The following is a 71,760-nucleotide window of genomic DNA, read 5'->3' as shown; positions in this document are numbered from 1 at the left end:
GGGACATAGAGGTTGCCTCTGTCCAAGGTTGGATACACCATGCTAGGAGATACTTCCCTCAATGTTTGGCAAGAGAAAACGTATCTTGTGATGTGGACGAAGTATTGTGGCCAGACCCAGGCCGGAGAAGAGATGAAGCGTAGCTTAGCACTGGTGACTGGCCCCCCCTACCAATTCCTGGACTGCCCCCCGGGACCCCACACATTGTGTTCTTTACTGTATTCTAAAGAATATACTTTTGGTTTACAATGTTTATGGTTTTGTTATTGCTACTGTATACAACAGTAATGTTTGGCCTAATAAATATTTCTGTTTCTACATTGCATTGTGTGTTTACAGTGGACTTGTTACCCCTCTCAGCAGATTACTTTCACTGTAGAACATTGTATTGAAATGTAGATATAAGCCTATGAAAGACCAAAGAGCTTTAGATTTAGAACAACAGTGTTTACATGGTATACCAAAAATGTACTATTATGAAAGCAGTGTTTGCCATTTGATGCAAATGCTTCATTCTGACATGTGTTTATGGCATTTTGAATGCAGTGTTACATTTTGAAGGAGATGTGAGGCATTTTGCATTTTGTGTGTGCAGGTTTGGGAATTGTGTGTAGAGGTTTGAAAAAAGGAGACAGTTTTGAAAACGTGTGTAAGCAGTTGGGAAAAACTGTAAAACTCTGCATTGTTTGTTAAGGGCTTGTAATAAAGCATTTCACGGTAAGGTTGTATTTGACGCATGTGAGTAAAAGGATTTGAAGTTTGTCTACACTTAGTGAACAACTGAGAACACCTACTCTTTCCATGACATAGACTGACCAGGTGAATCCAGGTGAAAGCTATGATCCCTTATTGATGTTACTTGTTAAATCCACTTCAATCCGTGCAGATGAGGGGGTAGACAGGTAATAAAGAAGGATTTTTAAGCCTTGAGACATTGATTGTGTATGTGTGCATTCAGAGGGTGAATGGAACAAGACAAAAGATTTAAGTGCCTTTGAAAGGGGTGTATGGTAGTAGGTGCCAGAGCACAGCTACTGTCAAGAACAGCAACGCTGCTGGGTTTTCACGCGTCAACAGTTTCCACGTATATCAAGAATGGTCCACCACCCAAAAGATATCTTGCCAACTTGACACAACTGTAGGAAGCATTGGAGTCAACATGTGGACATTGCTTTCGACACCTTGTAGAGTCCATGCCTGATGAAATGGATGCCTGTTCAGAGGGCAAAATACCAAACATTAGGTATTCCTAAGTTTGGTATACTCAGATGTATAAGGCCAAGTCAGGGCAGACTGCCAATATATTTAAGTACTTTACTCACCCTATGAGTCAGGACATTACTGTCTGAGATCAAATAACTATATTTTTCTATAATGTTCCCAACACAAGAACTGAGTTGGAAGCTAGTGCCGTTTGTCGCTTAAATACACACTCACACACACGTACACACACACACACACACACACACACACACACACACACACACACACACACTTGGTGTATACTTGGTGTGACCTTGTAGTTCCGCCCCTTGCAGCTCCTGGAGCCTCCCCTGATCCCTCCTAGTGCCTGGCTCTGACAGAGGAGAGGGAATTTCCCACACAGGATCACATTTTGTTCTCGAAAGCAGAGCCCAGCCCCCTTTATCCCATTTTACCGTCAATGAGCAGTAGCTGTCCGTAAACTCCACATTGCATCATACCTCCTGCAGACCAATAGCCCTCCTAAAAACTCCTCTGGTAGAGCAATACAAATAATGCACTCCCATGTTTTGCTTGAGTTTAAACAGGACATATGTACACTGTGTTCGAAATGGTAAGATATCTCCTCAGATCTATGAATCACTTGTGCTGTTCATTTTGAGGGAGATCTTATCACTCTTTTGTAACTTAGAATTTTACTGTGCCGTAGGAAATGCAGATGAGCTTGCTGATTTACATAAATTCACTAAAACCCTGCACTAACACACGGTTATATTAACATTACGGTACATTTCATGTAGCCAACTTTTGTCCAGCTAATAATCTAACCACYGATTAAGCAACATTATGAATTAAACATTAAAATCCTGTTATTTTGCTCCTGGTCAAATGAAGATCTACACCTGTAATTTGAGAAATTATAGTCATYATTGTACTTTCTATTTGGGGTCAACATGAGACATCCCTCAAAAGACTCTTCCCTGAAGACACTTGAAACAGTGATATTTCAACATATATGTGATTTCTTGTACACCGTAGCATTTCAACATAATATCAATATAGAACAAAGTAGTTTGGGGAGGAAATTGAACATTGACCAGGAAATTTACCAAGCTCACGTCGCTTGAATAATTTCAAAATTGTGTGTACCGGTGTGTACTTTTTGGGTCAGGGAAATTAAATTGCTCTGTCAACACAGTTGCACTATACAAATGTAACAACACATTTATATACATTTGGTGTTACTGTTCTTTATATACATGCTTCCAGTATGTACAATAGAGTGTGTGTTAAAAGGGTCGGGTCTTATTTAGCAGTTTCATCACTCCTAATCTAGTAGTTAGTGGTACTTGCAATGATGTATATAAACCCTGGATTGCTGATGCTATGTATTGCCCAATTAGAGACTTTGAGGTTAACGGTCAGTTATATTGGCACTCCCCAGAAGTAGCAGTCCTCCATAGCAATGAATGTAATTCTACAGTATTTCAATTAAATATTTCAAGGACAAAATTAAATGTATTTAAGTATTTTTATTGTTGTAGTGGGGACAGTAACATAGAACTTTTTAAAAAAATGTATACTTTAAGGAAAATGTTTTAATACATTTTTAAAATGTTATGTTTAGCTCACATAATGCAAATTAAAGGTATGCATTAGTGTCTATAATATAATAAACGTGGCAAAAACAAATGTAGACATTAGACATTTCTATAGCTTCCAAAATATTTTTTACAATGGTGGGGGTGCCAAGATGGAGGCACAGTGTCTGCAAAACAGCACCCCCTGTGTATATATAAATAATTCTGTACTTCCCAGCACCCCTTATTTACTCATTAGTGGTACCTACAAGTCACCCCACTTGCATCAGCCAATCATTGTTCACCATTCCCCTTGTACCTCACTGAACTCCACTCCTGCCTTCAGAGAGTGATCGCGGTCAGAAGAGAATGGTCTCGTTGGACTGTTTATCTGTATCTGACCTGTGTTTAGTGCATGCATCTAAGTGTAAGTACTGTACATGTCATTGCTTCTTTAGGCCATTGCTTCGTTGGGTGTTGCTAAGGCAGTCGAGTCATTACCATGTTTATAAGCTTTATAGATCATTTTCTATGTGCGTCACGTTACTTCTAGCCTGCTATCCATGATGTTAGGCCTTAATGTTGCCTCATTCTACCGTGTACTGTATGTAGTCCTAGCTGTAGCATGTAGCCTAATTTAGCCTGTGCTCCTCCTTGTGGCGCAGTTACTTTTCCACGGTGCTCATGGTCTCATGCACATATGCAGACCCTAGTTACATGGGAGAGGCTATACGGACACGCCTGGTGCGCAAATTGATGACGTATGTCGCACAGCTGAGGGTCGAGTGGAAACGAATGGATTCGGTTGAGTTAGTCGTCCTGATGAGCCTTTCCCAGCTAGCTAGTTTATGCTGGCTCTCTGGTAACAACAGTGGCATGGCTGAAAAAAGGTTGACAACATCCGTTCTTATTCACTCAGCCTACTGGTCCCACTCGCACAGAACTACCTCTGACCTCTTTCTCCCCTCTCTCCCCAGATGAAATCCTGCGACTAGTGATGTCCAGCTGCCTGACAACCTGCCCACTGGACCAGATCCCCTCTTCCCTTCTCCATATCTTCTCCGGGGACCTTCTCCCATTCCTCACTTACATGTAAACAATTTAGTCATCTAGCAAATGATTTTATCAAGAGTAACTTACAGGAGCAATTAGGGTTAAGTGCCTTGCTCAAGGGCACATCGACAGATTTTTCACCTAGTCGGCTCAAGAATTTGAACCAGCAACCTTTCAGTTACGCTCTTAACTGCTAACTTCAAGGCTACCTTCCTCCCACTTCCCTCATCAACTCATCCCTGACCTCTGGTTGCGTCCTCTCTGACTTAAGGATCCCCTCCTCAAGAAACCAACATTCGACCCCCACTGATGTCAAAACCTACAGACCGGTATCCCTTCTTTCTTTTCTTTCCAAACACTTGAGCGTGCTGTATCTGACCAACTCTCTCGTTATCTCGCTTAGTACGATCTTCTTGACCCTAACCAGTCAGGCTTCAAGACGGGTCATTCAACTGAGACTGATCTCCTCTGTGTCACGGAGGCTTTCCGCTCTGCCAAAGCTGACTCTTTTTCCTCTGTTCTCATCCTCCTAGATCTATCTGTTGGCTTCGAAACCGTGAACCATCAGATCCTCCACCCTCTCAGGGCTAGGCATCTCAGGCTCTGCACACTCATGGATTGCATCCTACTTGGCAGGTCGCTCCTACCAGGTGGCGTGGAGAGAATCTGTGTCTGCACCACGTGCACTTACTACTGGTGTTCCCCAGGGCTCGGTTCTAGGCCCTTTCCTCTTTTCTCTATACACCAAGTCACTTTTCTCCATCACATCCAAACATGGTCTCTCCTATAATTGCTATGCGGATGACACTCAACTACCTTTCTCATTCCCCTCTTCTGACACCCAGGTGGACACATCTCTGCGTGCCTGTCAGATATTTCAGGTTGGATGTCGGCCCACCACCTCAAGCTCTACCTTGACAAGAGGGAGCTGCTTTTCCTCCCAGGGAAGGCCTGCTGGCTCCAAGACCTCGCCATCACGGTCGACAACTCCCCCTCCCAAAGTGCAAACATACCTTGGCATGACCCTGTCGTTCTCTCCAAACATCAAAGCAGTGACTCACTCCTGCAGAGTTATGCTCTACAACGTCTGTAGAGTACGACCTTTCCTCTCACAGGAAGCAGTGCAGGTCCTAATCCAGGCAATAGTCATATCCCGTCTAGATTACTGCAATTCTCTGTTGGCTAGGCTCCCTGCTTGTGGTATCAAACCGTTACAACTTATCCAGAATGCTGCAGCCCGTCTAGTGTTCAACCTTCCCAAGTTCTCTCACGTCACCCCGCTCCTCCGCTCTCTCCACTGGCTTCCAGTTGAAGCTCGCATCCGCTACAAGACCATGGTGCTTGCCTACGAAGCAGCAAGGGGAACTGCCCCTCCCTACCTTCAGACTATGCTCAAACCCTATATCCCAACCCGATGTTCTGCCACCTCTGGTCTCTGAGCGGAAGCTGACCCCTACGGGAGGTCAGCTCCCGCTCAGCCCAGTCAAAGCTGTTCTCTGTCCTGGCACCTCAATGGTGGAACCAGCTTCCACCTGATGCTAGGACAACAGAGTCCCTGTGCATTTTCCCGAAAATGTCTGAAACCCTACCTCTTCAAAGAGTACCGTAAATAAGATATCTTCCTCCGACCCCCCAAAAACTTGCACCTGACTTTTCCTACTAGCACTGACTTTGCTAACAATTTCTTTATTGAGGAAAAATGTACTTACTATGACTGTGATATGTGCTTGTCTCTCCTAGCTATCTTAAGATTAATGTACCTTCTGTAAGTCGTCCTGGATAAGAGCGTCTGCTAAATGACTCAAATGTAAATGTAATTGTAGTTAACATGGCCAATTTGTAGGATAGCAGCCTACACAAGAAATAACTTGTAATGTTGGTAGCAGTAACCATCTGGATGTTACCGTAACAGTGTTGTAAAGAACTTAAGTCGTTTTTTTTGGAATTGTACTTTATTTTACTACTGATATTTTTTATTACTTTTACATTTACTCCACATTCCTAAAGAAAATACGTACTTTTTACTCACATACATTTTCCCTGACACCAAAAAGTATATACAGTATACAGTATACTTATAATGGTGTGTAAAGACAGTATGGGCAGTATATGAATAGAAAAGGTGTGTACAATCTTTCCATATCCCAGTCTGTTGTTTCCACTTGCTTCAAGATGTCCACCATTGTTCCTGTACCCAAGAAAGCGTTCTCTAGAATGTAGAGAAAAACGGGGAAATTCAAGAGGGTGCTATGAAATTTATGTAAAAACGTAGTTTTCTTTGCCCTATGTCATTATAAATCACATATATATTTTTTTAAATTGTCCATTGTGTATTTCCGTTTGCGGAATATTGAGGTCAAGCCTGGAATAAAAGATAAAGGGCTACCTATAATTAACTTGTACAAATATTTAGCGTCTATGTGGTAAATGGCACKTGTATATATACAGTTGAAGTCGGAAGTTTACATACACCTTAGCCAAATACATTTAAACTCAGTTTTTCATTTAACCCTTTATTTTAAGAATGTGAAATGTCAGAATAATAGTAGTTTGCGCTGTTCTGTGAAGAGCGTAGTACACAGCGTTGTACGAGATCTTCAGTTTCTTGGCAATTTCTCGCATGGAATAGCCTTAATTTCTCAGAACAAGTATAGACTGATGAGTTTCTGTTACATCCGTTGTTGGAATGAGACCAAGGCGCAGCGTGGTAAGAGTACATCTTTCTTTATTTTGATGAACACCAAAAAAACAACAAAAGATAAACAAACGTAACGTTCTGCAGGCTACACAGTAACTGTACAAAAACAAGATCCCACAAACTAAGGTGGGGCAAAAGGCTGCCTAAGTATGATCCCCAATCAGACAATCAGACAACGATAGACAGCCGCCTCTGATTGGGAACCGTACCCGGCCAACAAAGAAATAGACAAACTAGAATGCCCACCCAAATCACACCCTGACCTAACCAAATAGAGAAATATAAAGGCTCTCTAAGGTCAGGGCGTGACAGTTTCAGAAGAAAGTCTTCTGTTTCTGGACATTTTGAGCCTGTAATCGAACCAACAAATGCTGATGCTCCAAATACTCAACTAGTCTAAAGAAGGCCAGTTTTATTGCTTCTTTAATCAGAACCAYAGTTTTCAGCTTTGCTAACATAATTACAAAAGGGTTTTCTAATGACCAATTAGCCTTTTAAAATTATAAACTTGAATTAGCTAACACAACGTGCCATTGGAACACAGGAGTGATGGTTGCTGATAATGGGCCTCTGTACGCCTATGTAGATATTCCATAACAAATCTGCCGTTTCCAGCTACAATAGTCATTTACAACATTAACAATGTCTACTCTGTATTTCTGATCAATTTGATGTTATTTTAATGGACAAAAAATTTGCTTTTCTTTCAAACACAAAGACATTTCTAAGTGACCCCAAACTTTTGAACGGTAGTGTACAAACATACATACATACGTAACATATACAGATAMAAAAAATACATTAAAAAAGAAACAGAAGGCATTTGAACCCAGTCTGACACGAAGAGAAGATTCATATGGGAGACAAGCCTATACACAATCTACAGTTGAAATCGGAAGTTTACATACACTTAGGTTGGAGTCATTAAAACTGCCCGGCACCCTCCACAGCAACCCGCCAAAACCCCCACCATTTCTCCTTCACCCAAATCCAGATAGCTGATGTTCTGAAAGAGCTGCAAAATCTGGACCCCTACAAATCAGCCGAGCTAGACAATCTGGACCAGCTCTTTCTAAAATGATCTGCTGAAATTGTTGCAACCCCTATTACTAGCCTGTTCAACCTCTCTTTCGTAGCGTCTGAGATTCCCAAAGATTGGAAAGCTGCCGCATCCCCCTCAAAGGGGGTGACACTCTAGACCCAAACTGCTACAGACCTATATCTATCCTACCCTGTCTTTCTAAGGTTTTCGAAAGCCAAGTTAACAAACAGATTACCGACCATTTCGAATCCCACCGTACCTTCTCCGCTATGCAATCTGGTTTCAGAGCTGGTCATGGGTGCACCTCAGCCACGCTCAAGGTCCTAAACGACATCATAACCGCCATCGATAAGAGACATTACTGTGCAGCCGTATTCATCGACCTGGCCAAGTCTTTCGACTCTGTCAATCACCACATTCTTATTGGCAGACTCGACAGCCTTGGTTTCTGAAATGATTGCCTCGCCTGGTTTACCAACTACTTCTCTGATAAAGTTCAGTGTGTCAAATCGCAGGGCCTGTTGTCCGGACCTCTGGCAGTCTCTATGGGGGTGCCACAGGGTTCAACCCTCGGGCCGACTGTCTTCTCTGTATACATCAATGATGTTGCTCTTGCTGCTGGTGATTCTCTGATACACCTCTTTGCAGACGGCACCATTCTGTATACTTCTGGCCCCTCTTTGSACACTGTGTTAACTAACTTCCAGATGAGCTTCAATGCCATACATCTCTCCTTCCATGGCCTCCAACTGCTCTTAAATGCATGGAAAACTAAATGCATGCTATTCAACCGATCACTGCCCGCACCTGCTCGCCCGTCCAGCATCACTACTCTGGACGGCTCTGACTTAGAATACGTGGACAACTACAAATACCTAGGTGTCTGGTTAGACTGTAAACTCTCCTTCCAGACTCACATTAAGCATCTCCAATCCAAAATTAAATCTAGAATTGGCTTCCTATATCGCAACAAAGCATCCTTCACTCATGCTGCCAAACATACCCTCGTAAAACTGACCATCCTACCGATCCTCGACTTCGGTGATGTCATCTATAAAATAGCCTCCAACACTCTACTCAACAAACTGGATGCAGTCTATCACAGTGCCATCCGTTTTGTCACCAAAGCCCCATACACTATACACCATTGCGACCTGTACTCTCTCGTTGGTTGGCTCTCGCTTCATACTCGTCGCCAAACCCACTGGCTATAGGTTATCTACAAGTCTCTGCTAGGTAAAGCCACGCCTTATCTCAGCTCACTGGTCACCATAGCAGCACCCACTCGTAGCACGCGCTCCAGCAGGTATATCTCACTGGTCACCCCCAAAGCCCAATTCCTCCTTTGGCGTCTTCCTTCCAGTCTCTGGCTGCCCAATGACTGGAACGAACTGCAAAAAATCTCTGAAGCTGGAAACACTTACTCCCTCACTAGCTTTAAGCACCAGCTGTCAGAGCATCCACAGATTAGCTCGCAAGAGAACACTGGAAAGAAAATGATACCTGTACCATAGCTCATATTAATTTAAATTTAGATAATTTAGATCTATAATATTAGGCCCAAACAAACTACTCTTCCCCTACGTATTTATTTATTTATATTTTGGACTCCTTTGCACATTATTTATTTCTTATTTGCACATTCTCTCCACTGCAATCTACCATTCCAGTGTTTACTTGCCTTATCCTTCCTTTATTGCTATTTACTCGCACCATGGTTTTTTGCTTTACTCCCTTATCTCACCTCATTTGCTCACATTGTATATAGACTTATTTTCTACTGTAATTATTGACTGTATGTTGTTTATCCATGTGTAACTCTGTGTTGTTGTAGTGTCGAATTGCTATGCTTTATCTTGGCCAGGTCGCAGTTGCAAAATGAGAACTTGTTCTCAAACTAGCCTACCTGGTTAAATAAAGGATAAAACACTACACTAAGTTGACTGTGCCTTTAAACAGCTTGGAAAATTCCAGAAAATTATGTCATGGCTTTAGAAGCTTCTGATAGGCTAATTGATATCATTTGAGTCAATCGTTGGTGTACCTGTGGATGTATTTCAAGGCCTACCTTCAAACTCAGTGCCTCTTTGCTTGACATCATGGGAAAATCAAAAGAAATCAGCCAAGACCTCAGAAAGAAAATTGCAGACCTCCACAAGTCTGGTTCATCCTTGGGAACAATTCCCAAACGCCTGAAGGTACCACGTTCATTGATACAGACAATAGTACGCAAGTATAAACACCATGGGACCACACAGCCGCTATACCACTCAGGAAGGAGAAGCGTTCTGTCTCCTAGAGATGAACGTACTTTGGTGCGAAAAATGCAAATCAATCCCAGAACAACAGCAAATGACCTTGTGAAGATGGTGGAGGAAACAGGTACAATAGTATCTATATCCACAGTAAAATGAGTCCTATATCGACATAACCTGAAAGGCCGCTCAGCAAGGAAGAAGCCACTGCTCCAAAACCGCCATAAAAAAGCCAGACTATGGTTTGCAACTGCACATGGGGACAAAGATTGTACTTTTTGGAGAAATGTCCTCTGGTCTGATGAAACAAAAATAGAACTGTTTGGCCATAATGACCATAGTTATGTTTGGAGAAAAAAGGGGGGTGGCAGCATCATGATGTGGGGGTGTTTCGCTGCAGGAGGGACTGGTGCACTTCATAAAATAGATGGCATCATGAGGATGGAAAATTATGCGGATATATTGAAGCAACATCTCAAGACATCAGTCAGGAAGTTAAAGCATGGTCGCAAAGGGGTCTTCCAAATGGACAATGACCCCAAGCATACTTCCAAAGTTGTGGCAAAATGGCTTAAGGACAACAAAGTCAAGGTATTTGAGTGGCCATCACAAAGCCCTGACCTCAATCCTATAGAGAATTTGTGGGCAGAACTGAAAAAGTGTGTGCGAGCAAGGAGGCTACAAACCTGACTCAGTTACACCAGCTCTGTTGGGACGAATGGGCCAAAATTCACCCAACTTATTGTGGGAAGCTTGTGGAAGGCTACCCAAAACTTTTGACTAAAGTTAAACAATTTAAAGGCAATGCTACCAAATAACAAATTGAGTGTATGTAAACTTCTGACCCACTGGGAATGTGATGAAAGAAATAAAAGCTGAAATAAATAATTCTTTCTACTATTATTCTGACATTTCACATTCTTAAATAAAGTGGTGATTCTAACTGACCTAAGACAGGGAATTTTTACTAGGATTAAATGTCAGGAATTGTGAAAATCTGAGTTTAAATATATTTGGCTAAGGTGTATGTAAACTTCCGACTTCAACTGTATGTATGTATGTATATTATTTTACTGCTCTAGGAATATAATTATTGTTTGGATAACCTTATTTACTATTATGTGTAGATTTTTACCTTACATTTTTTTCACTCTTTATGCGATGCGCAATGCAGAGAACACTGGAAGAATAATGATCATTTAATTACCACAGTGAATTATTGTAATGTTTGTTTATGTGCCAAGGGATGGGTCGCTAATTGCCGATTTGACACGAAAATTTTATTTCATTCATTAATTTTCATTCATTCATTCATATAATGAATCATTAGATTGTTCTCTACAATATTATAATCTTAATATACTTGTATTTGACAGTGTTGATAAAATAAGAACGTTAATTTGCTGTGACCATTGTACCTTTTCCATATTTGGCGTTGGGAGTTGGTATCATTTTGGGGTGTTTCCGTGGATTGGAACAATCACAATCAATGTGATACCCTAGTCATTTTCATCTCCAGATCCTTGGCTTTCATTGGCTATACTGCTGATCAATCTACATGAGAGGGGCTGTTTCTATGGTGATTTAAAGGGAAAGACACAATAAAAACATTGCAGAGGGAGGATATTGAACTTAGCTTTGTCAATAAATATATACTTAGTCCCTACTTTATTTAGTATTCCTTTAGAAAAAGAGTATGTTTTCACTCACGAACCTGCAGCCACTAGCTTGTCAGTTGACGTTTGAAGTTATCACCGTTCTGCCCCACAGAGTTCTATTGAGCAGTGACCACTTTTTGATCATGCCCATAATGACATTCCATTGACTTTAAACATGCTAAATTCTCAGAGTAAATGATTTGAAGCATATATGGTAGAGACATGGGGCTGAACTATTGTTTTTCTGACTCAATTCTCTACTAAATTGACATATTTGCAGAAACCTTGAATATATTAATAATTTAATGGGTGAACAATTACTCTGATGAAAACTGAATGATTCTGACCACTCCAAATCCCAACTCCCAACTTCAGTAGACAAGTTTTGATCCACGAGCATAAACTAGCTAGCTGTGAAGGGTTCATCAGAACAACTGACTGAACCAAATCCGTTCATCTCCTCTCGACTCTCAGCTGCGCGACATGCCTCGCCCTAGTACATCACACAGTTTCTTAACCCAGAGGCGCAACATCGCAAAACTTCCGGGAACACTTGAGAAACAGACCAAACAGATCAGGCCGGAGTTTGGAGTTTGAGAAGTCCGTATCCATTGGCACCTATAGCTCTCTACTAGTGCCCATTATTTATGATCCTCCTGGATCAGCCTTTAGTATTTTTCTGTGTGTGTGTGTGTGTGTGTGTGTGTGTGTGTGTGTGTGTGTGTGTGTGTGTGTGTGTGTGTGTGTGTGTGTGTGTGTGTGTGTGTGTGTGTGTGTGTGTGTGTGTGTGTGTGTGTGTGTGTGTGTGTGTACACATGAGGGTGTATGTAGAGTATGTCAATGTTTAACTACTAATTCAGAGGTGAAAGGTTCAAACATCTCTACACAGTGCAAGGTCATGCAGGATATTCACTTAGATTGAGAGGCAGATTGTCACGGTATCTGATAAGATCATTTTTGATAACAAACTGTTGACAACTACAGACCAAATAACTAATTTGTATTTTACACATGCCAATCAGTTACAAACCTAGGTAGGCCTTAACCTAAATAAAAATGACAGTAATGTGAGAGACGTGATCCCTGGATATCCGGAGCATGGGGCTTAGTAGGGGAATTCAGACCTGCTGAGATACCGTAAGAGGCCGGAGGATGATCTGGCTTGGAGTGAACCCAGATTTCAACATCTTTACTTCTCCTATTTTACTGTGGACGACTACAGAGGCACCACTGACGTGCAGTAGCAAGGATTTGTGGTCACTGCAGAGCAAATGTTAAGGGTGAAGTGTGAAAGTCTTGTGAAACAGTAGGCCATCCTGCTCTTGCACAAGGAAACACTGGTCGGTGACAAAGCAACCATATATAAGTGTCAATTAGTTTACAGTAGTGTTCTACTGTAATTTGTATGTAGAGGTCAGAGATGCTTGGCAAGCCCCTATACCACCCAGAATACAATTACAAGTACAATTAAATGAAATGTATCACTTTCTCAAACAGTGATGTTACACATACAGTATTACAGTTCATAGGTCTGTGTGCAAACAAATAGAAACAACTGAACAATGAGATTGGTGTTGCAAGTGAACCTGACATTGGCAATATGCAGGCAGGCAGGGGCAGAAAAAACTGCCACCACCTCACGTGATGGAAATCAACCACTATTGTGGCGTCAGACTCACAATGAGCCCACATGCAACGAGATATGGCATCTTTTCCTTCCTGAACAGATAGAGAACACGTTAAAAAGACTGCCTCTTATCAGTACTTATATTGTTATAGGTGAATGAATGTGTGCCTTAAATATACAGAAAATTATATTTGATCTGTGAATTGAGTTTGTATAACACAAATCACATTTTATCAGACAAAGAAAAGCTTAGGGTCCTGAACACCTGTCTGTAACTCATTACTGAAAATATTGACCATATTTTTTATGTTAAATCCTTAATTATGTTGTTGAATTAGAAAGTTTAAGCATTTATCAAGTCATTGCTCTGTTCCTCAATGTACTCCTTGAAAACTTCCTAGATTACCAAGTACTGAAAGGGAAGGTCCAGTTTCATTTTTGACAGGATCTTCAAGTTCTTTAAATACAGTCTGAAATTGTTGATACCCTTGATCAAGATGAGCAATAATGACTGTATACAATAAATCATTCAAATACTGAGCTATATTGTATGTTCAAAATAATTGGGAAATTATATTTTTTATACTAGTACAATGAATACGATTTTGTTTAATAAATAATATTTTGGAGTCACTTTTATTGTAAATAAGAAAATATTTTGTTTCAATACACTTCTGCATTAATGTGGATGCTACCATGATTACAGATAATCCTGAATGAATCGTGAATATTGATGAGTGAGAAATTTACAGAGGTTCAAAGATCATACCCCCAAGACATGCTAACCTYYCWYSWTWWYWRWWAWSRWGRRAGGTTAGCATGTCTTGGGGGTATGATCTTTGAACCTCTGTAAATTTCTCACTCATCAATATTCACGATTCATTCAGGATTATCTGTAATCATGGTAGCATCCACATTAATGTAGAAGTGTTTAAAAACACATTATATTAATATTTGTAATAAAAGTGACTCCAAGATATCACAATATATCATTTATCATTAATTTCTATTGGGCACAAAATAATCTGAAACACAACCAAAACGACCTACAAATGCATCCAACAAGTTTGTAGAGTCACAAGCTTGATGTAGTCATTGCGTGCTAGGAATACGGCACCAAATACTAAATTTGAACTACTTTATTTGTAAGAATCTTTAGGGGTGTCAATAATTTTGACCCCTATCTTTTTGAGAAAAAATGCATTACTCGTTATACAAAATATCTTTCTCTGAGCAATTGTATTAGTATACAATAATAGAATTTTGCCATTGTTTGAGCATACTATATAGCTTAGTATTTTAATTATTTATTTTATACACTCATTTTTGATTATCTTTATCAAGGGTGTCAATAATTTCAGGAACCCACTGTATAACAGAAGCAAAATATCTAATAAATGTCTTATTGTCACAGTCTTATCGTCACAGTCTTCTTGTCAGAGTCTTTTTGTCACTTTGCTTTGCAGTCAGGAAAAAAACAAGTGTTGAAGATTAGGAGGTTTCTATTTTTAGCAATTGGCAATGATCAACAGGTTTATAACTATTTTCCATCATTGTTGCCTACTGTTCCAGATGAGTTGTGGATAGTTACGCAATAAGAGCCTTTCATTGTCACCTACACAATGTCTGACGCTCATCCACGTACAGGTGAGCTGGCACAGACAGGCTACCCAACAGGAAATGGGGTGTGTTGACACATTGTTTGAATGGATGAACACTCCACCCACATCAACCAAAATGTGACAAACCTCACGTTTGTTTTAACCTTTCAAATTATTTATATGATTAGGTGTAGCCACAACCATGTATTTACTTAAGTGATAATGCTAGAGGAGCCGGTGTTTAGGGCAAACCGTGCCAATATATCCTCCAAACACCTGCTTCGAGGGCATTATCATTTTATACAAAATAATATTTTTTTCTTAACTGACTTGCCTACTTAAATAAAGGTGAAATGAATATGAAAATAAAATGTAAAATATTCAAATAATGATTGACATATTTTTATTAAAAACACTATTTTGATGAATTTTTGATGAATTTATTCCACAAGATATAGTCCCGACACAAATCTAGGGTTGCTACACAAGTCGACTGGTCTTTCGTTCTATCGGTTCGGTTGGTAGAGATGTGACCCAGTTGTTCAGTCTTTTTGTTCTGTATCTATGGACGCGACCCAGTCATTCGTTCTAAATGTTCCATTGTCATACTGACTGGCAACATTCTTATCCCTTGCTTGCTAGCTAGCCAACTACGGCTAACTTACAGTCACGTCAAAAAATGCAGCCAGAATAACAGCAAAGTAGCTGCATTTGCGTTTATTTAACATGTTTTCTAGTGACATTTATTTGGATACATCCGTAAAAATTAGCTAATAGGCATAGAAAATGTGCTTACTCATCAGGACAATGTTGTTCAGAGGAGCTAGCCAACAACACAGCTAACACTATCACTTCAAACTGAAGCTGGAAAGACTGCAAACTAGCTGCATCTTTTTTCAATTGACATTTCTTTGTATATATCCATAAAAATGATGCCAGCTGATTCATGATATCTACTGGCTGAGAAACGATGCCTGCCTGTCTCACCCGGTCTTCCAACATGTTCATTACTTTGGGACAGCTGGAGATAGAATTTGAATATTGTAACAATGTTGCAAATGTCGGAGAGACATAACAAGGTTAATACAAATCTCCACTGTTGAAAACAAAATGTTAGTCTAAAAGAAATGTGAGATAATGTCTAGATGCTTTTTATAGTGGAGATCAAGTTTATAAAGTGTCTGGCTGGGCTGATGAGACAGTGGATTGCGCAGCCACCAGAGCCSTGGTATATTGGCCATATATCACAAACCCCCGAGGTGCCTTATTGCTATTATAAACTGTTTACCAATGTAATTAGAGCAGTAAAAATAACTGTTTTGTCATACCCGTGGTATATGATCTGATATACCACAGCTGTCAGCCAATCAGCATTCAGGGCTAGAACAACCCAGTTTATACATTTCAACATTATATGGCAGCCATGTTAGCTCCCCATATAGTATTTTTTTTTTAATACTTTCAAACTGAATGTCTAGAATTAGCATTATGATGCATTTACATGACACTACAACATTCTATGGCAGCCATATTAGCTCCCCATTAACATTATATGGGCAATATTTAAACTCCCTAGTGGCGCAGCGGTGTAAGGCACTGCATCAATCAATCAATCAATCAATCAAATGTATTTATAAAGCCTTTTTTACATCAGCCGATGTCACAAAGTGCTATACAGAAACCAAGCCTAAAAACCCAAACAACAAGCAATGCAGATGTAGAAGCGCGGTGGTTAGGACGCTCATCCAGATCAGTGCTAGAGGCGTCACTACAGRCCCTGGTTCGATTCCAGGCTGTATCACAACCGGACGTGATTGGGAGTCCCATAGGGCGGCGAAGAATTGGCCCAGCGTCATCCGGGTTAGGGTTTGGCCGGGGTAGGCCGTCATTGTAAATAAGAATTAGTTCTTAACTGACATTTWAAAWWWWWTTKATCCGAAACATACAATATACTTGCAGTGAAGCCGCTCCACAACTACACCACACCAGTCATCCAACAGACCCCCATTCAGAGCGACACACAGAAGCATCCAGAGTTAACTGACTTGCCTAGTTAAATAAAGTTTAAATTAAATTAAATTAAACAATGCTATGTCACTGAATGTATAGAATTAGAACAATATTAAACATTCTCATAGTTGGCTTAACTCTCTAAATAGACTGAGTTTAAAAACCATTAAGAACACCTTCCTAATATTGAGTCCTCCTTTTGCCCTCAGAACAGCCTCAATTCGTCAGGGCATGCACTCTACAAGGTGTTAAAAGCGTTCCACAGGGATGCTGGCCCATGTTGACATTTGTGTCAAGTTGGCTGGATGTCCTTTGGATGGTGGATCATTCTTAATACACACAGGAAAATGTTGAACGTGAAAAATCCAGCGGTGTTGCAGTTCTTGACACCAACCGGTGCGCCTATCACCTACTGTCTCAAGGCTCATGGAAAGAGCAGGTGTTCTTAATGTTTTTTACACTCAGTGTATATGTCTCTGGGTGTAGCTAATGATGATATATGTAAAAATGTATCATAGCTAAAAAAAACAGTACATTTGTATCAGTAAATACAGTATGTCATGTATTGGGCAAATAACTGGGGATATCTTCAAAAAAACATTGCACAACCACTGACAAATTGACAATTTCTTCTGCCCCTACCAAAGTATGTACAACTTTGCATATAATGATTACATGTACCAATATGAAAAACAATGCAGTAGTGTCTAATGTTCTAGTGGAGGATGCCCAGGGAAGTCAGCTYAGTGAGGTTTGTTTACATTATCACCCTGTTGTCAACGTCATCAGTTGTTGCCATGTTCGATGAGCGCTGGGCCACAGGAAGGAAGCGGAAGAGGCAGAGCGTGTTGGGGGAAACACAAGCTCCAACGACTCAGGAGGACGTGTGTTTATACGCAGAGCAAACTGCTGTGACCTACATGACTGAACTGAACCTCTTTACACCAAGCCAGACCGCATGTGACATCTCAGCCTTAGCAGGCCTGAGAGTGACGGTGTGTCCACGCCATCAACACCCAGGGACAGGAACTAGTACTAAAGCTCATGGGTTAGTGTCATAACAACCGTCATCAAGGAGATCAAACTCGGAAATTATGTTGTGGTGGTCGGGATAGCAATAAGCCAATAACACTATTATAGTGAAACATACACTTTCTGAAGATCAGTCACACTTCTATGTTTATTAATGAAAAATGACAAGGACATAATGTTCTCAGATGGATAGATAATGAAAGTGAATTGATCATTTATTCAGTGAAGAACATTTGATGGAGGTATTATGAGACATGCAGCTGCCTGGCCTGCATGCATGACTACCAGATACTACTGTGTACGTACCTTGACTAGACAAATGTSTCTGTTCTGATGACTCAAGCTCTCACAAGTCATTAAACATTTCTCAGATGTGTTTGGTTTCTGGAATTTTCAGAACCCCACTTGGCTTCGAGAAAGTAAGCCACAGTATAAGAAAGATCCTCCTTTTTTATTCTCTCAGGGCCACTCAGGGCTGGCTGGCTATTGGGAAGTTCCAGGTTAATGACTAAACCYAGGACACACATTGGAAAAGCCTGTAGGGCAGGGTTGACTCCCTTTCCGATAAGTACTGATAATGGAGTCACAGGTTCAACAGAAGAGGCTAAGCAAAGAACCAATAGCTAGGTTATCCCTTTCATCCCATTTTGTCACAGTAAGTATGTATTATGAAGATTATGCCTACATTGACCAATGAAGTGATCTAGTAAAAGGCAAATAAATACTAATCAACATTCAGCAACATTTGTTCACAGCAAACACAGACCATGAATATATGCAAAAACTATAAAACTTTATTCTGCGGCTTTATTTATTGACTATTAGGTGGTCAATCATAGGATCAGAACGATACACTATCGCATAAACTGTGCTTATTTTATCATAATCATCATCATTCTCAACAGCATCATCAGTACCACTATAAACCCCACTCTCTGAGGGTGTCTCAGGGGGAGTTTTGATATGCAAAAAAACATGTCCAGTTCACATGCACGTAAACTTTTTTCAGAGTACAGTTTCTTCTGAATAGAGCAGCTCTGCCTTTAAGACCACTTCCTGTCTCTGGCCACACCTTGGTAGTACTTTTCCCAATGCCGATCGGTGCAGCCTGTTCCATCCTGTTCCTTGACGTCAGCAGAGCCGTGTGGTTTGGGAGTGCTGCTATTACTCACTGCTTAGTTGTATTCCTGTGATATGGCATATGGTGAATGGTAGTGGTACAGTGTGGCAATGTTACTGCTGTCATGATAATGCGTATAATGTTACTTTACATGCGTACGTAGTACCATTTGTTTTCTAAGTAAGGGTACTCTGGACCTAATACAATATTGAAGCAGGGATGACCATTACATTTATTTCTGTGAATACTTTAAAATTATTCCCCTCAGGAGGCTGAAAAGATTTGTCATGGGCCCTTAGATCCTCAAAAAGTTTTACAGCTGCACCATTGAGAGCATCTTGACTGGCTGCATCACCACTTGGTTTGGCAACTGCTTAGCATCCGACCGCAAGGCGCTACAGAGGGTAGTGTGTATGGCTCAGTACATCACTGGGGCCGAGCTCCCTGCCATTGAGGACCTCTATGCCAGGAGGTGTCAGAGGAAGGACCTAAAAAAWTTCTAAAACTCCAGCCACCCAAGTCATAGGCAGTTTTCTCTGCTACCGCATGGCAAGCGGTACTGATGCACCAAGTCTGGAACCAACAGAACGCTAAACAGCTTCTACCCCCGAGCCATAAGACTGCTAAATAGTCAGTTAAATAGTTAACCAAATAGCTACCCAGAATATCTGCAGTGATTATTTTTTGCACAAACCTTTTTGTGACATCACATACACAGCTGCTACTGTTTATCTATCCTGTAGCCTAGTCACTTTATTCCTAGTTATATGTACAGAACATATCTACCTCAACTACCTAATACCCCGGTACTGGTACCCCGTGTATATAGCCAAGTTATCATTACTCACTGTGTAGTTATTATTACATGCTATTCCTTCTCTATTTTCTTTCTCTCTGCATTGTTGGGAAGGGCCCGCAAGTAAGCATTTCACGGTTAGTCTACCTACGCCTGTTGTTTACGAAGCACGTGACAAATAACATTTGATTTGAAAAGCCAATTTAATGCAATCTAATAATTGTAGATGTATCCTTGTACAAATAAAATTGCTTTGCCAATATGTATCCTAATGGAGAAAGGGAAAAATACACAAAAATTCATTGTTGACACAATGTTATCTGTTCAGAGGTCAGCCTGAGAATAAGATTCTGAACATGAGTCAGATCCATAACAGTGGTTTAAAAAAAAGGATACATATATGGATACAGACAGATAATTATTGATGAGTAGTTACAGAAAACAGGAAAGTATGGGTTATACTGTGCACTAAGTGCCCAGGTATGTGAGTCATAAAGTTGTATGATGACACAAAGAAACTTCTCGACTTGTATGCTTATGTTGAAACCTGAGCTGTTTGTGTGTTCTGAAGAGCCCCCTTGTGGCAACTTCAAAACACTGGTCTTGCACAGTATGCAATATAGACACAGCCTACCAAGTTCATCACGGTGAAATAATACAGATAAAATGAGAACATTTCTTTGTCAATGAAAATGGAATCTATTTTGTCAGGTCAGCTTTACATGTCAATGGTCAAGTTCTTTAATTCTGCATTGCTAGAAAAGGACACAAGTAAGGGTTTCACTGTTAAAGCCAACTTACGCTTGATCTGAAATGTAATCAGAGGCTTCGTATCGCGGRTGTGACGCAATCGCGGAGTCTGCAGAGGCCAACTCAAACTCCATACCGCATTGCCGTGTGCCTCTCAAATTTCGTAACAATGCCGAGATCTCCATATAGCTCCGCATTGACATGATTGGTTGACAGTAGGTGAGGGCGGGAGGTCATGTATAAAACACTCAATTCCTTGACAACAGCTCTGCTCCACGAAGCGCAAAAAGTATTTTTGCTCTGACTTCTGTGGAGGCCGCACCGGCACCGCAGTAAATGATGTACGGCCACTGCAGACAGATTGGCTATGTACTGTCTTATATCTACATCTGTTCTTTACGAAGCATGAGACAAATACATGAGCAGTTTAAGTCAGAATTAGTTCACAAATGTCATGCAACAGGTCATACCGCTGTACGCTGGACACTTCATATGCTACGGATTCAGCTGCTTAATTAACGTCTGGGGTACAAAGGGTTCTCACCCTATCAAGTCTATTGGTACATCGTGGTTTTCATGGGAGAAGCAGCAGCTCAGAGATGTCTGATATGCACAGAAGATGTTACACTCAATCTGCTCCCTTTGTTTGACTGGCATGGCTGAGCCTAGCTTCAATTACCATTTTGAGGTGGGACATTTGCCACGTTCAAWACAACWGGGAACTCGGAAAAAAMAGCTCTGAATGGGAAAAATAATTTGTAACGGTCATCCAAACCTGAATTAGCGACCTGAAGATCACTGACGTCATAATTTGACCTGTTATTTTTCCGAGTTCACAGTTGTCTTGAAACAAACTATTGCAATGCTCTTTCCATTAGTGACAGTTATGATCATTCAATCTCATACAAAATATTGATGGTGCGTTCAAGAAAAATACGAGGTCAAATCATGACGTCATGGATTTTCAGGTCCCCCMAAAAATCCTACATTACCACAGGCTTTGTTTATAATTCTGTATGAAAATAAAATCTTACATGACTCAGATCCAAAAAGTAGAACAAAAATCAGTAGATTTGTTTTTATTTAAAAAAAAGGAATACAATGGATGTAAATAAAAATTTAAAAAATGGTTGGTGAGCATAAGTACAGAAGAACAGGAACATCTGGGCAAACACAAAGCTGCCCAGGTAGGTACTGTGAGTTCATCATTACTTGCAAATGCATAAAAAAGTCAGCAGAATGAAATCTGATCTAAATTAATTTTTTTAAGTATCAAGAGGGCATGTCCATGGGTAGGACATCATACATTCTAGAGAAAAGGTACAGCCATTTGATTCAGGATATACGTAGTTATTTTTGAGTCACTAAGGTAAACTGAATGCTAGTAGCTGAACTAATCTCATGAAAAACGTGTTTATTCACAAGTGCAGGACGTCTATGTGGAAAAAAGTGAACTAAAACTGACTGCCCTGGCCATAACTGATCATCATTACAGTGTTTTAATCCCTGTGCTGGTGTTTGTAAGTTGGTTTGAGATCGCAGGCTCACTGTCCAGACAGGCAGAATGGGTTTTATCTTTCAGAGGCTGGGAAAATAAAAGGCTGATGGTATTTGTATTGCTAGCAAAGGGAGAGGAGGGTTAGCTGCTGCCTGTATCTCCATACAGTATGCTGAGCTGGCATTTTAATGCAACCTCCTGTGTTCAGATGCAATGCTCACCTGATGCATTTCACCCAGTTTGTTTCTTTAGTATGAAAAAGCCTCTGCATTGTTCATCCAAAGTGGGGACTTCTTTAGAAGTCACCATCCCTGAATGATACTGTATATCTAATGGGTTAAACAAATGTTGTGAAATCATTGGAGACTCCTTTATAGCAGACTTTAGCCAAAAGACAGATAAAAAATATGACATTTGTACATTTTTTAAAAACGGGCTAAAAAGTGAACGCAACACCTCAAACTATGCAAAAAAAAGAACAGCTCAATACATGCGTGCAGCACTTCCATTCAAAGCACATCATCAACTAGACACTCCTGTTTAAATGTAAAGTTTGAAATTAATACGTGGTGGGGGTCAGGGTCAAGAACCAGGAAACAATCTCGAATACATTTAAAATATAACTTATTATTAGCTTGTGATGTTTCCCACTAAGACAGCAGATAGGAATCATGCATCAGTAGAAAGCTCAGATAACACTTAACACTTGCGCACACACACATACAGTGTGCCTCCTGTAGCTTTAGCCAAAAGACCCTAAACAGGGAAGTGGTAGGGAGCTCTCCTATGGCCTGTAAATAACCCACTGAATCCACCCCTCATCCAGTGGAAGGAGAGGAGTGCAGTGTCTCCCTCGGATGGTGGCCACCACTTAGCCTCAGCTTACTCCTGGGTATATTACTGCCCCATCATCTCAAGTTCGCCTGTTTTCTTTTCACTAACATCTCTGCAGCAATTCATTACGTTGGCACTGCAGGGTTGCCACAAACCAAGCACTGTAACTCCTCCAGAACAATTGTAAAGAACTGCAAAGGAAAGGACTACTTGGGAGAGAAAGGTGAATAGTCAATGGACATTTTTTTGCAAAGGCTGAAACGGAAGAACACATTTGCGTGTTATTTGGTAACTGTATAGAAGGTGCATGTGTCCCGGTAGGGTAGACTACTAGTAGACCATTCAGCTCACAGAACACAGGAACAAACACCTTCATTTACTGACGGTTAGAAAGAAACATTTGTTTACTCATTTGTTTTGAAAATCAACACCTGTATTTGGGATGTGATACCTGAAAATTGAGACCCTGAGCGTCCAAACTGACAGTTCATATGAGAGCTACGGTGGGTGACGAGGAAAAAGGGGCAGTCCCTTCCTCCCACACCCCTGCTCCGCATTTGTAAAGAAAACGAGTGAGTCTGAATCAATCGATTCTCTGAAGTCCAAACAATCCACTTGCCCAGCCAGCAGAGTAAAACCATAGGCAGAGGGCCGGCTGGCCAGCCTAATTCACCCTGCAAAAAAAACAGACAAGAGAAACGGAGGAGCAAGAGAGGGAGGAGGGTAGAGGAGATCAGTGGAAACAGGCCCGGTAACAGACATAAGCACCCAGGGCCAGGGCAGTGCAGAGGCAAACATTGGCCAGCAGGGGGTTCCAGGCCCCTAGAGCCTCAGGGCTATCGTCTCCTGCTGCCTGGTCCTGGTTCAGCCCCTGTTGTTTTTCTGGCTCGTGCAGTCGGTGGGGTTTCGTAGGAGCTTTGGGAGCTGGTTCTTTGCTTCCCGCCTGGCCATCAGGTTGATCACTGGATACAGTGGAAGACTGCGACTGGGCGATAGCACCTTCACCACTGCCCCTCCATCGCAGTTCAGTCTCTGGTGGGGCACTGCAATGGGAGAGATATTCCAGGGGGAGAAGGATGAAGAGTGACACTGAATATTGCGTGTATGAAGTCTAGACTGCTAAAAATCTAATTGAGCGGGCCTTATTTACCTACGAGTGTGGGAATCATTCTGCGCAACAACAACCTCAGGAAAAAATGAGATTGGTTCAACCGTGCCGTTGACAGATAGACCTGGAGGACGGGGGCGGGGCAGGGGAGGTGTGAACTCTGGAGGAACGTCCTCTTCGTTGGAGAGCTCTTTCCACGACTCCTTAAACATTTATGGATTGATGTGGGTATTATTTAAACATTAATAGGCTTTACAGAGAAGATATGAGCTTTCTCCATACATTATGAGGAGAGACATCTGTATCTAGATAGAGCTTCCCAAATAAAACACCCAATTGGCCTACTTTAAATTATTCATTAGAGGACAAGTATAAGAACATTGTGGCTAACCAGTTCCTGAAAATATATACAAAAGGCAAACACATTTTACAGACACCAGAGACCCAATTTGTATGTGCGTGTATGACCTACTATAGCACTTTGGTTCATGGCAGCAACTAAAAGATGGATTCAACTTACCTGCAATGATGCGTCTCCCATGATGCACCTGGCACCTTCAATAACAGCGAGGTAGGAAAATCTGAGTTGGTCGGGTGTTTGAATCAGGCCCATCCGATAGCGTCGCATCTCCAGCAGTACGTCACGAATGTGCACAGATGACGGATCCTTGCGCATGGACATCTGCAAACAGATATTTCACAGCAAGTTTCATTGGGTAAGCTGACAATTACTTGACATGAAGTCATGATTCTTCATAAAGCCATTGGAAATGAGTGTCTGCACAACTCAATACCACATTTGCACAATTTCGGCTTGTGGGAGGAATAAAGTTTTACATTTCAAATTAGATTTCCAGTGCAGTACTGACCAGTAACAGGCAAGTGTCGACAAGACAGAAGGTTCCCGAGCGTCCGATGCCTGCGCTGCAGTGCACCACCACAGGCCCCTGGTCAGAGTTGAGGCACCCAGACTCCCGCACTTTGAACAGGAAGTTAAGGAAGGAGGCTGGAGATTCGGGCACCCCAAAGTCAGGCCAGGTGGTGTAGTGAAAATGTAGGATCTCTCTAGTTTCCCGAGTCTGTAGAAGGGGGACGAATTAACCAACTAAGCATAAAATAGAGCAGAGATTTCAATTACTGTATTGCCACCACCACCACTAGTATGAACATAAGTCAAGAAAAACTTTATAGGAATCTCAGACAAGCGTCAAAGAATCATGTTATAAATTACTTTGGAACATGATAGTCCTGAGTTCAGTTGCTTGTAGAAGGATATCAAAACACCCACCGAAGCTGCTTCAAAGCAGTGTGGAGGATTTCTAGGAATAGCCTGGATCTCTGCTGATAGTAATGATAATCAACAAGTACAGTCCTCTTATAATGAATGTGGGTATTTATACAACAGGTGGGTCTAATCCTGGATGCTTACTGGTTAAAACTGCGTTCCAGTCGGTGTCTATTCCACAAGTTACCACCAGCAAAGGTTATGACATTGAAATGCCTATTCACTGTTCAATCCACTGTCTCGTCAGCCCTGACAGGCAATTTATAAACTCGATCTAAACATTAACTCCCATTTCTTTGTACATGCATAAAAATGCAGATTCACGCAATCTCAAACTGAAGCTGGAAAGATTGCAAACTAGCTGCATTTTGTTTTGTTTGACTGGTTTTTCTATTGACATTTCTTTGTATATCCATAAAAATGCAGATTCATGATTTTGACTGGCTGAGAAAAGCTGCCTGTCTGTCATCTCAACTCCCGACACGTTCATTACTGAGGGACAGCTGGAGATCGAATTTCAATGTTTCAAATGTCAGACAGCCAGGTTTATACAAATCTTTGCTGTTGAAAACAAAATGCAAAGATTTGTATAAACCTGGCTGTGTCTGACATTTGAAACATTGAAATTATATCTCCAGCTGTCCCTCAGTAATGAACGTGTCGGGAGTTGAGATGACAGACAGGCAGCTTTTCTCAGCCAGTAAAAATCATGAATCTGCATTTTTATGGATATACAAAGAAATGAAAATAGAAAAACCAGTCAAACAAAACAAAACGCAGCTAGTTTGCAGTCTTTCCAGCTTCAGTTTGAAATTGCGTTAGCTGTGTAGTTGGCTAGCTCCTCTGAACAGTGTCCTAGTGAGAGCAAATTCTCTATGCCAGGTGAAATCACACATCATTAGCTCATTATGACATATCCAAATAAATGTCACTAGAAAACAGCTTAAGCAAATGTAGCTACTTTGCTGTTATTCTGACTGCACCGTTTGACATGACTGTGTTAGCCGAAGTTGGCTAACTAGCAAGCAAGGAAAAAGAACGCTGCCGGCCAGCATGGCCGACATTTAGAACGAACGACTGGTTCACGTCCATAGATATAGAACAAAAAGACTAAACGGCTGCGTCACATCTCTGGCAACCTAAACGATTTGTTTCAGGACTATATCTTGTGGAAGGATGAAATAGGATGAATAAATTCATCAAAATAAAATKTAATGAAAATGTCAATAATTATGTGAATATGGTGGTAACCCGTAGCCGGTGTTTGGAGGATATATTGGCACGGTTTGCCGGCCCGAGACAAACACCCGTGCCAATATATCCTCCAAACACCGGCTTCTCGGGAATGATCACTTAAATATAAACTACATGACCAAAAGTATGTGGACATCTCATTTCAAAATCATGGGCAGTCATATAGAGTTGGTCCCTCCTTTGTGGCGACAGCAGCCTCCACTCTTCTGGGAAGGCTTTCCACTAGATGTTGGAACATTGCTGCAGGGACTTGCTTCCATTCAGCCACAAGAGCATTAGTGAGGTCGGGCACTGATGTTGGGCGATTAGGCCTGGCTCACAGTTGGCGTTCCAATTCATCCCAAAGGTGTTCGATGGGGTTGAGGTCCGATCAACAAAACATTTCTGTATGGACCTCGCTTTGTGCATGGTCATGCTGAAACAGAAAAGGGCCTTCCCCCAAACTGTTGCCACAAAGTTGGAAGCACAGAACCATCTAGAATGTCATTGTATGCTGTAGCTTTAAGATTTCCCTTCACTGGAACTAAGGGGCCTAGTCCAAACCATGAAAAACAGCCCCAGACCATTATTCCTCCTCTACCAAACTTCAGTTAGCACTGGACAGGTAGCATTCTCCTGGCATCCGCCAAACCCAGATTTGTCCGTCGGACTGCCAGATGGTGAGTGATTCATCACTACAGAGAACGTGTTTCCACTTCTCCAGAGTCCAATGGCAGCAAGATTTACACCACTCCAGCTGACATTGGCATTGCGCATGGTTATCTTATGCTTGTGTGCGACTGCTCGGCCATGGAAATCCATTTCATGAAGCTCCAGACGAACAGTTCTTGCGCTGACGTTGCTTCCAGAGGCAGTTTGGAACTCGGTAGTGAGTGTTTTAACTGAGAACAGACGATTTTACGCGCTTCAGCACTCAGCGGTCCCATTCTGTGAGCTTGTGTCCGAACACTTTGCGGCTGAGCAGTTGTTGCTCCTAAACGTTTACACCTCAAAATAACAGCACTTACAGTTGACAGGGCAGCTCTAGCAGGGCAGAAATTTGACAAACTGACTTGTTGGAAAGCTGGCATACTATGACGGTGCCATACTGCCAATGTTTGTCTACGGAGATTGCATGGCTGTGTGCTCGATTTTATACACCTGTCAGCAACAGGTGAGGATGAAATAGCTGAATCCACTACTGTTCACATACTTCTGTATATATAGTGTAGATCAGTAAATAGGGCACTGTACCAAGAAGTGTACATTTTATGCCTTAGTACCTAATTTAAGATTATAATAGGATGGTAAGAGAACAGAAAATTACACAACGAAGGAAGAGGAATCTTACCGACAGATTTTCTAGCTCCAGCTGACGGACAGTGTAGTAGGATTTGATGTCTTCTGAAACAAGCGTTAGCTTGAAATTTGTGTCTTCAAAAACTGCCTCCCTCACCTCTCTAGGCGGCCAGTACTGGGCACACTTCACCTGAAAAATAGCCAGAAATTTCATAAGTGCATACATTTTACTGGGATGTTTACATTGAATAAGTACAATATTGATATTTTGGGTGAACAAGCCCGTTATACCGAAAACAGAGCAGTACTCTGCAACTGGAGGTCCATAGTGGTTAAAGGGAGCTCGTATAATTATTCTAATATATATACATATATATATATATATATTTTTTTAAATACTACTAATAATGGTAATACTCACAGATCCTTTCTCTATGACACGGTTCAGCATCACCACTCCCATGGTCCTCTGCTCCCATACCATCTCCCAGAAGTGACCACATGTGTTTGGAAGGGGCCCCTTTGGAGGAAGAGGTATTGTTAAGCATCTCGTCCATTTTTTTTTAAACGTCTATCAGGCAGTTAAAAACACACCCACTGTAATGCATGTGACAGGCAGGCTACACTAGTCGTAGGCGCATGTCAGTTTAGAATCAAATTAAGTGTTACCAACTTTTGATATACAGTGCATTCGGAAAGTATTCAGACCCCTTGACTTGTTCCACATTGTTGAGTTACAGCCTCATTCTAAAATGTATATATTATTTATTCCCCTCAATCTACACACAATAACCCATAATGACAAAGCAAAAATGGGTTTTTATAAATGTTTGCAAATTTATTAAAAACATTTTTACAAAAATAAATAAAATCACCTGAAATATCACATAAATATTCAGACTCTTTACTCAGTACTTTGTTGAAGCCCCTTTGGCAGCGACTACAGCCTCGAGTCTTCTTGGGTATGACGCTACAAGCGTGGCACACCTGTATTTGGGGAGTTTCTCCCATTGTTTTTTTTTGTTTTTTAACCTTTATTTAACCAGGAAGGGCTCATTGAGATTTAAAATCTATTTTTCAAGAGCGTCCTGGCCAAGATAGGCAGCACCAAGTCATTACAAAAATTACAGACAAACATGAAAAACTACAAGTAATCTAGTAAAACCATAGAATTCACATGAGTATAACAAAAATCAAAAACAGCAAATAAAAAACAATGACAGGTCAGGGAATCAGTCTCAAGATCATTCATCAGTGATTTAAAAATACCAATCGGGACAAGTTCTTCCAGTTTAAAAGTATTTTGTAAGGCGTTCCAAGACGACGGCGCAGAGTACATAAAAGCCCTTTTACCAAATTCAGTTCGGACATTTGGAACAGTTAGCAGGATAAAGTCCAGCGAACAAAGAGAGTACCCACCACATTTCTGAACAATAAAAATGGCCAAATAAAAAAAGGTAGTAAACCCAAAATGTCTTTATAAATAAAAGTATACCAGTGCCTGAGCCTACGAGTGACTAGAAAAGGCCAGCCAACCCTGGTATACAAAGTGCAATGGTGCGTAAGGGTTTTGCAGTTTAAAATAAATCAATGCGCCATGGTAAAGGGTGTCAATTGATCTCAAACACTGAGCGGAAGCATTCATATATAAAATATCCCCATAGCCTAGTAAAGGCATAAATGTAGCTGATACTAGCCTCCTCCTGGCTTCAAAAGAAAAACAGGCCTTATTCCTAAAATAAAATCCCAATTTCAGCTTCAATTTTTTTGTAAGTYGTTGAATATGCAATTTAAAATGCCTCCTTGCAGAGCCACTCAAGCTCTGTCAGGTCAGCTGGGAACTCTGGAGCTCTTTCAAAGTGAACATCGGGTTCTTGGTCACCTCCCTGACCAAGGCCCTTCTTCCCCAATTGCTCAATTTGCCCAGGCTGCCAGCTCTAGGAAGAGTCTTGGTGGTTTCAAACTTCTTACATTTAAGAATGATGGAGGCCACTGTGTTCTTGGGGACCTTCAATGCTGCAGACATTTTTTGGTACCCTTCCCCAGATCTGTGCCTCGACACAATCTTATCTCTGAGCCCCACGGACAATTCCTTCGACCTCATGGCTTGGTTTTTGCTCTGACATGCACTGTCAACTGTGGGACCTTATATAGACAGGTGTGTGCCTTTCCAAATAATGTCCAATCAATTGAATTTACCACAGGTGGACTCCAATCAAGTTGTAGAAACATTTCAAGGATGATCAATGGAAACCGGATGCACCTGAGCTCAATTTCAAGTCTCATCGCAAAGGGTCTGAATACTTATGTAAATAAGGCATCTGTTTATTTTTTTTATACATTTGCAAAAATGTCTAAAAACCTGTTTTCACTTTGTCATTATGAGGTATTGGGTGTAGACTGATGAGGGAAACAAATATTTTATCCATTTTAGAATAGAGCTGTATCAAAATGTGGAAAAAGTCAGGGTTCTGAAAACTTAAAATGAAACCTCAGTGGGTGTGCATCTGTAAACCTTTGGGCTAGGTGGGACGCTAGCGTACCACCTGGCCAACATCCGGCGAAATTGCGGAGCGCGAAATTCAAAATTCGCATTATTAAACATTGATGAAAATACAAGTGTCTTAGATCGTTTAAAAGCTTAACTTCTTGTTAACCCAGCCGCTTTGTCAGATTTCAAAAAGGCTTTATGGCGAAAGCACACCATGCATTTTAAATGGTGTCACCCCCCCCCAAAAAAAATCTGGATGGTTTCTCCTCAGGTTTTCACCTACTATATCAGTTCTGTTATACTCACAGACATTATTTTTAACAGTTTTGGAAACTTTAGAGWGTTTTCTATCCAATACTATCAATTATATGCATATCCTAGCTTCTGGGCCTGAGTAACAGGCAGTTTACTTTGGGCACCTCATTCATCCAAACACTGTCCCCTATCCCTAAGAAGTTTAAAAAATAATCAATGTGATAATAATAATAAATGTAATAAAACATTTCTTCCAGGATAGGATGATTTTTTATTTTTATTTTTTWAAATCGGATGCCCTTGCGCAACTGACATTCTGAACGTAGTAAAATAGCTGTAAACGCTTGACATCTAGACAATTTATTCCCAGTACTCCCTTCTTAGCCAGAGTACAAAAACCAGAGTACAAACCTGAGTAAGAATGTAGCTTCTCCGTGCCTCTTCTACAGAAATTAGGCTTGCGTTAATGTAGTCGTTCGTACCCAGTTGCAGGCTGATTCTGCTGTGGTCAACTGCAGAGAATGAAAGAAGGCTGATGAAAAGAAAACACTCAACTTTGCAATATCCCAAGGGACTTAGGATTTCATCTCTAAACACAATAACTTTGGTGCAGCTGTACAGTGCATCCAACAGGTCAATCTGACAAACACAGCAATGTTTATTTCTTCTTCTATTCTAATCCACTCAACTAAACAGGAAATACTATCTAGGCCATTTCTCCTCATCTAAAACAAGAGAGCTGGAATGGTACTAAAGTAAATACTTCAAGTATTTTGAATGTCTGATGTTCACTTTACATCAAATCAGGAAACAAGAACATATTGACACACTGGTTGACATGTGACCAATCTGTCCCATAGGGTTTAGGTTCACTTTTTGCATCTTTGTGTAAAGAGGAAACCACAACAGCTTTGCTGTGTCTAGTTAACATGACGGAAGACTAAAAAAAGACATGACAACTGTAAAAGCTTGAACTGTTTAACTACTTGTGAGGCATCGGACCTTGAAAGATCCATCCGTTGCCATACATGAGATGTTTTAGACTACAGCTTAACACGGGTTCAGTCACAGTATGTAGCACCCAAATACAAGAAAGGCTATCCTGCATAGTGCGTCAACTATAGCCAATGTTTGAGCCTGTTATTGTAAATTTGTCATGCTTCTGTATACCTAGACCGAGGAATTGCAGGAGCTCAGTCTGACTAAATCCCCTTTTGTAGGCCCATGGATCAATTTCCCTCCCCCCCAAAATTGGGGGAACCCAGTCAGGGTCTCAACTTATTGTTGAGAGTTAGAATAGTAGAAAAAACGAAGGGATGTTTTGAAATTTGGTTGTGCCTCAGAAGCTAGCATTATTTACATATTTTTTTTATTGGTAAATTAGTCTAGCGGCCAGCTATCTAAACTTGTAGTAATCATGGTCGAATTACCAACCGTGGGGTCCCTATAGATTTTGTGTCACTCACAGACATAATCATACCTTTATTTTCCCCACATTTAGTTGTGTTACAAAGTGTGATWMAWWWWWTWWWWWWWTTTGTCATCGATCTACACAAAATACTCTGTCAAAGTGGAAGAAAGATTCTAACATTTGTTTAAAATAAAACACTAATATATTTTGATTACATAAGTATTCAACCCCATGAGTCAATACACCTTTGGCAGCGATTACAGCTGAGTCTTTCTGGGTAAGTCAGAGCTTTGCACACCTGGAGTATACAATATTTTCTGAATTCTTTTTTAAAATTCTTCAGACTCTGTCAAGGTGGTTGTTGATTATTGCTAGACAGACATTTAAGTCTTGTCTTAGTTTTGACTTATATTGGCTTGAAAATCTAACTAGGCCACATTCAATGTCGTCTTGGTAAGCAACTATAGTGTACACTGAGTATACAATACATTAAGAACACCTGCTCTTTCCATGACAGACAGATCAGGTGAAAGCCATGATCCCTTATTGATGTATTTTTGTTAAATCCACTTCAATCAGTGTGGATGATGGGGAGGAGACAGGTTAAAGGATTTTTAAGCCTTGAAACATGGATTGTGGGTCTCAGAGGGTGAATGAGCAAGACAAAAAATGTAAGTACCTTCGAATTGGGTATGGTAGAATGTGCCAGGCATACCAGTTTGTGTCAAGAACTGCACCTCTGTTTTTTATAACGCTCAACCATTTCCTGTGTGTATCAAAAATGGTCCACCAGGACATCCAGCCAACTTGCCAATTGTGGGAAGCATTGGAGTCAACATCCCTGTGGAATGCTTTTGACACCTTGTAGTCCATGCCACGACGAATTAAGGCTGTTCTGAGGGCAAAGAGGAGTGGGGGTGCTATTCAATATTAGGAAGGTGTTCCTAATGTTTTGTATACTCAAAGTATAGTTGGCCTTGTTTTAGGTTATTGTCCTGCTAAAAAGGTGAATGTCTTCCAGTGTCTGTCGGAAAGCAGACAACCAGGTTTTCCTCTAGGATTTTGCCTAACCCAGTCCTTGCTGAAGACAAGCATACACAAATTGATGCAGCCACCCCCATTCTTGAAGATATGAAGAGGTACATGGTGATGTGATGGATTTGCCCCCATCATAATGTTTTGTGTTAAGGATAAAGTAATTTTTTGGCAGTATTACTTTAGTGCCTTATTGCAAACAGGATGCATGATTTGGAATATTTTTATTCTGTAGTCTTCCTTTTCACTGTCAATGAGGTTAGTATTGTGGAGCAATTACAATGTTGATCCATCCTCAGATTTCTCCTATGACAGCCAATAAACTAAACTTTTTAAAAATCACCATTGGCCTGGTAACTGAGTTAGGAAGGACTTCCATCTTTGTAGTGACTGGGTGTATTGATACATCATCCAAAGTGCAATTTATAACTTCACCATGCTCAAATGGATATTACATTTCTTCTTTTTACCCATCTACCAATAGATGCCCTTCTTTGGAGGCATTGGAAAAGCTCCCTGGAATTTGTGGCTGAATCTGTTTTAGAAATTCACTGCTCAACTGAGGGACCTTACAGATAATTGTGTGTGGGATACAGAGGTGAGGTAGTCATTCAAAATCATGTTAAACACTTATTGCACACAGTGAGTCCATGCAACTTATTAAGCACATTTGTACTCCTCTACTTATTTAGGCTTGCCATAACAAAGGGATGAATACTTGTTGACATTTCAACTTTTCATTTTTAACATAATTCCACTTGGACATGGGGTATTGTGTATGTAAGCCAGTGACAAATGTAATCAATTTAAAATTCAAGTAGTAAACCAAAAAGGGGTGTCAATACTTTCAGAAAGCATTTCTCTCCAGCCTATGGCAAATGTATAGAATTGCAGAAAATAAGCTGTAAAATTGCTAAATTGWCTCTTTTTGTGGACCTCACCCCATCCAAGTTGCCCATCCCTGAACTAGATGGCATCAAATTCACAAAACTTACATGGGCTGACATCTCTGTAGCGATTCCGAGTTTTGTTTTCAGGTAATTTAGCAAGTTTGCAGGGCAGCTCACTTGATTGCTGACGGATTTCCTGTGAGCAAAACAATACATTTACTTACATTTCTTACCTTGAGTTTTATTTGTTTTGGGAGGCAAATGGTTGTTCCTATCGTTGCTTGCTCACTGGTATTCTCCCAATGGTGCTCAGTCTATTACAACCAGTTTCAACCCTAACGGAGTCTTAAGGAGAATGTACTATGGTGCAGACTTGTGTTGTGCTGATCCATTGTTTCTGGAKGTGCACATACAATGTTCTAAAGCTAGGGTCGTTCTTTACAACACAATAACAGGATACTTGGGATATCTACTGTAAATATGCAGTCAAGGCTATTTTCCTAAACCACATTTGTCCGCAGTTAAACAAATTATGCTGACACTAAATAATTGTCCCCCATCACCTCAAACTCAGATATGACACATCTGGTCACAGCCACCTTTAGGCCTTGTCTGTAATCCAGAGTAGTCTAACAGTGTGTGTTATATATATCGTTAATAAATGTGAATGCAATTGTGGTTTGCCCCTTTTTCTAGTAACATGCATAATCATGTCTGAATTGTGGCATGGAACAAGTAGGGTGGAATCTGTCCGCATTTAGCTATCAATGACACTGTCAATGTGACAACACTAATCTGCTACAATGCATCTACCACGTGCAGGTAAACGTTACAAAATGTAACAACCGTCGCTATAGCCTACTCGATGTTACAAATGTATCATTCGAAACTGAGGTTTTCTAGAGACTTCACACATCCGACAGCACCGTGGAAGTTGGTACGTTAACTAAAACAAAATCGGAACAGGGTAGCCTAGCTAACGTTAGCTATATCAAAATTGGTACCCAATAAACCAGAATTAATACTTTATAACAACGAGACACGTGTAATAAGTCGTTGTAGGCACAATGTTCAAATCTAGCCTACTCAAACAGAACTTGCAACTTCAAATCCACCTTGATTTTCCTAGACGAACCTAACATTACCTGGTAAATGGCGTTCCAACTCCCGGGTTCATCGATTCCCCGAAACTCAGCTTCCATTGCCGTGTTACAGCCGCCTCTTTTCCCGACGACCAGTCGATATCTATTTCTAAAGGTTTAGCAAATTTAAGACGTTGTCCAACAAAGTCGACAACTCTTTCTATACTGTTCTTTATTTTAAGTAGCTAGCTAGCTACATAGATTACTGTCGTCTCTCTCGGCCTGGTTTTACCGGAAACACGCTGTGACAACCCCAGTTACGCTCCTCCTTGTCGAGACTGTCCTTGAGGGAATTCGATTATCTGGACCGGGTTACCATGGAGGAGTTTRCACCGGGTGAAAGGTGATTACATTCGTTTTAGAATCCGGGCGTGAACCAGGTGCCCCGTTCAAAGCCCAGGGTAAAATCGTCTMAAAAAAAAAGTGAGGTAGTTTATGCTAGATTAAGCACATGTAGCAATCAGTAAGATTGTGTTTTCACACGCAAAAGTGATTGACTTTGATAACGTTATATCTGCCTTCCCAATGAAAACTAGTTTGAAAATTCACCCATATACATACAAAAGTATGTGGACAACCCGTCAAATTAGTGGATTCGGCTATTTCAGGCACACTTATTGCTGACAGGTGTATAMAAATCGAGCACACAGCCATGCAATCTCCCTTAACAAACATTGGCAGTAGAATGGCCTTAATGAAGAGCTCAGTGACTTTCAACATGGCACCGTCATAGGACGCCACCATTCCAACAAGTCAGTTTGTCAAATGTCTGCTAGAACTTCCCGGGTCAACTGAAAGAGTTGTTATTGCGAGGTAGAACCGTCTAGGAACAACAACGGCTCAGCTGCAAAGTGGTAGGCCACACAAGCTCACAGAATGGGACTGTTGAGTCCTGAAGCTTGTAGTGGGTAAAAATCATCTGTCCTTGGTTGCAATACTCACTACCGAGTTCCACACTACCTCTCAAAGCAATGTCTATCAGGAATCAAGGTAAGACCCAGATGCGTCGAATTGACAATGGTTTAATATTCCAACAGCGGCAGGCAATAGACAGGTCAAGGCAGGCAAGGTCAGTAAACCAKAGGTGGGGCAATGGTACCGGACAGCAGGCAGGCTCAGGGTAGGCAGAGGTCAATAATCCAGAGGTGGTGCAAAGGTACAGGTCAGCAGGCAGACAGTCTGGACAGGCTCAGAGTCTGGACAGGCTCAGAGTCTGGACAGGCAAGGGTCAGAACCAGGAGGGCAAGAAAAAGAGAGACTGGGACAAGCATAAGCTGAGACCAAAATCACTGATCGACTTGACAAACTGGCAACGACAAACAGAGAACACCGGTATAAATAGACAGGGGAAGATGGGCGACACCTGGAGGGGGGTGGAGACAATCACAAGGACAGGTGAAACAGATCAGGGTGTGACAATGTCAGCACAATAACTGTTTGTTGGGTACTTCATGAAATGGGTTTCCATGGCAGAGCAGCCGCACACAAGCCTAAGATCAACATACGCAATGCCAAGCGTTGGCTGTAGTGGTGTAAAGCTTGCCGCCATTGCATAGTGCCAACTGTGAARTTTGGTGGAGGAGGAATAATGGTCTGGGGCTGTTTTTCATGGTTTGGGCAGGCCCCTTATTTCCAGTGAAGGAAATCCTAACGCTACAGCATAAAATTACATTCTAGAATCTAGATGATTCTGCACTTCCAACTTTGTGGCAACAGTTTGGGGAAGGTCCTTTCCTGTTTCAGTATGACAGTGCCCCCGTGCACAAAGCGAGGTCTATACAGAAATGGTTTGTTGAGATCGGTCTGGAAGAACTTGACTGGCCTGCACCGAGCCTCGACCTCAACCCCATCGAACACCTTTGGGATGAATTGGAACAGCGAATGCGAGCCAGTCCTAATCGCCCAACATCAGTGCCCGACCTCACTAATGCTCTTGTGGCTGAATAGAAGCAAGTCCCCGCACAAAAAAAAAAAAAGATTCAGAATGGTGACATTTGTGCGATCGGTTTTCCATCGCTCATTTGGATGTCACGTCAATGATATCATGTCACCATGTGGGACTGTGGGTCAATTAACCTTGTTGGAGTGGGCATCCTGATTCTAGTTTGTGAGCTAGGCAGGCTACTGCCTGGGAAGGTCTCCCACTCAGAGGTACGAGATGGGGAGGGGGCGGGGGTAGGTTGACCTCAGGTCTCTCCACTGGAAGCCCGAGATAGAGGGAGCGGGGGAGTCTATCAAATAGCGCACCTCTAACTTTGTACAGTACTAATGCAATTAGTTGTGCAATTTAGTTTGTTTCTTGTTTGAAGTGCAATAGTGTAATAATCAGATTCTCTTCTTTATAAGTGTGTTATTCTATTTGTGTGATGTAGGATTTGTGCAATTTACTTTTATTTGTGTTTTGTTTTTGTTAGCAATAGGGTAATAGTGTAATAATTCAATTCTCTTTTTATTTGTATTTATATACTACAATTTGTTTCTATTTGTCTTTGTTACTTCTTTTTGATATGAGTCTTATGTTTGTATATATTTATATAGTTTTAAATGTTATGATTATTTATTTGTGTTGTTCCAAATGTCTGAATTAGTTCGTGTAAAATGGTGCTGTTTTTTTGTTGTTGTATGGGGCGCTGAAGGAGGGGTTCGCCCAGGCACCCATACAAGCTAAAACCGCCACTGCCCGCAGCAATGTTCCAACATCTAGTGGAAAGCCTTCCCATAAGAGTGGAGGCTGTTATAGCAGCAAAGGAGGGGACTGACTCCATATTAATGCCCATGATTTTGGAATGAGATGTTAGACGAGCTGGTGTCCACATACCTTTTGTCATGTAGTGTATTTTATGGAAAAGAGATGTTGTATATTTCTGGACGATGCAACATGCTGCCTTGTTGGCAACATGACCGAAAACGCAGATTACTGTTCGATTTGAGAGGGCGCTGCACTTTCACCTCTTTTTCCTGGTCACGTCACGGGCCATAGACCGGTGTACTGGCTTTCCTTTAGAAAGCGCAGCAACAAAATCAAAGTTGGCTATATTGTAAAAATGCATGAAAACAAAAAATAGCTTTCTGGTCTTAATTTAGGGTTAGGCATAGGGTTAGCAGTGTGGTTGAGGTTCGTGTTAAGGTTAGGTTTAAAATCATATTTTAAGAAGATACATTGTAGAAATAGGCGGGGTTTATAATTTCGTGTCAGTGGGGAGCTGGTGTACCGCGGCTCAGGTTAATAGAATTTCCTCCTTGGGGGGCTCTAATCCCCGCCCTCATTTCTTGATATTGGCCTACCTATCTAGTAAAAATGATTACCGAACTGTCAGGAATGAGGCTAACAAATCCAGTCCAATAACGGGGGTGGTGCCTAAAACGTCTATGCTATGGGCCTATCGGACCAAGATTGACAAACATACACCTTGTTTTCTGAATAAAATATATAACATGATTCACAAACGTATATTACATTTTGTAAATGGTAGTTTACTGTGTCAAACGGATGAGCAAACGTGCATGGCTCAATCTACCAATATGTCAGAAATGTAGATCCACAAGTTAATTTACAAATATTTGTATCACAATCAAACTATCCCTGGGACAAAATATACTCTTTAAACGTAAAAATAATAAATCAAATGTGGTGCACGATGTTGCACTTTTGGCACCATTCATAAAGGTCGAAACGCCACCTATCCTGAGTCGGTGCCCCCGGTGGTCTAAATCGAGCGCACCTATTTCTAGCAGGCTGTCACAACAGTAAAACAAAAAACCCTTAGCTTAATTTGTGAATAAGGGGAAAAAATCCTATTGTTTTAATTCTCAGTGTTTGAGGGTTTGTTTGCATTGGTTCAGAGTTGACTTTAAATAGTTAAAAATGCACGTTCGAGGTGTGCGCACGTATGTGACGTATAGTGTTTTTGTCTAAAGCTACACTGACTGCGGATAGCTGGCTAGCTAGATACAGTTGTTGCGGCATCCTTGAAATTAATATTTTGTTTCCGCTAGCTTAAGTTAGTAATTAGAAAAACCAATGAGCAATAGCCCACACTATTGCAGGAAATCACACGCTACCATGGATCACATTTGGCATCCTCCAATGTGACTAGGACGTCTGGACTAGTCTTGTGCCATTGGAGTTAGTTAGCAAACAAGCTAGCTAGCTGGTTTGCTTGCTAATGCTGTCTAGCTAGGTGGTGGGTAGTGTTTTTATTGATTAATACTGGGTGTGCCATTCGTGTTGCTTGTTTGATAGTTTACCTGTCACATTCGTTCAAACCTTTTACCCATAGTTTGTGAATATTTGAAATGTAGCTAGCCAGCTAGCATAACTCGTAGCTAGCTAGTTAATTAGCTACGGTTAGCCGCGGCTATTTGGCCTTTTCATAACCAGCCGATGGTTAAATATTTTGAGTTATAATGTGACATTTTGTTTAAAGTCGTTCAACTCAAGTTGGACATATGCCAGTTTAGCCAAAACAACGGAAAGTTCACTAGCTGCGTGAATCCAGGTCAAGGCACCAATGCGACCAACTGGATTTGAACCCGGGTCATCTGTGTCAGACAGGGCAGTTATTTCTAGATTTCTAATAGATCTAGTTATATCGTTGTTCACTGTAATAAATGTACATTAATGTATTTTGCCTGCACAGTGCGCAGCTGCGAACATCAGTGGTTGAGGTCCCATATAATTTATCATCACTTTGCCATCTTTACACTTTGCCTCCAAACTATGTTAACGCTTTTGTCTTTTTGCCAGATATTGCAGCACGTTGAGATTCTTGAAACTTGAGGAACTCTTTGTCAAGTACAGTACAATGGCTCCCAAAGACATCATGACCAACTCCCATGCCAAATCCATCCTCAATGCCATGAACGCACTTCGTAAGAGCAACACACTCTGTGACATCACTTTGAGAGTGGAGAATACTGACTTTCCTGTACACCGCATTGTCCTGGCAGCCTGCAGTGACTACTTCTGCGCTATGTTCACCAGCGAGGTAACCGTTAGCCTATTTAAATAATGGTTAAATAAATACAAATAAAAATTAAGCACAAGACTGGAGTTAATTTAGGCCTAGATAGACACATATGACACAGCACTTCCACAAAAGACCAATGATGACTGATCATCAGTGTCATCAGCGATAATAACTTTATAAATAAGTTTGCTGGTGGTTCTCTCTCTATATGCAGAAAGAGACAGGTAATAGTTGTTTGACTGGTTCGGAAGTTGACAATGCCCAAAAGAGTTTCTACATATCCCTTGTGCTTAGAACCGAGCTAAGATTTCTGTAGGCTAAAATTAAACTGATATTAATTTCCTTGAGCAATATGTCTTTCAGTGTGACTGCCATAAGTGTGACTGCCATCTGGTTATTTATAGCTTAATAAAAACGTGAATGGATCATATAGGCCTACGTCAAATATTAGGCTATTCCCAAACACGAAACAGCAATGAAAGTGCATAGCAGAAATAGTCCAATGCTAATTATTTCTCTGTAGCTCGGTTGACCTAGTTTCTCTTTCCTTTAACATTTTTAGCTCTCTAAGAATCCCCAGGTGAGCATTGCTCTTTTACTAACAAAGCTGACTATAATCCACAGCTGCCTACACAAGTATGACATAGTAAACACAAGGAATCAGTAGGCCTATGTTTTTTGCAATGAGTGCGGAGTGCCCTGTGTCTGGCAAGAGCGACTACTAACCAGTAATTTAAACTGATGTGTCTGTCTTTGCCGTTGTGCTTTTGCAGTTGTCAGAGAAAGGGAAATCCTTTGTAGACATCCAGGGGTTGACTGCGTCCACCATGGAGATCCTGCTGGACTTTGTTTACACAGAGACAGTTTTGGTCACAGTGGAGAATGTCCAGGAACTGCTTCCTGCTGCCTGTCTGCTGCAGCTCAAAGGTAAGTTGAGAAATCTAAAAATAATATGAGAACCATTGCACTTTACTGTACATCCACTGTATTTACTTTGTGGAATAAACTACCGGTATGTCAGTTAAATCTAAATCTGCTCTTTTGTAAAAGGAAATGCACACACATCATCTTCCCTTATTAGGTTTGTGCAATATGACTGGCTATATTGTATTGCTAATTTGCTAATATAGTGGAAACATTGTTAATTTATGTCAAGAAGTTTTTACTTGAGACAGACTAGCAAATTAAATACTTCAACATTATTTTACAAAATGAACATACTGCACTCACTTAATGTGTGTATATGTTTCTTTATATTCCTCAGGAGTAAAAAGAGCTTGTTGTGACTTTCTGGATAGTCAGCTTGATCCCACAAACTGCCTGGGCATTCGTGACTTTGCGGAGACCCACAATTGCCTTGACCTGATGCAGGCCGCTGAACTCTTCTCCCAGAAGCACTTCCCTGAGGTGGTTCAACATGAGGAGTTTATGCTGCTCAGCCAGAACGAGGTTGAAAAACTAGTTAAATGTGATGAAATCCAGGTAAGCAAAGTAGATTTGGTGAGGTATTATTATACTTGTCGTAACGCTGTAATTACCATAGTAATAGTCGTTGTTGTTTCATTGTAGGCCTACATTAGGTAGCCTTGTAATTGCATATTAATGGAGTTGCGTTTTTGTAATTCCAACTAAATTTCTATGCAATTAAACTACAATTACTTAAGTACTAAGTAACAATATGTTAATACAATGTTACTCGTGTAATTATGGTGTTACTACACAGATATATAAGAGCAGATTGATGTGAAGTGTTACCAAAGTCGAATAGTGTACTGAATTTATTTTTGAATTCAGAGAGCACACAGTCATGTTGCCTCAGGTGCATATCTTATCTCTATTCGCGGTTATCTTTGAATGCTCAGGGGGATACTTTTCACAAAAACCTTTAGTTGAAAGAAAAGGTGCAAGTGGAGACCTGCAGTAATCTCTATTAATGGGGCCCCCTTTGCAGATTTACCTGGCTCTGAAATCATGGAGAAAATAATCTGATTTAAGTATGCCTTTGTGCTCTGGAAATTCCAGTGTTTAACCGCACAGCGCATATCTTGCTGTATAAAAACATAATTGTAACCATGGTACTTGATTTATAGTTTACCAATTCATTCAAATGATTTTTGCTTGTCACGATTTTCGTGATCAAAATGTGTGTAATATACACTTAAAGTGGCTTGCGAAAGTATTCACCCCCCCGTGGCATTTTTCCTATTTTGTTGCATTTACATACATTTACATTTAAGTCATTTAGCAGACGCTCTTATCCAGAGCGACTTACAAATTGGTGCATTCACCTTATGATATCCAGTGGAACAACCACTTTACAATAGTGCATCTAACTCATTTAAGGGGGAGGGGGGGGTTAGGAGGATTACTTTATCCTATCCTAGGTATTCCTTAAAGAGGTGGGGTTTCAGGTGTCTCCGGAAGGTCGGGTGATCTGACTCCGCTGACCTGGCGTCGTGAGGGAGTTTTTGTTCCACCATTGGGGTGGCCAGAGCAGCGAACCAGTTTTGACTGGCTGAAGCGGGAACTGTACTTCCTCAGAGGTAGGGAGGCGAGCAGGCCAGAGGTGGATGAACGCAGTGCCCTTGTTTGGGTGTAGGGCCTGATCAGAAGCCTGAAGGTAGCGGAGGTGCCGTTCCCCTCAACAGCTTCCGTAGGCAAGCACCATGGTCTTGTAGCGGATGCGAGCTTCAACTGGAAGCCAGTGGGAGAGAGCGAGGAGCGGGGTTGACGTGAGAGAACTTGGGAAGGTTGAACACCAGACGGGCTGCGGCGTTCTGGATGAGTTGTAGGGGTTTAATGGCACAGGCAGGGAGCCCAGCCAACAGGCGAGTTGCAAGTAATCCAGACGGGAAGTTGCCTTAAACCTGGAATTAAAAATTGATTTTTGGGTTTGTATCATTTGTTTACACAACATCCTACCACTTTTGAAAAGATGCAAATGATGTTTTATTGTGAAACAAACAAGAAATAAGACAAAAAAATAAACTTGAGCGTGCATACTATTCACCACCCCAAAGTCAATACTTTGTAGAGCCACTTTTGCAGCAATTACAGCCTGCAAATCTCTGGGGTATGTCTCTATCAGGGGTGTCAAACTCATTTCGCATCGTGGGCCACATACGCGCCTAGGGAGATGTCAAGTGGGCCGGACCATTAAAATTATACCATCCTCTGCTATAAATAACCAAAATATCATGTCTTTCCTTTGTTTTGGTGTAAAGAAGCACAAGAACATTAGGAAAATATTAAATTTAATGAACTATCCTTTTACAAAACATTTCATGAAACCCTCATTATTTCCTAGACAAATGTGCAATTTTACTTTTTATGTGCAATAAAGCTTGTCGCTTCTCGGGACATACAAGTTTCAGCCGCCTTCATCGCATCGTTTAACAAACGTCACCGTCGGGAATACGGCTTCGATGCTAATGCTATTTCGCTAGCAATTAGGTAGCTGGCTTTTACCGCTGCTTCACTGACTTCTCGGCTCTGGATGAAAGTTTGACTGCTGTTCCTCCAGACCCGCCGCAATTCGTTAATCTTATCTCTTCTCAGTTGTCCTTGCAAGCCGTCATATTTTTCGCTGTGATGAGTCTCGTAGTGGCGTCGAATATTATATTCCTTCAATACCGAAACTTGTTGCAAACACACCAAGCACGAAGGTTTTCCGTGCATCTCTGTAAATAAATAGGACGTGGTCCATTTTTCTTTGAAAATTCTACACTCCTTATCTACTTTTCTCCGTTTGGATAACGACATTTTGGCTAATGAGGGTGTAGCGGAGAGGTAGAGACCAAGGTATTAACAACGTCGTAACAAGCAGCAGATGGCGCATTGATACCGTCTGCTGTTTTCAGTCTGTCTCAGTGATGCAGCTTGTCTTCTACTCTGATGGAAAGAGTGCGCCCTTAGCAGATAATCCATGAATTGCAGCGAATTAAAAATATTAATTCCATGTCTTTTATGCATTTTTTCCACTTTCAATTATCCTGCGGGCCTGATCGAACCTCCTTGGGGGCCGGTTCCGGCCCGGGGCCGTATGTTTGACACCCACTGCTCTATACGCTTGGCACGTGTAGCCACTGGGATTTTTGCCCATTCTTCAAGGCAAAACTGCTCCAGCTCCTTCAGGTTGGATGGGTTCCGCTGGTGTACAGCAATCTTTAAGTCATACCACAGATTACACAATTGGATTGAAGTCTGGGCTTTGACTAGGCCATTCCAAGACATTTAAATGTTTCCCCTTAAACCACTCGAGTGTTGCTTTAGCAGTATGCTTAGGGTCATTGTCCTGCTGGAAGGTGAACCTCCGTCCCAGTCTCAAATCTCTGGAAGGACTGAAACAGGTTTCCCTCAAGAATTACCCTGTATTTAGCGCCATCCTTCAATTCTGACCAGTTTCTCAGTCTCTGCCGATTGAAAATATCCCCACAGCATGATGCTGCCCCCACCATGCTTCACTGTGGGGATGATGTTCTCGGGGTGATGAGAGGTGTTGGGTTTGCGCTAGACAGAGTTTTCATTGATTGGCAAAATGTCAAATTTTTTAAATWATTTTTTTCACCTTTATTTAACCAGGTAGGCTAGTTGAGAACAAGTTCTCATTTACAACTGCGACCTGGCCAAGATAAAGCAAAGCAGTGTGACACAGACAACAGAGTTACACATGGAATAACATGGAATAAACAAGCCAATAACACAAACAAGTCAATGACAGTAGCAAAAAATACATTTAAGTCTTATCGGACCAGAGTGCCGCCTTCCATATGTTTGGGGAGTCTCCCACATGCCTTTTGGCGACCACCAAACGTGTTTGCTTATTTTTTTCTTTAAGCAATGGCTTTTTTGGCCACTCTTCCGTAAAGCCCAGCTCTGTGGAGTGTACGGTTTAAAGTGGTCCTATGGACAGATACTCCAATCTCCGCTGTGGAGCTTCGCAGCTCCTTCAGGGTTATCTTTGGTCTCTTTGTTGCCTCTCTGATTAAAGCCCTCCTTGCATGTTCCATGAGTTTTGGTGGGTGKCCCTCTCTTGGCAGGTTTGTTGTGGTGCCATATTATTTCCATTTTTTAATTATTGATTTAATGATGCTCCGTGGGATGTTCAAAGTTTTGGATATTTTTTTATAACCCAACCCTGATCTGTACTTCTCCCCCACTTTGTCCCTGACCTGTTTGGAGAGCTCCTTGGTCTTCATAGTGCCGCTTGCTTAGTGGTGTTGCAGACTCTGGGGCCTTTCAGTACAGGCGTGTATGTATATATATACAGTGGGGAGAACAAGTATTTGATACACTGCCGATTTTGCAGGTTTTCCTACTTACAAAGCATGTAGAGGTCTGTAATTTGTATCATAGGTACACTTCAACTGTGAGAGACGGAATCTAAAACAAAAATCCAGAAAATCACATTGTATGATTTTTAAATAATTAATTTGCATTTTATTGCATGACATAAGTATTTGATCACCTACCAACCAGTAAGAATTCCGGCTCTCACAGACCTGTAGTTTTTCTTTAAGAAGCCCTCCTGTTCTCCACTCATTACCTGTATTAACTGCACCTGTTTGAACTCGTTACCTGTATAAAAGACACCTGTCCACACACTCAATCAAACAGATCCAACCTCTCCACAATGGCCAAGACCAGAGAGCTGTGTAAGGACATCAGGGAAAAATTGTAGACCTGCACAAGGCTGGGATGGGCTACAGGACAATAGGCAAGCAGCTTGGTGAGAAGAACAACTGTTGCGCAATTATTAGAAAATGGAAGAAGTTCAAAGATGACGGTCAATCACCCTCGTCTGGGGCTCCATGCAAGATTTCACCTCGTGGGGCATCAATGATCATGAGGAAGGTGAGGATCAGCCCAAACTACACGGCAGGACCTGGTCAATGACCTGAAGAGAGCTGGGACCACAGTCTCAAAGAAACCATTAGTAACACACTACGCCGTCATGGATTAAAATCCTGCAGCGCACGCAAGGTCCCCCTGCTAAGCCAGTGCATGTCCAGGCCTGTCTGAAGTTTGCCAATGACCATCTGGATGATCCAGAGGAGGAATGGGAGAAGGTCATGTGGTCGATGAGACAAAAAATAGAACTTTTTGGTCTAACTCCACTCGCCGTGTTTGGAGGAAGAAGAAGTATGAGTACAACCCAAGAACACCATCCCAACCGTGAAGCATGGAGGTGGAAACATCATTCTTTGGGGTGCTTTTCTGCAAAGGGGACAGGACGACTGCACCGTATTGAGGGGAGGATGGATGGGGCCATGTATCGCGAGATCTTGGCCAACAACCTCCTTCCCTCAGTAAGAGCATTGAAGATGGGTCGTGGCTGGGTCTTCCAGCATGACAACGACACGAAGCACACAGCCATGGCAACTAAGGAGTGGCTCCGAAGAAGCATCTCAAGGGCCTGGAGTGGCCTAGCCAGTCTCCAGACCTGAACCCAAAGAAAATCTTTGGAGGAGCTGAAAGTCCGTATTGCCCAGCGACAGCCCCGAAACCTGAAGGATCTGAGAAGATCTGTAGGGAGGAGTGGGCCAAAATCCCTGCTGCAGTGTGTGCAAACCTAGTCAAAAAACTACAGGAAACGTATGATCTCTGTAATTGCAAACAAAGGTTTCTGTACCAAATATTAAGTTCTGCTTTTCTGATGTATCAAATACTTATGTCATGCAATAAAAATGCAAATTAATTACTAAAAATCATACAATGTGATTTTCTGGATTTTTGTTTTAGATCGCTCTATAGTTGAAGTGTACCTATGATAAAAATTACAGACCTCTACATGCTTTGTAAGTAGGAAAACCTGCAAAAATCGGCAGTGTATCAAATACTTGGTCTCCCCACTGTATATATATATATATATATATATTATATATATATATTATATAATATTATTATATATATATATATATATATTGAGATCATGTGACAGATCATGTGACACTTAAATTGCACACAGGTGGACTTTATTTAACTAATTATCTGACTTCTGAAGGTAATTGGTTGCACAAGATCTTATTTAGGCCCTTCGTAGCAAAGGTGAAAACATGCGCGCACCATTTTTCCTTTTTTTTTAATTCAATTTTTTTTTTTTTTAAACAAGTTATTTTTTCACTTCACCAATTTGGACTATTTTGTGTATGTCCATTACATGAAATCCAAATAAAAATAAATTTAAGTTACAGGTTGTAATGCCACAAAATAGGAAAACGCCAATGGGGGTGAATACTTTTGCAAGGCACTGTAGTTAAGTCTTAGTTGACTGTATCTACATCATTAATTAAAACTGTCACTTTGACTTGTTCCTCTTGAAGTGAAGTTGATCTCAGTCATTTGGAGAAATCAGTGTGATTGAGTGAATGCATTTTTGGCCTTGAGTAGTTATACTTTGGGATTTCCGTTATTACAACAAGCATGTTGTTGTCAAGGTGTGTGGTTGTGAATACATGTTGTTTCTGTTTGCAGGTGGACTCAGAGGAGCCTGTATTCGAGGCAGTGTTGAATTGGGTTAAACACAATAGGAAAGAGAGGGAGATTTATTTATCRGAGATGCTGGAGCATGTGCGGATGCCTTTGCTCACTCCGCGCTATATCACAGACGTCATCGACTCAGAGGTGAGGCAGCTAGACCACACACGGTCACATGATGTAAGCAGTTTTCTTGTCTAGGCCTTCCTATAATGGGTTTGTGTTAATAGATCAACAGCCAGTTTCCTCGACATGAATTAAGCATAGTCCTAGACCACTTTTACTCCACATACAGATGCGTACAAAGCTCTCCCTTGCCCTCCATTTGGCAAATCTGACCATAACTCTATCTTCCTGATTCCTGCTTACAAGCAAAAATTAAAGCAGGAAGCACCAGTGACATACCCCAACCAGAAGCCATGGATTACAGGCAACATTCTCACCGAGCTAAAGGGTAGAGCTGCCGCTTTCAAGGAGCGGGACTCTAACCCGGAAGCTTATAAGAAATCCCTCGATGCCCTCCGATGAACCCTGAAATAGGCAAAGCTTCAATACAGGATTAAGATCGAATTGTACTACACCGGCCCCGACACTCGTCTGATGTGGCAGGGCTTGCAAACTATTACAGACTACAAAGGGAAGCACAGCTGAGAGCTGCCCAGTGACACGAGCCTACCAGACGAGCTAAATAACTTCTATGCTCGCGTCGAGGCAAGTAACACTGAAACATGCATGAGAGCATCAGCTGTTCCGGATGACTGTGTGATCACGCTCTCCGCAGCCGATGTAAGACCTTTAAACAGGTCAACATTCCCAAGGCCGCTGGGCCAGACGGATTACCAGGACGTGTRCTCCGAGCATGTGCTGACCAACTGGCAAGTGTCTTCACTGACATTTTCAACCTCTCCCTGTCTGAGTCTGTAATACTAACATGTTTCAAGCAGACCACCATAGTCCCTGTGCCCAAGAACACTAAGGTAACCTGCCTAAATGACTACCGGCCCGTAATACTTACGTCTGTAAGAAAGRCTGKTCATGGCTCACATCAACACCATTATCCCAGAAACCCTAGACCCACTCCAATTTGCATACCGCACCAACAGATCCACAGATGATGCAATCTCGATTGCACTCCACACTGCCCTTTCCCACCTGGACAAAAGGAACACCTATGTGAGAATGCTATTCATTGACTACATCTCAGCGTTCAACACCATAGTGCCCTTAAAGCTCATCACTAAGCTAAGGACCTTGGGACTAAACACCTCCCTCTGCAACTAGATCCTAGACTTCCTGACGGTCCGCCCTCAGGTGGTAAGGATAGGTAACAACACATCCGCCACGCTGAGCCTCAACACGGGGGCCCCTCTGGGGTGGGTGCTCAGTCCCCTCCTGTACTCCCTGTTCACTCATGACTGCATGGCTAGGCACGACTCCAACACCATCATTAAGTTTGCTGATGACACAACAGTGGTAGGCCTGATTACCGATAACGATGAGACAGCCTATAGGGAGGAGGGCAGAGACCTGACCGTGTGGTGCAAGGACAACAATCTCTCCCTCAATGTGATCAAGACAAAGGAGATGATTGTGGACTACAGGAAAAGGAGGACTGAGCACGCCCCCATTCTCATCAACGGGGCTGTAGTGTAGCAGGTTGAGAGCTTCAAGTTTCTGGCGTCCAAATACACCAAGACAGTCGTGAAGAGGGCACGACAAAATCTATTCCCCCTCAGGAGACTGAAAAGATTTGGTATGGATCCTCAAAAGGTTTTACAGCTGCACCATCGAGAGCATCCTGACGGGTTGCATCACTGCCTGGTAGGGCAACTGCTCGGCCTCTGACCGCAAGGCACTACAGAGGTTAGTGCGTACGGCCCAGTACATCACCGGGGTCAAGCTTCCTGCCATGCAGGACCTCTATACCAGGCGGTGTCAGAGGAAGACCCTAAAAATTGTCAGACTCCAGCCACCCTAGTCATAGACTGTTCTGTCTGCTCCGCACGGCAAGTGGTACCGGAGCGCCAAGTCTAGGTCCAAGAGGCTTCTAAACAGCTTCTACCCCCAAGCCATAAGACTCAACAGCTAGTCAAATGGCTACCCAGATTATTTACACCCCCCCTACGCTGCTCTCTGTTATTATCTATGCATAGCCACTTTAATAACCCTATCTGCATGTACATAATTACCTCAATTACCTCGACACTGGTGACCCCACACATTGACACATTGACTCTGTACCGGTACCCTCTGTATATAGCCCCGCTATTGTTATTTACTGTTGCTCTTTAATTATTTGTTTTTCTTATCTATTACTTATTTTTTTTAAGGTATTTTCTTAAAACTGTATTGTTTTTTAAGGGCTTGTAAGTAAGCATTTCGCTGTAAGGTCTACTACACCTGTTGTATTCGGAGCATGTGACAAATAACATTTGATTTGAAATCCACTTTCAATGGAAATTCTCCATTGAGAATGATTTATGGTGTGCGTCTGGGAAACAGGCCTCAAGTGTTGAGGAGAGGTGTTATTACTGTCTTGATAAAGTACTGTATATGTTGTGACGTGTTCCAGCCCCTCATTCGATGCAGTCTTCCCTGTCGAGACCTTGTGGATGAGGCCAAGAAATTCCACCTTAGACCAGAGCTGAGGAGTGAGATGCAGGGGCCACGCACCCAAGCCAGATTAGGTACAGTACTGACCTCCATTTTTTTGGATTGATTTTCTTGTCCTAATAATAGGGATACAAGACAAGCTTAGTGGAAGTTACTACTTTATTCATGTGGAAAAAGTGATTACCATGTTGCTCTTTCAAGGTGCCAAGGAGGTCCTGTTGGTTATTGGAGGATTCGGCAGTCAACAATCCCCTATAGATATCGTTGAGAAGTATGATCCTAAAACTCAGGAGTGGAGCTTTTTACCTGTAAGTATATATTTTTTTAATTACATATTTTGGCTCTCTGATCATGGTTAACTTATCCCAAGCATGTTTTTACAGAACATTGCTCGGAAAAGGCGTTATGTAGCTACCGTCTCCCTCAATGACCGTGTGTATGTGATTGGCGGCTACGATGGTCGATCGCGGCTTAGCTCGGTGGAGTGCTTGGACTACACAGCAGACGAGGATGGTGTCTGGTACACCGTCGCCACTATGAATGTACGGCGTGGCCTTGCCGGGGCGACAACACTCGGAGGTAGAGGATCTTCTCTGATTGACAGCCCTCATTGTCATGGGGTTTACAAAAACAAATAGCACTGAAGTGAGTTTGACTGACCTCAGGTGTAACAAAACCCTGCAAGTGTTTTCTAATGCAGACTTTCAAAAAGTTGTTGGAACATTTCCTTACATTTCTTTCCTCACTTTTCTGCCCACAGATATGATCTATGTTGCTGGAGGCTTTGACGGTAGCCGCCGTCACACCAGCATGGAACGATATGACCCGAATATTGACCAGTGGAGCATGCTTGGGGACATGCAGACAGCCAGGGAAGGGGCTGGCCTGGTGGTTGCTAGTGGACTTATATACTGTCTTGGTGGGTATTAAAGATGTTTGGTTTAAGTTTGTAATGGTGTTGGTGTATAAATATTTAAATTTTCTCCCTGTTTTTTTCCCCCACTGACCTTAGTAAGGATTTACACTATGTGGACACCCCATCAAATTGGTGGATTCAGCTATTTCAGCTACACCCGTTGCTGACAGGTGTATAACATCAAGCACACAGTCTTGTAATCTCCATAGACATTGGACAAGCTTAGTGGAAACGCGTTCTCTGGAGTGATGAATCACGCTTCAGGCAATCCGATGGACAAATCTGGGTTTGGCGGATGCCAGGAGAACGCTACCTGCTCAAATGCATAGTGCCAACTGTTAAAGTTTGATGTAGGAGGAATAATGGTCTGGGGCTGTTTTTCATGGTTTGGGCTAAGCATCTTCCAGTGAAGTGAAATTTTAAAGCTACAGCATACAATGACATTCTAAACAATTCTGTGCTTCCAACTTTGTGGCAACAGTTTGGGGAAGGCCCTTTCCTGTTTCAGCATGACAATGCCCCCGTGCACAAAGCGAGGTCCATACAGAAATGGTTTGTTGAGATCGGTGTGGAAGAAATTGACTGGGCTGACCTCAACCCCATCGAACACCTTTGGGATGAATTGGAACGCTGACTGTGAGCCAGGCCCAATCGCCCAAAATCAGTGTCCGACCTCACTAATGCTCTTGTGGCTGAATAGAAGCAAGTCCCCGCACCAATGTTCCAACGTCTAGTGGAAAGCCTTCCCAGAAGAATGGAGGCTGTTATAGCAGCAAAGGGGGACCAACATATTAATGCCCATGATTTTGGAATGATATGTTTGACGAGCAGGTGTCCACACACTTTTGGTCATGCAGTGTATGTAATTTATTGCAGGTGGGTACGACGGATTGAATATCCTCAATTCAGTGGAGCGGTATGACCCTCACACAGGTCATTGGACGAATGTTACCCCCATGGCCACCAAACGCTCAGGTGAGTACTCCAGAGTATGAGGGCTGTATAGATTATATACAGTATGGCTCTCTCTACATATGGCTATGGTTAGTATGTCTGAAGGGCCTATACTCTTTGTTACAGGGGCTGGTGTAGCCTTGCTCAATGACCACATCTATGTGGTGGGAGGCTTCGATGGAACAGCGCACCTCGACTCAGTGGAGGTTTACAACATTAGGACTGACTATTGGACCACGGTAGCCAGTATGACCACTCCCCGCTGCTACGTAGGAGCTACCGTCCTCCGGGGACGACTCTACGCCATAGCTGGGTAAGCCTAAACATCCCAACCCTGCTCAGAATTTAATCTTTTTATTTTTTTATTTTTAGGAAAGTGTAAATTCACTTTCCTTTCATATGTTTATTGCTTTTAATGACAGACAGATGAGAAACAATGAGGGAGACAGGTGAAGAGGAGATTCAGAGTGAAGGGAGGACACAGGGATTGAACCCCTGTCACCGGCTAACCGTTGTACATGTGCATAGAGCCGGGAGTGTTATCACTCGACCACGGCTCTGCACCCAACTTCAGTATTAAGAGATACTGAAGTGATCATTAATATACATTATGTATGACTCTTAATTGATTTATATTATTCTTGCTTAGATAACATTGTAATAAATCTGAATCATGAATGCAACCTCCTTATGGTCCAGTTTGATTATAAGCATGCGAATGTCATTGAACACAGCCATATGATGTATTGTTCATCCTCCCCTGTACTCTTTTGCCCTCTCTAGGTATGATGGAAACTCCCTTCTGAGCAGTATCGAGTGTTATGACCCTGTTATTGACAGCTGGGAGGTGGTCACCTCCATGGCCACACAGCGCTGTGATGCAGGAGTGTGTGTCCTCCGAGAGAAGTGAGATTTACCTCAGAACAACCTCAAAGGTCGGGTGAAGCGGAGGAGGGCAGTCATCTAGTCCTGAACCTGAATCTGATATTTACGTGCCACTACTATGGCGCGACAGAGGGATTATTCACTTGGAGGCCAGTGTGCTATATGTCCTCCCGGAAGTCTCTTGATTCTATTCATCAGACTTTCTCATCTGAGTTTAGTTACTTCTGTGTGATAAGGGACAGGGGGTGTACAACAGTGATTAGGAGTTGTTTCAGTCTCTTCATCAACAGTTGTTGCTTCCAAGAAGACATCCATCCCAACCCACTCGGTCGCATGACACACTTTTAGTGGTAGCTGTTGCTGTGGTAACCTGTGAGATTTTTGACTCATCTTTTAAAGTGCAATATATTTCTCTACTTCTGTTATGAACCGTTGGAGTAGAAGAAACAAGAGACTCCAGTTTTCTGCTGCTATATGCCTTATGCCCTTGTGGCCCACATTGAACTGAACATCCATGATGCCTCATTAGGACTGTGATTGTTGTCATGCCATCAAGTATGATGATTATTTAGCATTTGCCAGGTTTTCAGTCAGACAGTAAACCCTTTGTAGATTTTGTAATTCTGTATAAAGCGCTTTTAGAAATAAATCACTTATTGAAGAATTGCCATATTTACCTGACAGTCATTATTTTCAATGTATCAAAGATATTCAAATGAATGACATTTTAGGGAAAGCACCATAATTGTATTGTGGACTGCAGATGATTCCTTGCTCTTTTGCTGTTTGTCATCTTGTCAAAATCTCTGTCCCTTGCAATTGACTCCTCTGAAGATGTGTGTATGGTGCATGCATTTGTCCATAGTGGATTTGTTTGGACAAGCAAAATGACTTGACTTCTATTATCCAGGGCAAGTACAAAATCCTGAGGAGTCTTTTGTTACTTGAAAAAGTGAATAAACATTGTGATAATGTATCACTTTTATATTTGTTTTTAGTTATTACTGTAATGCAATGTGGAATTCGATGTTGAAGTGAACTGTTGTGACCTCCTAGTAAAAGCCTAGTGAATTTGTCAAGGGTTTCGGACCTCTTGGTTTAATGGCAAAGTTGTTGGACTGACTGTCACACTCGCAGGGACCCGGGTTTGAGTCCTGGTTGGGCTAATCACCAAGCTAGTTGCATTGATGTCAGAAGTGGAATGACACTACTGTGGGACTATCGGTGTGGGAGGATGTTCGGAGGGGCAGGGATGTGTTTCCGAAAAGAGGGGGTAGTCTTGTGATCCTTGATAAGTGCTTGGTGACGGACTGCCCCAAGGCCCTGGTTCAGTTCAAACCAGGCTACCCCCCCCCCCYCCCCCAAATTTCCAACAATATCTACATGTGCAGTACCAGTCAAAAGTTTGGACACGCCTACTCATTCAAAGGTTTTGCTTTATTTTGACTATTTTCTACATTGTAGAATAGTAGTGAAGACAAACTATGAAATAACACATTTGGAATCCTGTAGTAACCAAAAAAGTGTTAAAAAAATAACTAGGCAAGTCAGTTAAGAACAAATTCTTATTTACAATGACATCCTACCCCTGCCAGACACTAACCCGGACAATGCTGGGCCAATTGTGCGCCACCCTATGGGATTCCCAATCACGCCCGGTTGTGATACAGCCTGGAATTGAACCAGGGTCTGTAGTGACCCCTCTAGCACTGAGATGCAGTGCCTTAGACTGCTGCACCACTCGGAAGCCCAACAGTCTTGAAGGAGTTCCCACATATGCTGAGCACTTGTTGGCTGCTTTTCCTTCACTCATCCCAAACCATCTCAATTGAGTTGAGGTCGGGTGATTGTGGAGGCCAGGTCATCTGATGTAGCACTCCATCACTCTCCTTCTTGGTCAAATAGCCCTTATACAGCCTGGAGGTGTGTTGGGTCATTGTCCTATTGAAAAACAAATGATAGTCCCACAAAACAAACCAGATGGGATGTGTATCGCTGTGGTAGCCATGCTGGTTAAGTGTGCCTTGAATTCTAAATAAATCACAGACCTTGTCACCACCTAAGCAGGTGTGGTTTCTTTGCAGCAATTTGACCATGAAGGCCTGATTCACGCAGTCTCTTCTGAACAGTTGATTTGGAGATGTGTCTTATTTGAACTCTGTGAAGCATTTATTTGGGCTGCAATTTCTGGGGCTGGTAACTAATGAACTTATCCTCTGCAGCAGAGTTAACTCTGGCTCTTCTTTTCCATTGGCGATCCTCATGAGGGCCAGTTTCATCATAGCGCTTGATGGTTTTTGCAAATGCACTTAAAGAAACATTCAAAGTTCTTGAAATGTTCCACATTGACTGACCTTCATGTCTTAAAATAATGATGGACTGTCATTTATCTTTGCTTATTTGAGCTGTTCTTAAAAGGAAAAAAAACATTGAATGAGTAGGTGTGTCCAAACTTTTGGTACTGTAGGTGGAGTATGAACCAAATCACATATATTAAAATAATGTTGAGTGTTCACTAACATCACATTTTTTAAATGTCACATCACTACTGGGATCCAATGACAATTCGACTAGAGAGCTCAGGTATTGCAGTAGTGTGTGGGCGGTGTGCATCGCAGACCCAGGCTATAAAATCACCCCTCGCATTCAACTGGTGCATGACATTGCTGTGTTGGCGGAGACACGTAACTCGTCTTTGTCGACGGAGCTGGAGCAAAAGTTTTTGCGCCTTTACTGTATGTTGAGAATTAAAAAATTCAACCGTTTTTACGTGTCTTCAATCATCTGAATCTTGACAGGGGAAATGGTATGTGCGCAATTTACATAACTTCTTAATTTTTTACTTTTTGCATTGAAATCCTAAATACGGGAAGTAAATTTTCCCCATGTCGGTGTTATTGTTAATATTTGCCATCCTCATTGGCAAATGTAATGTTCACGCAGTCTGAAAATTTAGACCAACCTTTACTCGACGATTTGACATGTTTCCTTTGAAAAATGAAAAACATTCAGCTTTTTATTGCCTTATGTCCATAACCTCAACCTGGTCCTACCATCTATCCATTCCGTTTGAATGTATCTGTTTATAAAGTTTATCGTTTGTTACTACGTTATTATAACAATGTAATACAGTATGTGCGGGAATGCATACTGTGGCTGCAAGAGAGGAATCCTAGGAATCTGTTGAGCCTTGGTGAAGAAGTAGATAGGTGGGTGGTATGGGGCAGACGCAGTTGGTTGGGTCACATGCTTGACAAACTTTCATGAAGTTTTTAACCTTCAAATGGCAAATGATTTTGTTAAAACATTAGCCTACTTTACCTATATTTAGGCAAGAGTCTAGGAAAGCAATGTCGTGATACACTATCTTCCTATACCAATTGTGTACATAAAGGAAAATGTAGGCTAGTGTACAGTCTATGGGCCAATGCATGATTACCAAAGAGAGGCCATTTGCTTTCTCAAGAATCAGCCATTCAAAGTATAACAAGCATGCGAAGCCCCTTTCCTGTCATCCTTATACAATAATTTACTTTCTATTCACGATTTAGGAGTTCTATTTTTCTTTGTGACAATGTGTTATTACACAGCATTTTAGTGTTACATTTTACAGATGCCACTTGCTTTTCAAATGTCAGTTGATAACCACCTTGTTGAGAACCTAGAATCCCCTCCCCCTGGGATCCAGAGCCAAGACTACAAATCTGGACATGCTAAAACATGTGTCTGGCAGATTTCTTATAAACACTTTGGTACAGTTTCCCAGAGAGATTAAGCCTAGTCCTGGACTAAAAAAAATCCCCCTGAGTTTAGTCCAGCACTAGGGTCAATTTGTGTGTGGGAAACTGACCATCAAAGGAATAAATCCTTTGACCTTATTTGAGTTCAGGACCTTTAGAATCATTATTTAGAGTGACACGGTTACTTTAAATTTGGAGCCACTGTATTGGTCTCTACTTTTGGCATCACCTTTAATGACTTGAACCATGTGGTAATGGATACATGTAGATTTTTCCCTGGATTGATCTATTTCTGGTTTGCCCTTTTCGATCAACATTTAATTCAGCCCTCTTCAGTTATGACTGTGCTTACTGAGCTGTAACAACCAGCTAAATTAGAAAAAATAACATACAGGAATGTTGTTAATAATAAATCCTACATGTCAGCGTACTTTAATTCCTTGTACTGTTGTGTGTTGATATAGTCAGATTTACAGTATCTGGGTAAAATGGGCTTTGCTGTTTGTGTATTTTCCACTTCAGACAGACAGACTGTTTGAAGAACAGAAAGTAGTCGAGCTGTTGTTTTTGGCCAACAGAGAGAGTGTATCTCCATACACGTGGGCCAGGCAGGCGTTCAGACGGGCAATGCATGCTGGGAACTCTTCTGCTTGGAACACGGTGTGGGGCCTGACGGAGTGTTCAATGAAGAGGACCAGGGGCCTAATTCCCGGACTGACCCCTTCAACACTTTTTTCCACACCGGAAGTTCTGGCCGCCATGTTCCCAGGGCCATATTTGTGGACCTGGAGCCAACGGTGGTTGGTAAGCAAAGTCAATTGTAACCTTTTGTTTTATTCTCCTCTTTCTCGCCATCCATCATCCATGTTTCGTGTGTGTGTGATTACACATGTGTAGTGTAAATGCATATCCATCCTCATGGGCCAGACAGGAGTGCTAATTGGGAATGAATTCATGCGGGCGGGGACCTGTGCTGGATGGAGTATGGTATTCAAAAGACAAGACCATTGGTGGTGGCGGTGATGACCCCTTTTTACACTTTCTTCAGTGAGCGTGACTCAGGAAAGCTTGTAGAAAGTGCTGTGTTTGTGGACCTAGCCAGCTGTAATTGGTAAGTGGTGGTGTATAATATTGATACAAAGATGAAAATAAAGTTTAAGTTAAAGCTGCAATATGTAACTTTTTGGGCGACCCAACAAAATTAACATAGAAATGTGAGTTATAGATCTGTCATTCTCATTGAACGCAAGTCTAAGAAGCGGTAGCTCTGTTGCATGTGCGGCATTTCTGTGCTTCCCAATTTTTACTTTAGTTTTTGCGTCATTTACTTTCGGTTTTGTACACCAGTTTCAAACAGCTAAAAATACAATATTTTTAGTTATGGAAAATATATTTCACAGCGGTTTAGATGGTATAATGATTATCTACTCTATACTTGCTTGTTTTGTCACAAACTGAAATTAGGCAAACTATTAGAATTTTAGCAACCAGGAAATGGCGGAATGATTTCTGCATAGTGCATCTTAAAATGTTGAATAAATTAAATGTTTGTTAATGATACACACCCCAAACTTTCACAACAATAACAACTGGGCCAACAACAAATAAAATGAACGAATAAAGAAAGCCCACACACAGCATATGCTGCTCCAAAGTACAGACAAGTTGGCTGCAGTAGCCCTTGCCAAGTAATAAATAATTAAATTCATGTTACATAATATGGTGGGGCTGCTGATAAGCTACAGTATATGGTAAGTAGTGTGCATTAAGCAAAACACTAACTCCACTGTAACACGTCTACAAGTGTTACTATGGCACATTAATAAATACTAGAAATCCTGATTGTTAAAATGGTCAGTGGTGGAAAAAGTACACAATTGTCATACTTTTCTTGTTTCGTTTAAATAACGGACAGCCAGAGGCACACCAACACTCGGACGTAATTTACAAACGTATTATATTGATTTAGTGAGTCCTTTAGATCAGAGGCAGAAGGGATGAGAACATGCTATATTGATTTAGTGAGTCCGATAGATCAGAGGCAGAAGGGATGAGAACATGCTATATTGATAGGTGCGTGAATTGGACTATATTGTTGTCCTGCCTGAGCATTCGAAATGTAATGAGTACTTTTAGGTGTCAAGGAAAATGTATCAGGAGTAAAACGTACATCTTTATTTTAGGATGTAGAGGAGTGAAAGTAAAAGTAGTCAAAAATAGAAATAGCAAGGTAAAGTACAGATACCCCAAAAAACTACTTAAGTAGTACTTCAAAGTATTTTTACTTAGTTTCTTTACGCCACTGAAAATTGTGCATCTACATTACACTGCTGGAAGACGCAAAGTACAGCTTTACAGACTACAAAAGAATCTGAGCACAGGACTGGGAACCAAGAGCAAATCAACAATTGTGGTAATTCAGGTGACATTTCCTGTTGATGTCCTATATTTCTTGAAGAGTAATTGTTTTCCCCCCCAGATGAGGTCAGGACTGGGATGTACAGGCAGCTCTACCATCCTGAGCAGCTCATCTCTGGAAAGGAGGATGCAGCCAATAACTACGCCCGTGGACACTACACCGTGGGGAAGGAGATCATTGACGGGGTCCTGGAGCGTATCCGTAAAATGGTAAGTATCACATTAAGACCTGATCTTTGTCATACAGTCAAAGGAAGGATTTGAGTCGTAATATATTAATAATATAGGGATAATATAATAATATACTGGATATCATAAGGTGAATGCACCAATTTGTAAGTCGCTCTGGATAAGAGCGTCTGCTAAATGACTTAAATGACTTAAATGTAAATGTAATGTAAATGTAATATAGGCTAATATAAAATAAATTGGCTAAGGCCAATATATTGTGCATCCCTAGTGTTGATAAATAGTTTTTCTCCCTAGACTGACCAGTGCACAGGGCTGCAAGGATTCCTCATCTTCCACAGCTTCGGAGGAGGCACCGGCTCTGGTTTCACCTCTCTGCTAATGGAGCGCCTGTCTGTTGACTACGGCAAGAAGTCCAAGCTGGAGTTTGCCATCTACCCAGCTCCCCAAGTGTCCACAGCTGTGGTGGAGCCATATAATTCCATTCTGACCACCCACACCACCCTGGATCACTCCGACTGTGCCTTCATGGTGGACAATGAGGCCATCTATGACATCTGTCGCCGCAACCTGGACGTTGAGCGTCCATCCTACACCAATCTCAACAGATTGATCGGTCAGATTGTTTCCTCCATCACTGCATCCCTACGATTTGATGGTGCGTTGAATGTTGACCTCACAGAGTTCCAGACCAATTTAGTACCATTCCCCCGCATTCATTTCCCCCTGGTCACCTACGCGCCCATCATTTCCGCTGAGAAGGCTTACCATGAGCAGCTGACCGTCTCTGAGATCACCACTGCCTGTTTCGAGCCATCCAATCAGATGGTCAAGTGTGACCCTCGCCATGGCATGTACATGGCCTGCTGTATGCTGTACCGTGGAGATGTGGTGCCCAAAGATGTGAATGCTGCCATTCAAAATATCAAGACCAAACGTTCCATCCAGTTTGTGGAATGGTGCCCCACCGGTTTCAAGGTAAGGAACATAATTGCCTCCCGCATATGGTTTATATTGCAATAGATAAGTACTATATTTCATTCTCGGTCTAAGGGGTAATTGATTTATTTTTCTTATTCTATCTAATCAGGTTGGGATCAACTATCAGCCCCCAACTGCCGTACCTGGAGGTGATCTAGCTAAAGTCCAGAGGGCTGTGTGCATGCTGAGCAACACCACTGCCATTGCTGAAGCCTGGGCTCGTTTGGACCACAAGTTTGACCTCATGTATGCCAAACGTGCCTTTGTGCACTGGTATGTAGGTGAGGGCATGGAGGAGGGAGAGTTCTCTGAGGCCAGAGAAGACCTGGCTTGTCTGGAGAAGGATTATGAAGAGCTGGGCAGAACAAGCACAGAATCTGATGATGATGAAGCAGGCGAGGAATATTAAGAACCAAAGAACCATGATCTCCTACCTGTCTATTAAAAATGTATAATTCCGTCTTCTTTGTATTCTTTGTATTTGTAACAATTCATTGTTGTATCTCTGCGCTGAACTAAAACAAGTTGTAAAAAACATATGGACAGCCAAATACACTTGTTTAATAACGCCCTGTTAATGTGTCAATTCCAAAGTGCCATGTTTTGCAATCGCAATGGCTTTCATCTTCTGAATAAAGTCCGTCTGTGTACAATATTGCGCAAGATATTTTTCTCTGCATATTTCATTGAAATTCATGATGAAGGACATGTTACAGCTGGGCCAAGCTCAACCTGGAGTAGACTGTATAACGTCACCCACATTCTGGTGACATGTTCTGTTTCACTAATAATTTATTAAGGGATTATATTTAGTTTACTAACAGTATATTATGAGTTTATAATAAACAGTAATCCATTGCTGGTTGCATTCAGTGAGCTGATGAATGTTGCTACTGGTCTATGGATCATTACCGTGGAGCGCATAGCCTACCGAAGATCGCTAACGTTATCATTTGTGACTAGCCTCAAAACTGTTACAATGTATCATGCATGATTACAAACCCCTCAGTGCTCGCCCACTCAGTGGCCACATCCAATCAAAATACTCCATCGGGGCTATTTAAAGAACAAGTTCCGGCAGTCGTGGAGTCACCTGAAAATATCCATCCGCGGTAGTAAACAATGGGAAGATCTCAATGCATATCTCTGCCGGACGTCCTCCTTCGTCTCCTTCTCAAAACCCATTGGAGAAAGAGACTAGGAGAGAGGAAGCGAGGAGTATCATTTGAGAGAATACTATAGATGGGTTTGCTGACAATGTCACGAAAACCGTGTGCACGCTTTGATGTGGCAGAAGTCCAGAACGGGCATGTGGGAAATCGTAAGTGGCTCGTTTCAGCTACACCGAACAAAAATATAAACTCAACATGCAACAATTTCAAAGATTTTATTGTGTCACAGTTCATATAAGTTAATCGGTCAATTGAAATAAATTCATTAGGCCCTATCTATGGATTTCACATGACTGGGAATGCAGATAGGCATCTGTTGGTCACAGATACCTTAAAAAAAAGATAGGGGCATGGATCAGAAAACAGGTCAGTATCTGATGTGACCACAATTTGCCTCATGCAGCACGACACATCTCCTTCGCATAGAGTTGACCAGGCTGTTGATTGTGGCCTGTGGAATGTTGTCCCACTCCTTTTCAATGGCTTTGCGAAGTTGATGGATATTGGCGGGAACTGGAACACACTGTTGTACACGTTGATCCAGAGCATCCCAAACATGCTCAATGGGTTACATACTTTATCTGGTGAGTATGCAGGCCATGGAAGAACGGGGACATTTTCAGCTTCCAGGAATTGTGAACAGATCCTTGCGACACGGGGCCGTGCATTATCATGCTGAAACATGAAGTGATGGCGGCAGATGAATGGCATGACAATGGGCCTCAGGTTCTCGTCACGGTATCTCAAATTGCCATCAATAAAATGCAAGTGTGCTCGTTGTCCATAGACTATGTCTGCCCATACCACAACCTCACCTCCACCAGGGGCACTCTGTTCACAACGTTGACATCAGAAAACCGCTCGCCCACATGACACCATGCAGTTGAAACCAGGATTCATCCATGAAGAGCAAACTTCTCCAGCGTGCCAGTGGCCATCGAAGGTGAGAATTTGCAAACTGAAGTCGGTTACGACGCCGAACATTTTAGAGTGACCTTTTATTGTCCCCCAGCACAAGGTGCACCTGTGTAATGATCATGCTGTTTAATCAGCTTCTGATATGCCACACCTGTCAGTTGGATGGATTATCTTGGCAAAGGTGAAATGCCCACTAACAGGGATGTAAACAAATTTGTGCACAAAATATAGGAGAAATAAGCCTTTTGTGCATATGGAACATTTCTGGGATCTTTTATTTCAGCCTAAGAAACATGAGACCAACATGTACGTCCTTTGTGTGGGTGAGCGGTTTGCTGATGTCAACGTTGTGAACCGAGTGCCCCATGGCTATCCGTAAATTTAAAAAATAAGAAAATGGTGCCATCTGCTTTGCTTAATATAAGGAATTTGAATTGATTCATACTTTTACTTTTGATATACTTAAGTATATTTAGACTTGCTTCTATTCAGCCACAAGAGCATTTGTGAGGTCGGGCACTGATGTTGGGTGATTAGGCCTGGCTTGCAGTCGGGTTCCAATTCATCCCAAATGTGTTCAATGGGGTTGAGGTCATGGCTCTGTGCAGGTCAGTCAAGTTCTTCCACACCGATCTTGACAAACCATTTCTGTATGGACATTGCTTTGTGCATGGGGGCATTGTCATGCTGAAACAGAAAAAGGCCTTCCCCAAACTGACTTGCCTAGTTAAATAAAGGTTCAATTGAAAAATAAAAAACTGTTGCCACAAAGTTGGAAGCACAGAATCGTCTAGAATGTCATTGTATTCTGTAGCGTTAAGATTTCCCTTCACGAAGGGGCCTAGCCCAAACCATAAAAAACAGCCCCAGACCATTATTTCTCCTCCACCAATCATTAAAGTTGGCACTATGCATTGGGGAAGGTAGCGTTCTCCTGGCATCCGCCAAACCCAGATTCGTCCGTCAGACTGCCAGATGGTGAAGTGTGATTCATCACACCAGAGAACGCGTTTCCACTGCTCCAGAGTCCAATGGCAACAAGCTTTACACCGCTCCAGCTAGCGCTTGGCATTTTGCATGGTGATGTTAGACTTGTGTGCGGCTGCTTGGCTTTGGAAACCCATTTCACGAAGCTCCCAACAAACAGTTATTGTGCTGTCGTTGCCTCCAGAGGCAGTTTGGAACTCGGTAGTGAGTGTTTTAACTGAGGACAGATGCTTTTTACGTGCTGCACGCTTCAGCACACGCCAGTCCCATTCTGTGAGCTTGTGTGGCCTACCACTTCACGGCTGAGCCGTTGTTGCTCCTTAATGTTTCCACTTCACCTCACAATAACAGCACTTACAGTTGATCGTGGAAGCTCTAGCAGGGCAGACATTTGACGAACTGACTTGTTGTAAAGGTGGCATACTATGACGGTGCTACATTGAAAGTCACTGTCCCCAGTCCACCTGGTCGTGCTGCTGCTCCTCCTGTTTCAACTGTTCTGTCGAACCCTGACCTGTTCACCGGACGTGCAACCTTGTCCCGGACCTGCTGTTTTCGACTCTCTCTCTACCGCACCTGCTGTCTCTAACTCTGAATGATCGGCTATGAAAAGCCAACTGACATTTACTCCTGAGGTGCTGACCTGGTGCACACTCTACAACCACTGTGATTATTATTATTTGACCCTGCTGGTCATCTATGAATGTATGAACATCTTGGCCATGTACTGTTATAATCTCCACCCGGCACAGCCAGAAGAGGACTGGCTGTGCTCAGAGCCTGGTTCCTCTCTAGGTTTCTTCCTAGGTTCCTGCCTTTCTAGGGAGTTTTTCCTAGCCACCATGCTTCTACATCTACATTGCTTGCTGTTTGGGGTTTTAGACTGGGTTTCTGTAGACCACTTTGTGACATCGGCTGATGTAAAAAGGGATTTATAAATAGATTTGATTGACTGAGCTCTTCAGTAAGGCCATTCTATTGCCAATATTTGTCTATGGAGATTGCATGGCTCTGTGCTTGATTTTATACACCTGTAAGCAACGGGTGTGGCTAAATTGGCCAAATCCACTCATTTGAACGGGTGTCCACATACTTTTGTATATATAATGTACTCCATCTTTTTCAACATTACATAATTAATTCTGTGTAAATTATATACTAAATTAAACACAATGGTGTGTCAAAACAAACGTGTATTTGCATATTTATATATTCGTGTGTGCATGAAATATTAGAATAATTGTAGAACTATATCTTAGAGTAATCACAATCCATGTAATAAAATCCTGTAATTTATATTGATTTAAAATGTCTAACATGAAGTAGGGTTGATTTCTAAGGTCATAGAAATGAGTTTGCAAACAAAAAGAGGTTTTAGAAAAACTAAATAGTATCTACTTTTTTAGGCGGATGTAGTCACTGCCTTACAACATTCGTTTCGCTGTGCGTGTGTTTGACTGAACTGCCTCGTATGTTGATCCCGATTGCCTTCTGGAGAACCTGACATTGGAAAATTAGAAGGATAGACCTCCCGACAGATCATAGCAAGGTGACATTGTTGTGATCAGCCTACCTGTGTTTGAGCTCTAAGATTGGACCACGAAGATGACCCAGCCTCGGCCGGACGAGTTCAAGCCACCTCCGGAGTGCCCAGTCTTCGAACCAAGCTGGGAGGAATTTGCCGATCCTTTTGCTTTTATAAATAAGATCCGTCCAATTGCGGAAAAAACTGGCATTTGTAAGGTCCGCCCGCCTCCGGTAAGTGTGGTCTAGTTGCTGAATGGTTCAACTGAATCTTTAAAACCATTTTAACAACGAGAAGACTGACATCTACCATACACTGGGGGGTTTAAAGGGACATTTTCAACATGGCGGATTAAGGTTTTTTTGCGGATTCTTTTGTGTATCATTCAAATGTTTATTTAGCTAGCTACATAATCTAGCTAGTTTTTAATAACATTAGCTAGCTACCTGACCAGCGGAGTGTATTTGTGTAGCAACAGGAAACGTTGGTGAAAATGTATCTTTGTGCTTAACTGAAAACGAATCGGTACAACACCGGCAAGCTAGCTAGCTAACTGATTTGAACGAGTCGTGAGATTTATCTTTCGCTAGCGACTGATCAAACTAGCAATATCTGGCACAATGACCGTCAACGAAATCTACCAGTTTAGTGTAAAAAATGACAAACTAGCCATCGCTAGTATTACCTAAAACAGCGTTTCAATAAATAAAATGTAAATTTACATAACATTAGCTAGCTACAGACTGACATGGTCCTTCAACGTTACAGTAGCTAACTGGACTGGCAGGTGGGAATTAATGTCTAGCTAGCTTGCTAAATTGGCTAGTTTTGTCGTCAGGGGAGAAAACAATAGACATTTTTAATAACAGGAAAACTTTTGAAATTTGACTATGTATCACTGGTAATGCCAAAGCCAAACAGTCGTACGGTTAGTGTTACGGAGACGGGTGATGTTTATTGTTGAATGACGTCATCAAAAACAACATTCAGACAAACTTCTATCTTACCCATAACTAAGGATCACCTGTATTCATTAGTCTTGTTTGGTTTAGCCTAAACTTAAATGATTTCTCTGAAAATATTTTTTAACTGTTGACCTTTTTGGAAACTGAAACAAAAACCATTAATAACCAAAGAAAGAAGTAATCCATAAGTTAATAATAGACATAACGCATACATTTATTGGTTATAACTATCAATCAATATCGAATGGCGTCAAAAATGAGTGTTAATAGCTAAGTAATTGGATAGATGTCTGGAGATATCCTGGTGAAATAGGATGTTCACTCAGTAGGCCCGACAGTTTTTGGGTGTTGTCCTCCATGTTGGCTTTGTGGTAAACCGGAGCTGTTGAGTTCCATCTGGCCATTTTGTTGGTGATGTTAGTTAGGCTAGTGTTTTTTTAAGATAATAAATCAATCGTGTTGTATGCTCTACAATGCTTATATTGTAACCCTAAATAACTAATTATATTGAAGGGGCAAAAGTACCTTGACCTATTTATATGTTAAATTAAAATAATCCTACATGTCTGCAATACCTCCTTTCAAAGAGACTCCATCTACCCTACATAAAGCCAATTGACTTAGGTCCTGCCAATGTAAAGCGTTTTTGTTGATTTTGATGTAACTCAGTGACAACAGTAGACCCATAGACAGACTCACAGACTTGTAGGCTAAACATCTGTTACTGACAGGTGTTCCATATGGGACAATGACTGGTTTATTGTAAGATGTCCCCATACTGCTGGGTAGATGTGGTACACTTTGTATAATTTAGTGAGCTATGTGTATTTCAGCTAGTAATTTAACTACATTTTGCAGTAGCTTAGTGGTAGTTGAACTAAATTTAAATCTTGGTACGGTTTTTAGTAGTTAACTTTTTGCAATGTAGCGATGTAGCCAACTACTGGAACTACACAATACTTTTTTTTGCTAAAATAAAATATGGGTGAAGTAGGCAATAATTCACTTACTTTTTCAGTTTCAGACCTGCCCAATTCTCACTTGAAGATATATATTTTTTTKTTGTTGATAAATTACACGTTCTGTTAACATCTGACTCCAGAGTGATCTGTCTTGCAATTTGTAGTCTATGACATTTCAAATTGAGAGATGGTAATTTATCACTAAGTAGTTTGGATGTAGTGAGCTACTTTTTCAAAGTAACTTCAGTTAAGTAAACTATATTTTTCTTAAGAATATATTTAGTGTAGCTTAATTTCTTCCAGTGTGAAGTAATTGGAAGCTTGGTAAACTATATTTTCAGAGTAGCTTCCCCAACACTGACAATAGGCCATTTTATGATATGTGTGCTAAGGAATGCAAATTCTAATAAGTTGTTGTATGCTCACAGGGCTGGCAGCCACCATTTGCATGTAATGTTGACAGACTGCACTTCACTCCTCGGATACAGAGGCTCAATGAACTGGAGGTAAGGAGGTCACTTTGTATTATGTGTAACCTAGGTCTTAGTTTCCATATACAATACCCTTGATGGTATGCATCCCTTTGAAACCCAGGCCTATAGAGGGGAATAGAACTGATTGGTCAGGGTCTCGGTCAATGCAATTGTGTAGTTGACGAAGCACTGAAGGTTGCTGTTGTGCTTACCATTATTAATCACCCTTTTCAGAAGCTTTAGTGAAAGGAAGGTCAAAGGTTGCTTGTGCAGGAGTCGGTCAGCAGAAATCTTGTATTTTCAGTTCGCAAATATTTGTTTGTTGCATCACATTGCTGAGTCAGGAGACTGATTATCACCTCTGTGATTTTCTACATTTCAATTCCTACAGTGACTGTTAGATATCACCTAGTGTATGTTCCCCTTTCCTAGGCACAGACCAGGGTCAAGCTTAACTTCTTGGACAAGATTGCAAAGTTCTGGGAGTTGCAGGGGTGTTCTCTGAAGATTCCTCATGTGGAAAGGAAGATATTGGACCTTTATCAACTCAACAAGGTTGGGTGTTTTAGTATTGTTTCAAACTACTATGCATTTATTACATCTTAAATAGTATTTAACAGCATCCACTGACTATAATTAACTTTGACACATTTTATTTCAGAATGTTGCAGATGAGGGTGGATTTGATATTGTGTGTCGCGACAGACGATGGACGGCGATTGCACTTAAGATGGGCTTTGCTCCTGGCAAGGCTGTGGGCTCTCACCTACGGTCGCACTATGAGAGAATCCTCTACCCCTACAACCTCTTCCAGAGTGGAGCTAACCTCCTGGTAAGTTGGACAAATGCCCTAACACTCATGGTTAATCTGTCTGTGTCTGTTCATATTGTACTCAGGGCTTTATGCACTAGCTAATGCTGTGTTAAGCGCTTGGCTGGCTCATCTGTAGGCAAGTTAAGCACTGTTCAACCATAGTTCTACTGCTGTTATTGTGGAAGTACCGTATGTTTGTCTAATGTGAGGATAATTTTCAATATTGAATAAATGGATTGAAAACTGCAGAGAAAGCGTACTGAGTCAATATAGATTGGGTCTTTGTTGTTAACTTTGCAAGCTCTCTCTTGCTTTAGGCACCAGAGCTTGCTTCCAAGCTGATGCGTTTAGTGTCTGCCCCTGAACTTGACACGGTATGGCTGCCTCAAGGTTATTATCTAAGAATAAAAAAATGGCACATGTCTATGGTGGTTATGGCATAGTCTGGAGTTTTTGGTTACACAGAAATGTTACAGACCATTGTTTGTTTCAAATGGTCTCATTGTGCTTTGTCTGTGCACCGCTGACATAGTCTGGGTGTCCTTGCTGCCATAGGCATGTGTGCCATGTCTATTGTTGTTTGTATGTTTCTTCTACATATGTAATGGATTAACTGCATGTCTATTGTATAACATTACATTGTATATGATATCACTAATGTTCCTATCCTATGGTGCCTATGCCTGCAGTTTGTCCAGAAGCCAACCCTGCCACTTGACACAAGTGACAAGGAGTACAAACCCCATGACCTGGCCGAGAGGCAGCAGTTTGTCCAGCCAGCCGAGTCCTGCTGCAACAGCGCCCGCAGAGCAAAGCGGATGAGAGCTGAGGTGGATGCTCTTGTCGAACAGAGCCTCACACACTTGTCAGAAGAACTCCTCATAAACCCAGTAATTCAGATTGCAGAAACTACCCTGTAACCAACTACCTTACTCTATCTCCTTCAAATCCTTAAGTCACAAAATGGAGTGTAATTAGCTTAAAGCCTTGTGTGTTATCGTAATTATTCATGAAAGCATTGGCACATCACTGCTCTCTATTGCATATCAACTTTGTAACATCATTAGTGGTAATTAGAATAGTTAACTAGAACTCTATTTCCACTCACAGTCCGGTTGTGTGAAGATCGAACCAGGAACTAAACCCTGTGAGAACAGACCAAATCTGAGGAGGAGGATGGGCTCCTTTGTTGCCAAGCCCGAGCCAGGTCAGTACCAACAAGGCTTTACTTTAACCACAGAAGAGTTAAAACAATATTTGTGATCGGTGCCAATATCCATATACTTGTATACCATTTAGAATCAAGCAATGTATATTAATATGTACTCTAGTGTGCATTTTGGAACGTAGTGTGTGATATTTGGGCTAGGGAGTATGATGCACCATGGGTCATTCATGAGTTAAATCATCTGGTGTTCCTCATTATGCTCATCATAAGTCATTTTTCTTTGCAGAAAAAGAAATTCCCATTCTAGTGAAACAGGAACCCATTGAGCCGGTGAGCGAGGCAGATGAAAACAAGTCTCGATATAAGAAAAAACCCAGTCTTGATGTCCCACCTCCTGCAGTGAATGTAGTAAGTGTGGATTTATTTGATCCATTCTTTGGATGAGAGAGAATACTCTAAATGGATTATCAACATTATTGCATCTTTACACCAGAACACGTTTTATACATTTTTGTGCAGCATATAGGTTTAAAAAAAAGTTGAATTGTAGATCCTTTGGTTATTCCACTTCAAGAATGTGTCATGTTTTTTATAGATGGTTCTGTTGGTATTATATAGTTCATTCGTTGTGTATTAACTGGAGTGAAGAGAATGCTTCTCTCAGGAACGACTGGAACAAAGCCCTTCTTCCCTCCTCTGTTCTGTAGGTGGACCTGTATATTTGTCTGGTGTGTGGCAGCGGGAGTGACGAGGATCGTCTTCTGTTGTGTGATGGCTGTGACGACAGTTACCACACCTTCTGTCTCATACCCCCTCTAAACGACGTCCCCAAAGGAGACTGGAGGTGCCCCAAGTGCCTGGCTCAAGTGAGTAGTGATGTCTTTTCACCTCATCACACCAATAACCACATTTACACTTCACAGTCAATCTGTACTGGCTTCTGTGAATGTATGATATGAATGTGTTCAGCTCTTATGTATACATAATACCTTTGTTTGTCTGTGAAAAGAAAACTGTTATTAAGGTGTGCTTTCTACCCCTTGTTGTTTATTTTGAATAGGAGTGCAGCAAACCTCAGGAGGCATTTGGTTTTGAGCAGGCATACAGGGACTACTCTTTGCGGGCTTTTGGTGAAATGGCAGACTCCTTCAAATCTGATTACTTCAACATGCCAGTTCATGTAAGTAGAAAATGTCTAATCATCAAGGAAGTTCTAAGAATTTTAATTTATTCACAACTGTCATAAATGGAATATGAAATAGCATTTTTAACATTATCAGGGATTGGCCATCTGACATTTTGGGCAAATGCCAGATGGGCTGGTCCATTTGTTAGCCCAGTGGGCCTGTCTAGCTTCAGTTTTTTTTTTTTTTTACAAAGTGATCATTATTTGGCTAATAATGGGGGCCTCAAAGATTTTTTTCTTCTTCCCCGCATGGGGGGGAATGGGCCGGTTTTAGAAATGCCAGGGCCGATTTCTAGTCCTAGTCCGCCCCTGCATTTAATTGTGCATTTGTTTCAGATGGTTCCCACAGAGTTGGTGGAAAAAGAGTTCTGGCGCTTGGTGAGCACCATCGAGGAGGACGTCACAGTGGAGTATGGAGCGGATATAGCCTCCAAGGAGTTTGGGAGCGGATTCCCCATCAGGAATGGAAGATTTAAGGTTTCAGAAAAGGATGAGGTAGGCACCTGTATTCAAATGAATGACTAACCAAACCAATATAGTATATCACACAGTAGACTCAGGATAAAATGGCAAAACTTTTTGTTCAATCTCATGGCTTGTCAATGTATCGGAATAATTTTTTATTTTTTTTTCTCCCATTTTTCTTTCCCATGATGTCTTGCAGATGTACCTGAAGTGTGGCTGGAACCTGAACAACATGGCGATGATGGACCCGTCAGTGTTGACTCATGTCACAGCAGACATCTGTGGGATGACTCTACCTTGGCTCTATGTAGGCATGTGCTTTTCCTCCTTCTGCTGGCACATCGAGGACCACTGGAGCTACTCCATCAACTACCTGCACTGGTACTGATGTTTGTTTAGGGATGTTGAAATAAAAAAATGAAGTAGTTACATACAATCATAACGCACCATTTTGCTTATGATCATTGCTATTTTGTTTTCCACATTTTCTGTATGGAGTCAAGACACTATTTACGTTTAGAATTTCACTTTAAATGCTTTGTTTGCATGATGTTCCTGAATCAAGCTCTGTATTTGTTTGTGAAAGGGGGGAGCCGAAGACGTGGTATGGAGCACCTGGCTTTGCTGCAGAACAGCTTGAGGCTGTGATGAAGAAACTGGCTCCAGAGCTGTTTCAGATTCAGCCTGACCTCCTCCACCAGCTGGTCACCATCATGAACCCCAACACCCTCATGTCTCACGGGGTCCCTGTAAGTTTCTGTGTAACTAGACTTACAACCATGTATTTCCATAGAATAGTATATAATTCCACTAACAGATACATTTTCTCTGAAATCAATATTTTCTGTGTCCCCAGATTTACAGAACAAATCAGTGTGCTGGTGAGTTTGTCATCACCTTCCCCAGAGCTTATCACAGTGGTTTCAACCAGGGTTTCAACTTCGCTGAAGCTGTAAACTTCTGCACTGTGGACTGGGTAAGATACTCATTGGCTTCAAGAGGATAGACCTGAGAATTTTCTCTTCCTTTACCTGAGCTTCTCATTGCCATTATTTTGGAAGGGGTAGTTTATGTGAA

General features: G+C 41.6%; 4 protein-coding genes across 9 annotated transcripts in view; 3 read left to right on the top strand and 1 right to left on the bottom strand.

Annotated features, from left to right (window-relative positions):
• Nucleotides 1-22,828: 22,828 nt before the first annotated feature.
• Nucleotides 22,829-35,137, bottom strand: LOC111966691 (tyrosine-protein phosphatase non-receptor type 1). Of its 2 annotated transcripts, XM_023991552.2 has the most exons (9): nt 34,910-35,137; nt 33,870-33,960; nt 30,840-30,940; nt 28,104-28,202; nt 27,735-27,872; nt 24,735-24,944; nt 24,386-24,547; nt 23,908-24,068; nt 22,829-23,800 (listed from the first exon to the last, which is right to left on the bottom strand). In XM_023991552.2, the coding sequence occupies exons 1-9, from the start codon at nt 34,964-34,966 to the stop codon at nt 23,491-23,493; spliced, it is 1,329 nt and encodes a 442-aa protein (XP_023847320.1). In that variant the 5' UTR covers nt 34,967-35,137; the 3' UTR covers nt 22,829-23,490. The 2 variants fall into 2 exon arrangements, with proteins under 2 accessions (XP_023847320.1, XP_023847321.1); XM_023991553.2 differs by lacking the exon at nt 30,840-30,940 and having other exon boundaries at nt 34,910-35,033.
• A 3,675-nt stretch (nt 35,138-38,812) lies between these two features.
• On the top strand, nt 38,813-53,243 carry LOC111966690 (kelch-like protein 12). Of its 2 annotated transcripts, XM_023991549.2 has the most exons (13): nt 39,000-39,090; nt 39,654-39,894; nt 40,439-40,456; nt 40,650-40,803; nt 41,141-41,358; nt 47,350-47,499; nt 49,925-50,039; nt 50,167-50,273; nt 50,349-50,544; nt 50,726-50,884; nt 51,758-51,856; nt 51,962-52,148; nt 52,619-53,243. In XM_023991549.2, the coding sequence occupies exons 2-13, from the start codon at nt 39,712-39,714 to the stop codon at nt 52,743-52,745; spliced, it is 1,713 nt and encodes a 570-aa protein (XP_023847317.1). In that variant the 5' UTR covers nt 39,000-39,090; nt 39,654-39,711; the 3' UTR covers nt 52,746-53,243. The 2 variants fall into 2 exon arrangements, with proteins under 2 accessions (XP_023847318.1, XP_023847317.1); XM_023991550.2 differs by lacking the exon at nt 40,439-40,456 and having other exon boundaries at nt 38,813-39,090.
• A 2,135-nt stretch (nt 53,244-55,378) lies between these two features.
• LOC111966688 (tubulin alpha chain) lies at nt 55,379-60,701 on the top strand. Its single transcript, XM_023991547.2, has 5 exons — nt 55,379-55,526; nt 57,039-57,264; nt 58,940-59,088; nt 59,365-60,045; nt 60,158-60,701. The coding sequence occupies exons 1-5, from the start codon at nt 55,524-55,526 to the stop codon at nt 60,455-60,457; spliced, it is 1,359 nt and encodes a 452-aa protein (XP_023847315.1). The 5' UTR covers nt 55,379-55,523; the 3' UTR covers nt 60,458-60,701.
• A 3,838-nt stretch (nt 60,702-64,539) lies between these two features.
• Nucleotides 64,540-71,760, top strand: part of LOC111966647 (lysine-specific demethylase 5B-B) — a 36,113-nt gene continuing 28,892 nt past the window's right edge. For 2 of the 4 annotated variants that reach the window (XM_023991497.2, XM_023991495.2), the window contains exons 1-14: nt 64,540-64,883; nt 67,006-67,083; nt 67,483-67,605; nt 67,712-67,882; nt 68,182-68,238; nt 68,554-68,694; nt 68,975-69,071; nt 69,319-69,440; nt 69,740-69,898; nt 70,093-70,212; nt 70,555-70,713; nt 70,883-71,064; nt 71,270-71,432; nt 71,540-71,659. In XM_023991497.2, coding sequence (XP_023847265.1) covers nt 64,731-64,883; nt 67,006-67,083; nt 67,483-67,605; nt 67,712-67,882; nt 68,182-68,238; nt 68,554-68,694; nt 68,975-69,071; nt 69,319-69,440; nt 69,740-69,898; nt 70,093-70,212; nt 70,555-70,713; nt 70,883-71,064; nt 71,270-71,432; nt 71,540-71,659 — 1,845 coding nt within the window. In that variant the 5' untranslated portion in view covers nt 64,540-64,730. Of the gene's footprint in view, nt 64,884-67,005; nt 67,084-67,482; nt 67,606-67,711; nt 67,883-68,181; nt 68,239-68,553; nt 68,755-68,974; nt 69,072-69,318; nt 69,441-69,739; nt 69,899-70,092; nt 70,213-70,554; nt 70,714-70,882; nt 71,065-71,269; nt 71,433-71,539; nt 71,660-71,760 lie in introns of all 4 variants that reach the window. The other 2 variants (XM_023991496.2, XM_023991494.2) reach the window with 1 other exon arrangement.

Source organism: Salvelinus sp. IW2-2015, linkage group LG7 (genome assembly GCF_002910315.2).
Source record: "Salvelinus sp. IW2-2015 linkage group LG7, ASM291031v2, whole genome shotgun sequence".
NCBI lineage: Eukaryota > Metazoa > Chordata > Actinopteri > Salmoniformes > Salmonidae > Salvelinus > Salvelinus sp. IW2-2015.
The sequence above is the reverse complement of the archived record's forward strand: the minus strand, read 5'-3'. Positions and strand labels throughout refer to the sequence as shown.

Excerpts from the sequence above, each read along its gene's own strand:
- LOC111966688 (XM_023991547.2), top strand. Across the intron at positions 57,265-58,939 it reads CCTGGAGCCAACGGTGGTTG|ATGAGGTCAGGACTGGGATG; the intron begins GTAAGCAAAGTC and ends TTTCCCCCCCAG. Across the intron at positions 60,046-60,157 it reads GGTGCCCCACCGGTTTCAAG|GTTGGGATCAACTATCAGCC; the intron begins GTAAGGAACATA and ends CTATCTAATCAG.
- LOC111966691 (XM_023991552.2), bottom strand. The coding sequence starts at position 34,966 with ATGGAAGCTGAGTTTCGGGGAATCGATGAACCCGGGAGTTGGAACGCC. Across the intron at positions 28,203-30,839 it reads GAAGCTACATTCTTACTCAG|GGGCCCCTTCCAAACACATG; the intron begins GTTTGTACTCTG and ends CTTCCTCCAAAG. Across the intron at positions 23,801-23,907 it reads AATGATTCCCACACTCGTAG|TGCCCCACCAGAGACTGAAC; the intron begins GTAAATAAGGCC and ends CTCCCATTGCAG.